Source organism: Watersipora subatra, chromosome 6 (assembly GCF_963576615.1).
Source record: "Watersipora subatra chromosome 6, tzWatSuba1.1, whole genome shotgun sequence".
Lineage (NCBI taxonomy): Eukaryota > Metazoa > Bryozoa > Gymnolaemata > Cheilostomatida > Watersiporidae > Watersipora > Watersipora subatra.
Window position 1 is genome coordinate 42,660,694 of NC_088713.1, and position 57,160 is coordinate 42,717,853.

General features: G+C 35.2%; 1 protein-coding gene across 1 annotated transcript; it reads left to right on the forward strand.

The window, feature by feature from the left end:
- Positions 1–3,830: 3,830 nt before the first annotated feature.
- Positions 3,831–47,260, forward strand: LOC137397952 (ras-specific guanine nucleotide-releasing factor RalGPS1-like). Its single transcript, XM_068084046.1, has 14 exons — positions 3,831–4,020; positions 8,609–8,718; positions 12,669–12,758; positions 24,352–24,441; positions 25,199–25,333; positions 30,394–30,483; positions 32,795–32,887; positions 33,845–34,100; positions 36,657–36,773; positions 38,259–38,397; positions 38,995–39,074; positions 43,067–43,353; positions 44,686–44,880; positions 46,637–47,260. Exons 2-14 carry the CDS (start codon positions 8,635–8,637, stop codon positions 46,664–46,666), a joined length of 1,686 nt encoding a protein of 561 aa, XP_067940147.1. The 5' UTR covers positions 3,831–4,020; positions 8,609–8,634; the 3' UTR covers positions 46,667–47,260.
- Positions 47,261–57,160: the final 9,900 nt, after the last annotated feature.

A 57,160-nucleotide genomic window follows, 5' to 3' on the forward strand; every position in this document is an offset into this window, starting at 1 on the left:
TGAGTGGTGGTTAGTACATGAAGGTTTGATGCCACTGAAGGTGTTGAAATATAACATTGTGCAACATAATATAGCACAAACAATTATAATTCAACAGATGATATAATCTAGCCCAACAACATATACGATAAATTTTAATATGTAATTTATATGATTTATGGTAGCGGCACTACCGTAATCTATATACTGTATATATTTCTCAAAGTTGGTCTTGTGCGTATGTGTGATTGTCCAGCTATAGGTATTAAAACTTTGAAATAAAGCATTCGTACCGCAGAAAATTTGATCTCAGAACCTCCCGTAGGCCAGTCCAACACCGTATTAGTTAAGCCACACAAGCTTGATAGATTCCCTAGGCAATTCAAGTCGTTGTATGGGAGCAAATGCGCTACCGCTCTCTGTTGTGAGGCAACTTGATGGCGAAACGGCATGGAGAGCAGCAGCATAACTTTATGCGTGGTCAATCATGAGAGCAAAGAGTTAGCTCTTATTAGTAAGCTTACTCAAATTAGCGATTGGCAATGTGCTAGGCTAATAGCAAGTGGCAGGCGACTACATTACCTTTCATTGTTTATAAGCTGATTTTTAATGCCCAGGCATCCAGCTAGCAATGGCAAATGTTGTAATGTGTTAAATACAAATAAATCTTTTGTCTAAAGACTATTTTATTACCCGGCAACTGAGTAGAGCATAGAAGAGTATAGACAAGCATGTAAACATCTTTTTATATAAATCAGAACTTCCGGTGGCGGCGAAATTCAAAAAATTTGCTTACACTTGCATTGAGCTGAATTTCTTTGACACTTTTTGAAGCTTAGAACCAGTGCTAAAAATAAATATTGACTGGAGGACTTTTATATTAGTTTAAACACACAAAGAAGTTTAAATTCGAATAATAATTACAAAATTAATTACTATTCAAAAAACCGATTTTACTAACTATTTGATATACGATTTCAAAACAATTAGGAAAGGAAAACTTCTAATATAAGGGAATTCTCAACAAAACAAAGAATGAAAAAGTAGAATTGTTGTGGTTAAGTAACCCTAGCTACTTTTTCAAGTAGGTTTTTGAAAGGTGAAAGTTAGTGTCTCAGTAATATGTAATCAATTGGAGATGCGGCATTTCCGCCACCACAGCTAACCAGCTATGACGGCATTGTCTAAACTCTTATAATCTAAAACTCAGCCGGGCAACACCAACAACTAGTCTTTACTTTAATAAGGCTATACTGTAATAAGGCTAACTGAATACACTATAAGACTCAATGCAGTGCAATAATTATGTTTAATATTATGGTATTGAGGGATCATAATGAGTGATAAGCATACACAATTAATTCATGAGGCGGCCAAGTGGTGTAGTGGTTAGCGTGCCAGTCTGTAAATTGAAGTATCTGATAATATCAGATACTTCAATCACTCACAGATATCAGATAACTCAGATTGCCTCATATATTATATGAGGCAATCTGAGTTCAAAACCCATGTGAGGCAATATCTTTTCCTATCACTCTTAGCATGGCTTCGGACAAACGGACACAGCTCTTATTGTAGTAAAGATTTAGTTATCTTTAAAACATAACTTCTTTGAAAGATTATAAAAAATATATTTACTATTTAGTTTATTTCTGTTCTTTTTCCTTATTTTCTACCAGTTTGAACCTTTAATATAATATACATTTTGAAAAAAAAAGGTACTATTCCATGTGCGATCACAGTTGATGGAAAGTTGATAATAGGCTTAAGATCAGGAGACCTGCTTGTCTTCACAAGATCAGGCTTCAAGGTGCTATGGTGTTAGCGCTTGAAGTTTTATAGTTTCTTCTATCTACTGCACTCTCGATAAAAAAAGATACACCTCCTCGATTACTTTCTCACAAACCATCACATTTGGATTAAACTTTGGATACCTAGCCTCCATTGTTTGCTGTTTCATGTTCATAACTTATTCAACACTTCTTCCTTTGTAAGACATTTTCCTTTTCCGACTTTCTAGAAGTTAACGAATATATTGAAATATTTCATCTACACCTCTTCACAAAATTTCACCTTGTAAGACCGATGATAAATTTAATATAAATTAAGTAACATAAAATTCAAAAGCATGAAATAATTTTGTTTTGTGTTCTATTGTTCTGTGAGAAGGTAGCCCTTCTAACTAAGGCGCTAACGCTACAAATAAAATAGGGCAAATTTTGATCACCCTATTGTAAAGTAATTCAAGATGTCTACAACAATATATCAGAGGATATGTTCAAAGTTTATTCCAACAATCAAAAGTAACTACAGAATAAATGTTATGCCAATAGAGATGCGTAGACTGCGGTTTGAATGCAATTACAAATGTTATTTTTGGGAAGTTTATGCGCATCTTCTTTTTCTGACCATTTCAACTACAATTTCAGTTTTGGTGATTTAAATCTTGAAACAACATGACAGTCAAATGACCTCAAACATATAAACAATCACAATTGATAGAACAATACCAATGCTTTCTGATAGAATTTTTTGAAATTTAATTTGAGTAACTCTTTAAACTGGAAAGACGGCTTGTTTTGCTATGCAGCAACCCTCATATGCTACCATACTGTTAAATTTAATTTAGCAAATTTGTATATGACTTGTAATTACTTGTCTCTAATTCAATTTGATTTGTCCTCTCCTGAACAGAAGCTCAGCTTTCAATTTGGTAGTTGTCTTTCCTCTCTTGTCCTGAGATACCAAGTCAATTTGATTAGTCTAAACTATCTCCTATGCACTAATAATACAAATGTACATTTTTTAAACTTTGTATAACATCTCTCAAGTGTCAGTTATAAAGTTCTACGCAATCTCGCAGTAATTTTTGGATGTCAGCTTGCAAATACAAATTACCATTAAGTACAACTATTAAAATTTAAGCTCAAGCAATGCAAATCTTGGTTATGTGGCATCCTCATTCTTTGTTGTAGTTTGAGGATGCATACATTGGAGCACTATACAACTCTATGTGTGATCTCTACTACCTTGGATATCTATTCTGCGTGCACCCCTCCTTCCGTTGCATATCAGATACCGGTAATTTGATATGTTGTGCTGAATCCAAGTGGCATATACATAGATGTATATACTATTGTGAAACACTTGACATCTCTTAGATGGTCAGAAGTGTTGTGTTGCGTATAACTAATCAAATGTTACTTCTTCAAGCGTTTTTATCATTATAGGGTTCAGTAGTTTATGGATGTCGAGTAGGCCCTCATGCTTATTAATGACCAGTATCTAACAACCTACACTGAGACCTTTCACTACCTTCTTCCCTCATCTGCATCAACAATTCACAAATTTTCCTCACATCTTTTGTGATGCCGCCTAGACTTGCACCACGTTTAAAGGGTGCCCACGCATATATTAACGACTGCGAAAATAGCGTTTCGACAGCTATGCCACACTACAAGTTGCGATATGCTTGTTTTATAGTAGCTAATTGTGTAATCAATAACTAAAGATATAGCTGCTTGCTTCGCCAACGCGCTTTATTCTGTTCGTCCATTCGTAACATCGCTGGACTCTTGTTACGTTCGCGAATTGAACTCGTAATTGCTATGGCTGGAGCTTCGACGAATCCCATTACGCAACAATATCTAGTCGAAAAATGACGTCACTGTTTTTATTTGTCTTTGACCTCGCTTAACAATACATAACTTTAAGTAAGAATTTACCGATGTCAATGTATCATCATAAACGTATTCGCATAAACTTTGTCTCTCTGTATTATGGTCGCTTCATAGAGTAAATTAATCTTATGACCCAAATCTTTTCAGATTTTAGCTATTCGCTAAAAGATGGCAGTCTGGAGCTCGTTTGTATTTTCCACGCATCACGAATGCGAGTTTAGATAACAATCTGCGTTGCAAATAATTGTGGCCATAACATTTATTGGCTATCACGTATGTTTGCTTCCTAAACAGATTTCGACTAGACGTTAGATTACAACCAATTGTTATGCTATGACCTAGTAAGATTCAACACCTATGCGTAAGTTTTCGTCTGTTCAATGTAAACATGTACGTTACTGCCTTTGATTAATTATAATTTTAGCTAATGTTAAATATTGCAAAAAAATTATATATTATATGCACTTTGCATAGTTTAGCTTAATTTTATTACTTTTCAAAGTTGATGGTGAAGTTAATTTGGAGACTCTTCGATCTCCGAATCTACACCAACCAGTCTCCCAAATACGAAAAATGTTGTAAATATTGGAATGGCTACTGGTAAACCATAACTTGCGTTTATAACTGATGATATGGAAGGAAGTTTAATAAATAAGATCTTCAGACTTTCATTAAATCGCAAATATAAAATTTTTACTGTTTTACGTGATCTCTAGGTTAGCGCTGAGGCTGAACGTTCGAAATAACATTTTATACTGGTGCACATCGACTGAACTTTCTGATACTATAGAAAGCAGTTTATTTTATGAAGTTTTTTATGGGGTGCCTAAACCCTATCCTGTTGTATTCGTTTTCAAATTGCTCTAGTTAGCATCACTATAAAATGATGGGTAATGATATTACCTCTACAATCTTTTGGGTTGTGTTGTAATGTTGTAACAAAGATCGGTAGCTCACTAGCTATATCTGTAAAATAGTTTAAATTAGAAAGTTAATTCTAACCAGTTGCAGACTGTAATTTGAGATGCAGTGTTTCAGTTTATGGCACCATAAGTAACAACATTATGTGGGTTTTGTAAATAGCTAGTTCATTCATCTAGTAAGGTGTCTTAACATCCACACCTTTCAAAATTACAGAATATTTTTTCACATCGTTCTTTATAGCTAGCGAAATGCCCGGTGTTGCACATGTTTTATATCAGCTTATAAACAATGAGAAGTAATGTAGTTGCTTGCCATTAGCCTAGCACATTGCCAATGGCTAATTTGAGTAAGCTTGCTAATAAGAGCCATAAGAGCAAACATAAAATTACATTGCGCTGCAATGGAGAGCGCTAGCGTATTTTCACCCACAGATCGTCCAATGAATCCATCAATCTCGCGTGGCTAACTTGGTATTTGCCTGGCAAACGGGAGGTTCCCAGATTAAATATGCGATATGGATTCTTCATTCCATAATTTTAATAGCTGTAGCTGGACAAACCGAACTACACACAGACCAACTTTAGATTTATATACATATATATATACACACTAGCTGTACTACTCGGCGTTGCCCGGGTAATAAAAAACTCTTTGGACAGAAAATTGATTTGTATAAATTTAATATATAACAACATTTGCCATTCTAGCTTTTAAACTACATATCATGAGAACAGTGTATCTTTTAGGCGGTTATAAGTTGTATCTTTATCATAAGCGGTTACACAATAATCTCCCAAAATAGCTTTGACTTCGCTGGTTTATCAACTAATTTCCTTTCCCAGACCCATCGTAATAGAAAGTGTTAGCACTGCTAAGTGTACAAGTGTACTGTTAAGTGTACAATCATCATCAACAATTAGTGCTAGAAGACTTGCTACTCCCATTGCGGTATTTTTACCTTGTTCAGCTAAATTCAACACTACCTTTGTATATACACTACCCTTGTAGACATGCGTAAAATGGTCCTGCCTATTTAGTTTTCATTACTTCATTCAGTTGGTTTGACGTAGTATGAATAGTTGTTCACTTGTTTCTGCTTGATACCAGCAGCATTTTTTCCCTATGTGAAAGATATTCCCTTTCATTCTTTGTTCTAAGTTCTTTCAGATTTCCTCACTGATGATTAGCTAACCGTGATATCAGATATTTGCTGTTTACAATACTCAAATTGTATCTCCGATCTGCCTGACCATCCATTACATTCCTACTTATTCAGAAAGTCCATTACACCTTATACCAAACACCAACACCTTGCCAATCCATTTAAAAAAAACCAAGATACAAAAAGTTGTACAAAAAGAGCTTTTTCATTTTACATTACTATTAGTTTTTTATCTCATGGTCTGATTTGCTGTGAACGGCATTGATCTCTGATGATAAAGTTCATATCTATTAACTTTTGAACTCACACAAACTATGTTATAGGTAAACTTAGTATGTCAGCTCAAAAGTGTGGTGGTATGATGCAATTGTAAAGTATTTCCATCGACTACTGTTTTGATAAAGTTTTAGCGTTTCCCTCTGTCTGCTTTGTTTGTAGGTAAGAGTTATTTGATCCTCCCCTTAGAAATTTAGCAATAGCTTAAAGGTGTCAAATAACCAGACATTGTTCTTCTTTTATTTGATACATGTATTTGTTTGTATGTCAATTCATGTTAGGCCAAGCAATTTGTACACTTTTCTTAAAACAACATGTTATGACTTACAAGCAATCAGCCGGTAGCTAAAACAAATCATCTACTGTGTTGTCAGAAGTTATGAGACACATTTGCTGGTAGCTATGGTTTACTACCCTACACTTTGAGACCTAACCTTGTATACGCAAGCAGGTCACCTGATCCTAGACCGTGTTAACAACTTTCAATCGAATGTGAAAGCACTTAGGATGTCACAATTCTTTGTGAACTCAATATATTGAAGCTTGTAGAGTTCAATGAGAGAAACGGAAATCAAATAGAGTAAGTAGTTGTTTTCACACTCTTTCAAAGAAGTGATGTTTTAGAGCTAACTGAAGAAACATAAAAATTGATGTACACGTAGCCAATGTACATGGAGCCTGATGGAGTCTGCATGTTTTTTACGAATAACAAAGTTTTGGTGTAAAGCTCTTGTTGCTAAAAAGTAGAAGCTTTCTCGCTTTCACTATTAGAAATTTCAGTATGTCATTGGAAACTTATGTTCTGACGGGCAGCCATATTGCCTTCCTTAGCCGGTTAGAAGTACCTTAGGTATTTCAGCAATATCTCAAGAACTGATTTTCCGATCAACTTGAAACTATGGAATTATACTGGAAATGTTTGCCCCACAAAGTTCCCAAAGTTTCGTAATCCTATGTAAACTGCAAGTGTGGAAAAACAAAGCGAAACTGAATCCGAGTTTACTCAGGTGTAGGATTGGGTGGAAAAAAACATTTCCCTGAATAATCTTGGACCCAGGTTTCCAAATTTAAATACCTTTAATTTTTTATTTTCGCTCCTAATTTATTTCAACGAAACACTTTCATGATATGAAGTTTAAAAGTTAGAATGGTAAATGTTGTGGTATATAATGTTAAATAAAAACAAATCTTCTGTCGAAATACTTTTTATTACCTGGGCATTCAGAAGTTAAGCCATGTACGATGAGATACAAAATTTACTAACGATTAATATGTAGTGAGTTGCTAATGAGCAGCAACTGGCAATAAATTTTTATTTATGAAAGTGCGTTTGCGACGGACCTTGACTAAAATCAAAAGGTATTCTGGTTATATGCTGGTATTCTACAAATAAATTTTGTGATACTATTGCAACGTAATTTGATCACCCTGAAAAGTGGCATGGGGTGTGTTAAGTGGCGGGAATACTGTTAACACCGATATAACATGATGACACAACTCCATCATTTCTGCCATAAAACGAGACTGAAATGTTTTTCCTTTATTTTGCTAGAACAAGGAGAAATTTCTGCATTTAATGATGCGCAATCCTTCATTTTTTCGTGACGTCATTCTATCGTTGTCTGCCATCTTTATGGACAACTTTTATCATTAAAAACACGAAGCTTCTGAGATTAATTATTGCAAACAATTCTTTTGTTTGCAAATTAGTTATTTCATTATCAAAACAACACCAGAAAATACTATTATTCACATGGATGACGATCGTTTTCTACAAATATGGCGGCTTTCTCGTGGACGAGCGCATGTGCAAACAGGGTGGTGACGTAAAAAAACCGATGGATAGTTAACTGAATAGATTAACATGACTCCACCAAGGAGGCCACAATGAACAAAGTCGTGAATTATTGGTTGGTCTCATAATTTCTGACAGCACTCTGTCTTAAAGACAAACTTGCACCAAATGTTAGTAGATTTCATCAGAAACTATCAGTACTTTTCTATCATTTGCGATTGTTTTTTGAGGTGATCTGACTGCCAGAATCTTTCAAGGATTAAGTCGATAAAACTTAGATCGCCGTTAAAACGCTCAGAAGAAAAATATGCACGAAATGACATCACTAGTCACTATAGTCGATATCAGCTATTGCGTTGAAGTTGCAGCTCTTTGCACCTCTATTCTGTCGATCACTTTGCAACTATAGGCGCTACAATCACATTTTCGCTTGATCTGAGTGTTTTAACCGTGATAAAGTTTTGTTGATTTTGATGTTGAAATATCCTGGCAGTCAGATCACCGCAAATATCAAAAACAATTGCAAATGATAGAAAAATATCGATACTTCCTCATAAAATCCACTAAAATTTGTGCACGTTAATGTTTGACTGCCCACACACGCTGTATCTGGCCTGTACACGTGTCTTATCATACTCCTGGTTTTGGCATGACTGTCTCTCAACAACAACTGCATGGTGTCAGACTTTGGCTCAGTATTGTAGTAGTTAGGATATCTAATTTATGAGATTAATAATGGTTTTTATGGAGCATGGAACAGTAAACAATAGCATCATCAATTTTTTTCTGTAGATGTAGAGAAACACTGTTGACTACTCATGGCTACAGAAGTGCCACACAAGCAATTAGCCACAAACAATGTGGTTATAGGTGATCACAAGTCCTACAGCCATGGCTACTTGGTTAGTTATTACATTATTTCGTCATTATAAAAAGTGTTTTTGAGGTTGACATTAGTAATTATGCTTACATTGTAGCATTTAGTCGCTGCTGAAAGAAGATACAGGCTAACTTTTCCGGGTTCAATCATGTGTTTTCAATTAAACAAAAATCTTATATCTATTATATACTAGCATCAAACCTTGCGATGCCTGGGATAGCTTTCGTTTCAATGTGAATTGTTTCACAATAAAAATCTATAAACACCTTAATTTCATTACTCCGCTAAATTCATTATTCTGACCAAATTAATTCAAACAGATTTCTGAAAATTTGATATACCGCTAGTATTTATGCAATATCTCGAGAATCAATACAGATATTGTTTTACTGTAAAATGCATCTTATTCAGAACAAAATTCTTTACAAGATAAGTATAAAATTGTTTAGTGAATCCCGCTGTCACCAAATTTCGGACGCTTCCTTTGCATTCAACGAACAGGGTGAATTTCTTATTGCTATAATGCTAGCGATCTGGTTTTCCCTTTTTGAAAAATAAGTAGAAATGGAATTGCGTAGCAAAAAAATTTTCAATCGGTTGCACGTGATTGGCAACAAAGTTGTTTCGTTGGAGACGAAATTTGATTAGTCTAGCTAATGTGTGGGCTTTGTAATGAAAAGAGAAGTGAAACCATATTGATTAGCCGATTCATCGACTTACGGTCTGTACTTCTATTACCGCGATTGCCGATAGGCCTACATTGGCTCACGGTAGTGAAAGAGTTAATGCAGCAAGACAGATTCTTGGGTTTCTATTCAGATAGACTGTGGCCCATTTATAGGGAAAATAAAAGTTCTAAGATTGCCACTTGAGTTTGGCATTGTTTAAAGAGGGCCTGGTTTTGCACATTAACCCTTTGAACCCAACGGCTTGTATTGTGTTGGGTGTGTCAGAAAGTAATAGCATAAACCGATCAAATCAATTCTTGCACAGAGCATTAGAACGAGTATTTCACTTCAATTTTTAACTGCTTTCACATATCTTTATATACTTCCTTCGTTATAATTTAACAATTTTACTGGGATGATATCGTGACAAAAACTTGTACGTCTCGATTGTTAGTATGTCATGAGTGATTGTGATGCAGAAGAAGAATTATAGGATACTAACTATAATGTTTCTCATTATTTTGAGTCGTGAAACGATGATGAACTGATGCTCGATGGATATCATGCTGCTGTAACGATTTTTAGAAGTTCTTAAAAATTTTTACAAATTTTTATGGTTTTAGCCTGAGGAACTGTGAAACACATATTTTTTTCAATTTGGTTACATTTGTTGAGTGTTGCTGGACTTTTTACCAGTGTTTTACCAAATATTATTGGATTATGAGCATACTAAGATATTTTTAATAAGACTATCAAAACTTCCTATCGCTGGACAATTTGCCCAGGGATATGCTACACATCAGCAAGGACGTTCAGGGTTCAAAGGATTAAATAAATTAGTCTGATATTATAACTCTTCCTATTCGTTTTTTTGAGAATTTGATAACATAACGAAACCTGCTCTTGGTATAGTGAAGATTATTCCTGTTTTTGAAGATGGCCAGTTAGCGCAGTTGGTAGAGTGTTGGTTGAGTAAAATTACTGTTATGAGATCTAAACCGGAACAAAGCAATCTTTTATGAAGCACTTTAATTTCTTTGTAGTTGTACTTCGCTGTGTCTATTTGAAGTTTACAAGATCGGCGTTTTATAATATAGTAGATAGGGTGTAGAGCGGCCATGGCAAGATATTGTGCCAACTGTCAAGGATAGCGAACTTCATTGGTGAATCATAATATTCAGGCATCTCTAGTGCAAAGGAAATTGATTGATCGAGGCACCTTTACTGACTGAAATACATTGCATCCTCAGAGGGGTTGAGCCATTGTACGATGTTAAACAGTAAATTCAATTTCATGTTTGACTGCTTTTCAGATATGTCTCTTGGCAATGTATGCTTGAACACCCTTTCTCACTCTTTGTACGTTTATGCATATTTAATGATCCCTGTCTGTAACATATACAGTGCAGTAAAGTCTGGTTCCCATATCGAATGCAAGACCCGGCGGTAATCTTGCCCAGCAAACCATTTGCTAATGTTAATATAATGTTGCGTTGCTGGTGATTGCATAAATATTGGTCGCCGTCTCAGAGGTGCTGATATTCACCTGTACAGTGAATTTTGGGAATGTTTTGCCTGCTGCTTTTCCGAAAGTTGAACAGCGCTGAACTCTTGCGTTGACTGCCGGCAACTACCGGTGGTACTCGGCGTGTAGGTTCACATGTCACCGTTGATAGCCCTTCAGTGCTGTCACCGGTACTGTATATGGGAACCAGGCTTAATATTCAGTGTTGTAATACAAAACTGATGCAGCTTTATGTAATACTTGTTTATTTGGGCTATTATATTATATTATATTATATTATATCTGTTTATCGAAAAGTTTGTTAACTAAATCTGCGTTATCTGTTTAACTGCTATCTTGTTTTTGCTTCTGTTCAAATATGACAGAGTTTGTCATGCTGAGTCATGTTAGGTGAATATTTTTCCGTTCGTTATGGTTAGCATACACCTACATTAAACCGTAACTCCTGATATTTAAAATTAAGTCAATGAATCAGATGCTGGAAAATTGACGAACTTACATAATAATGAGATATTCTGGTTCAAACTGGTTGATACTAATATAATACTGGTAGAATGGCCGCCTACGCTTAGGGAAGGTTTTTGTTCTGATGGTAACAAAATCACAATTTACCGAAGTACACCTTCAGAATTTGGGAGTTATTATTTTATGCATATATTTCCATAGTTTAATAATTGGATGATTTAATATACACTTATTGCTATAAAGTCATCTGTTGTTGAATGGTGATGCTATTTTTAACAACATATAGATTAGAGTCAGACAAGGTTTGACAACCCTTCGGGTTATAATGACCCTGTTTTACCATTTTTGCCTTACAACGTGGAACACGATGTTTTTTGTCCTCGCCATCGGACATTTTTTCCGCCATACAATATCAAAATGAAAATATTAAAAAAAATTCAAAAATATCGAAATTCAAATTTGGCAGTCGAGGTGCTGATTCCGTTGGAATAATGAAGACGCCGATATGCTATTAGCCGAAATATCCTTTCACAAAACGTGAAAGAGATATGATGCTTGCTCGCCCAGTTCTTCCTTATTAGTTATAGGATAATGAAACCGGAAACAGATAAGTGATAAAATATTAGCCGATGACAAAGTTAATGTTTGGTAACATACATACTAAAACATAGCTTGAAGTATGTGTTTAGTAAGCTAAATTCATTTAAGTTAAATTCCAAGTCTACGTTATACGTCTGTCTTGAAGGTAAGAACTCCATACGGTATGTACTGCACATAGTGCATTGTAATGTTACATTTGATTGCCGATCATAACCACTAAAACACTGAAGTTTCTTTAGGTGTTTATAGTTACTAAGGCTAACATTTTTTGTTTTATTTTTCAAGTTCAAGGTTATTTTGTTATTAATGTTTAACATGTAAAATTTTGATGATTTTCGCCAGCGGGTATTTGCAATAGGTATTTGCATTAGATAATTCCTATGGGTTTCTATACCCTTCTATACGACATTCTCGCCTTATTATGCCAACACTGGAACTAAATAAAATCGTATGACAGGAGTTCACTGTAATTCACAATTTACCTGCAATTTTGTGTTGTACAGATTCTCACACCGTCTAGACTCTAGAGAAAGGCCATACTGTTTCCAATCGCTGTTGTTTTATTAACCTTTAATAGGTGAATACATACACATTCAATATTGTATTTCAACCAAATTACGCACACCACTAGTTTGGTCGTTTTAACATTTGTGTTGTTACCAAGACAGGATGTTGTGTCTAATATTGTTGCTGCTTTACTTTGCGACAACTTAGGTTCGTGACGATGAACATCAGGCCTACGCCCTGGTCATGACCCACAGTAGGCAGTCATCCATGTCATCTACCGACCAATCAGATCATCAGGTCTGTTAGCCAATTAGCCGCTAGCTTTCTTCTTCCTGGTCAATGCACACTGGTGGCTGTAGCATCACACAAATCTAACATAGATCATGGGTTTTCTTGGTTGCGGTTATTCACACTGTCTCAAGATTTAGTAATCTGAGGTTACTAAGGCTATTATCACTAACCCATTATATGTTGTTTCTATGGTTTGCCTATGGTTCACAGTGCACGTGGTGAAGGTCGTTCCTATTTTAATCTCTTTCTCTTCTACGTTTTGACATTAAGTGTTTTATATAAATCGTGTATATATATATATATATATATATATATATATATATATACAGTACAAAGATGGAAAAAGTTTTTAGCAACAGTTTATCAGTTTAAACTGTTGCTAAAAACTTTTTCCATCTTTGTACTTATACAGGCTCGGTGGACAACTTTGAGCACTATATCAGTGAAGTCTCAACCATTATCTATATATATATATATATATATATATATATATATATATACAGATAATGGTTGAGACTTCACTGATATAGCGAAGTCAACTATATATATATATATTTATATAATTCTTTTTTAATAGGATGTATTTCACAGTTCATCAATTAAATGCTTCTCATTATGTCTTTTACTGCAACAAATTTTTGATTGTGATTTACAAATGATCCATTCACAGCTCTGTGGCTGTGTTAAAACTCCATATACAGTAGACGCCCCTACAACATAAATAATACTTTCCAGGAACGTTTGAATTATATGGATTTTACGTTATATGAACAGTAAAATACACTAGAAGCTTCTACAACATAAATAATCTGTTGTGAGAAAGTTGGTTATAGGGCTATTAAATTTAAATTTAGAATTTAAATAGGAAGAATTTAAACTTGACCTTTTTATTTAATAATGTACAGTAACTGGGGTATTATTGGTTTGTATCAACAACTGTTTTTCTGATCACTTTTACTTCATTTAGGGTTCATGATTATGGTAATTTTACGTTAAGTTAATTGAAGGGCACATCGCCGATGTCAAATGCAATCGATTTTTTTCACTTTTCTCTAGACAGCAAGGTCTATGCTGGAGAAAAAAATTATGTCTTAAATAAAATTATATTTTGGGACGTTGATGTCATGGAGCGTCTACTGTACATGTCTACAATCCATCTTCTCGTAAAAACTCTCTTGAGCTGCAGCTATGATGTTACACATACTTTTGGTCGTCTTGTTAAAACTAGATTCTACATTTATCAGGAGTGTTTTAGTCGATGCTTCATGAGGTAGCAAATTGGATTACTAAAAGTTGCCTTTCACGTTAATCTTCGTTGATTTTCCTCTAAATATAATAGCACATAGTGATCTAAAGCTCAATTCCTAAGTCAGTTGCGCGGCCCTGACTTCAAGTTCAGGCAATAAATCATGGTATAAAGCTGTTTTGCTGGTAATAGAGCAGCTATGTTGCTACAAAAGGTCAAGGTTGTTTAAAAAATGGTTGTTCGCAACTTTAGGTGAAGTTCCAATTCCGGCCTCAATACTCTTGAGTCATCTCGTGCCACTTTTGAATAGGTTTTATCTTTAACTTTTAAAAGCGTGGTTCTTGACATTCTTAACATCAACGGCTTTTGTCAATCATTCTCGAGCTAAAAATCCTCTCATTTTCTATTTCATTGCGATGGTCCGGCGAGCCTTTTGCTGTAGCTGGTAGTATTGCTCGGACTTATGGTCGAATGACATTTGGCAGGTATGCATTTGGGCGAACAGAAATTTGACTGAATGGACTGGTTGCTTTGTGGATATTTACATTTGCGGACCATGAAAACGATACTGATAACACGAGGAAGAAATTTATTGCTTGATTGAATAAAACTATCAGGTATTGAATATGAAGCGCTGGTCTATTATCGAGAATCATGAGTCTTATGGACAAGCAAATTTTCTTAGAGCAATCGCTTAACAATATTTGAATCTTTCTTATTATTGATTTTTTTTACATCAACTTTAGTAAACATAAATATATTTAATTTTACTTTTAATTGATTTTCTCTATGCTACAAATGCCTTAAGGCTGTTCACATTATATCGCCATATCTCGGTGTTGATGCCGCAATACTTCAGTGATTGTCGATAATAACAATGTCCACACTATTACAAACCCATCTACGTTTACATCAGCAAATACTCCGTAAAGTAGTTTTCTCACTTTTCTGATTAATTTTTGTGTGAAGAAACCATTGTTTCCGCATGCTCGAATCAAATACTAGTCCCGCAGCAACTATCTTAAATGGAAATAATTCACGCTATCCGCGAATTACTATCGCCGAAATGGTGCACATTGTTCAGGCTGTCGTCGATGCTCGACGAAATATCGAGAAGGTTTGACAGCTGCAAACTCTCCCAACGTATCGGCGTTGTTTCGTCAACGCTATTGGTCCCCTGTGCGCATAGTCGACGATTAATGCCGAAAGGACAAGATTGACATACGTCGATATCGTGTGAACCATCCTTTAATTAAATAACTGTAAATAATTTAAAGTTTTTGCTGTTAGTACACTTTTTTGGCCAAATGTCTATCGGCCAAATGTCTATCGGCCAAATGTCTATCGGCCAAATGTCTATCGGCCAAATGGTTTCAGCCAAAGGTCAAGTCATGCTGATGGCCAATATGAGAACAGCCATGCTTGAGATACCATTAAGTACATAGTACTAGTGGTTGTCAGTCACGCTGGTAGCAGGTGCTCAGAGTCATATTTGGCTGGAGACAGTTGGCTTGTTGATGATTAATTATTATCAAATCTCGGTAATGCTATTTATCTTAAGTGAATCACAGACGCAGAGATACAGATGTTCGTAAACAGTTATCTTTAGTAGATGTTTGACTTTTGGCTTGCTGCTAGCATCTCTGATTTTCTTGAGGATTGCTGATCGATGCCTTTGCTCAACTAACCAAATCACAGGCATGAATAATTTTCTGATGGAAGAATTACTTACATGATTATTGATCCTGGTTCGTTCAGGGCTCCAGTTGCAAAGTAATGAGTGAGTACAAAAACAGTGGCATGACATGTAGCTATCATGCAATGCAAATGGACTTGTTTGGAGTGGTTAAACCGTTTTTAGACTGGTATGACCTCTATCAAACTATCACCTCTATCAGACAGTGTTTCTAGTTAAAGGTTGACTTGCAACATAATTCGCGTTACAGTTACTTGGTGTTAAAAGGTTTACCATGTCTTACTCTGCTGTGTTGCAGGTTCACAGTATGTAGAAATGTGATTACAAGCTCTTAAAAGCTAAAAAAAAACAAATAATTAATTGCAGCCATCATGAAAACGGCCGTAGGTTGGAATTTCTCTCAAAATGGCTCACATGTGACGTGGTTGAACACAATGTGCTTCCGTTTACGCTTTCATGCAACCTCATTCGTCAAAAATATTTTCACAAATAAACTTCACGCATTCAATAATTCTTCAATAAACTTCACACATTCTAATGTAAACTCTGTTTCAAGTCAGCCAGATAGTCATTGCCACCTCATGGAACAGTGCCACATTGAATTAGGGTATTAAAGCTTTTGAACAGAAATATAATTTTGTTTTACTGAACGATTTTGTTTCTAACGTTGTTATTCTATCATTATTTATTAACGATATATTATACACTAGAAATTCCACTGTCATATAGCCCACGACCAAAGTGATATTGGAAAAAAGAAAAGGGTACTGATGGTTGAGAAATGCAATATTAGCATTCAAATAGGATAACTGCAATGGTAGCTGTAATGTACTGGGTGTGGGTGTTATTATATACAACAAATAGCCATAATGAAAGGAAAAGATTATATGTTTATATCTCTCCTCCTGCAAAAAAAGAAATGCAATATTGGCCAATATTAGAAGTAAAATGCATTGATATTATTAGAATAACCAATATTATTTATATAGTAATAATATAAAAAAACAAAGCACAATTTTTTTTACATTTCAAAACGGCATAGCTAACAATATCAGGAAGTTGTGATATTTATATAGATTTTTAGAACATCTGTACTACGTAGTCATTGTTCCGTAGTCATCCAAACTTATAATTAATTATTGTAATAATCTCATAAGAAACGTTAAAAAAATATCATCGTCATTTGCTTTACTGACACTGCGTTGGACATCAGTTAGAATGCGAAAGTATTCAAATATGTCGGCAAATGAAATTGAAAAAATTGAAATCGGCAAGAATGAAACGATTTCTGTACTCATATGTTAATTGCCGAAACCTTCGGCAATTCGACAATGCTATAGACTGGTGAAAAGTGCACGTTTTTTTTTCGTGAAATGCGCAAGACTTTATCGTTCTATTCTCTGTCGCCCGGCGTTGCAATTTCCGGTCTTAACTTTTATTAATCCAAGCTTTTCAAGCGTTTTGTGGCGACTTTCGTCCAAAAAAATCTGTCTATTTGTGTATAATCCGATCAAATGAGTTAGTTTTAGAAATTTGCGGTAACCTTTCAAAGGCTTGGTAACATATTTAAATAGGTTTATATGCGTTTTGTATCCTTATTATACTTAGACGACTTTACTGAAAAATAGTTAAATTTGTTGATAGGATTTCGTTGCAAGGGTTTGGTGACGGCCGTTAACGGATAATTTTTCGGGAGTTGTGTGCACATGTGCATTTATCATAATTCTCCCAATCAATCGTTTCGTTTCACTCTTGTTTGGTCGTGGGAGTATGCGCTCCATACAAAGACTTTAATACCTGGGCAACGCCGGGTAGTACAGCTAGTTATAGCATATAAGAGCAACTGTAATTCCAGACAGCATTTATATACATGTACTAGCTGTGCCACCCTGCATCGCTCGGGTAATAGAAGAGTCTTTGGACAGAAAATTGATTTGTATTTAACATATAACAACATTTACCGTTTTAACTTTCAAACTACATATCATGAGAAAAGTGTTTTGTCTTATAAACAATGAGAAGTAGTGAGAGTTGCTATTAGCCAGTTTAATAATGTGAGCGGGCAGCTTCTCGGGCAGCTTCTCGTGATGTTATGCTATGACCCGCGTCATACAAAGCAGTTAGGTATTTGCTCTCATATAATGACTTATATTGGCAAGCAGCAAGCTAGCAATTTGATTTCTGTAGTCTAGTGGGTAAAGTGTCAGACTGGTGAACGGCAGGGTCCGAGATAGAATCTTCTTTGGTACGGAATATTTATTCCAAGATTTTAAGATCTATAGCCGGAGAATCAATCTTACAAACGACAAACTTTGAGAAACATATATATATATATATAAGATATACATGGGACTTGACAGGTGTTCAGGCTGTGCACAGCATAAGAAGACAAATTTGTGATGGCATAACAAACCTTTCACCTACGTAAAAATGTTATTTTTTGTTCTTCACTTTGCATCACCAAAGAATAGAGATCTTATATAAGATTTCTATTCTTTGGTGATGGGAAGGCCTGATACTAATCTCAGGTCAAGTTTCTCTAAGTCATGTTTACATTGTCAATATCATATGTTAATCGAGTGGGCTAAGCTGTTTGACTAACCTATCAGATCCTTGCTTCCATATGTGTGAGGTTGTACTCTTAACCTGTTTGATGCTGAGCAGCCCATGGAGTGTCGTACATAGTGAAAATAGTCCTAGTAGCCACCCTAATATCCATAATTGGAAATATCTACAGCCAAGTAGGTTGTGGTGTGAACGCGTCTATACACACACACACATATATATATATATGTATATATATATATATATGTATATATATATATATGTATATGTGTGTATATATATATATATATGTGTGTGTGTATAGACGTGTTAATATATATATACAGTGAAACTCGGATAACTCAAACTTCACAGGACCGAGCGGAAGTGTTCGAGTTATCAGAGCGTTCGAGTTATCAGAGCACTGTCATAAGTCCATTTATTTATTAGTAGATACATGTACATATACAAACTATAATATAAATCAAAAGCATAAATGGCTTGTTTCAAATTAAATGCTTCTAATGTTAAGTTTAAAATTTTTTTATCAAAAAGCATAGAGATTTTTCTATGGTCTGAGATTGGTTTGTTGTTTGAGGTGATGTTATTGCCAGGACGTTTTTTAGATTAAAATCGGCAAAACTTGATCGTTGTTGAAATGTTCAGAAAACAAGGCATATTTTTCCTCTGAGCGTTTTAATGAAGATCAATTTTGTCGATTTTTCTTGAAGTTTACGCCCAGGTTACCTCACTTTTCCTTGCTTCTGAAGGGCCGTCGCTAAGCGGATGTTTGGTAAAAATCAAATGTCACCAAACCTTTAGAAAAGTCGTTGACAAAAATATTTTGCCGATGATGGTAATAACGACGCCTATAAACTACGAAAAGTTAGGGTTTATCTTTATGGCTTGGAATAAAGTTATATTCTAAGGCGATAACAACCGTTTCGGTAGCCATTGGGTAAAAAACTGTTCGAGTTAACAAAGTTGAGGTCGAGTTATCTAAAGCAATTTATCGCTGCGTGGGAATGGACCAAAAGAACCTTTCGAGTTAATCATGTGTTCGAGCTATCCGAGGGCGAGTTATCCATGTTTGACTGCACATATATATACATATATATATATATATATATATATGTATATATATATATATATGTATATATATATATATATACACATATATATATATATGTATGTTTCCATGATGCGGATTCGGTGTTATGCGTATGTTCAGTTATCGTGTTTCAATTGACATTCGCCTGATGCGCATTAACGCCGGCACTTCGTTAAAAAGATAAGAACTTCTATGCCAAAAGTTATATTGGCATATCTGGAACTTCTCAAATGGAGATGAGACTAAAGTGTAGAAGGTGTTTAAAACGGAAAAGCTTACATGGCATTTTCTTGCGCATCATCCGCAAGCACCGTTTCCATCATTCACTAGCATTCGATAAAGATTTGCAGGGTTGGCTGATTAAAATCAAATGATTAAAAACAAATGATTTAAATCATCTAAAAATGTTTTATTGGATTCACTAGGTCACCAATAAAGTTATTACTGTGGTGGTCAAATAAAATGTTGGGAGGCATACAGTAGCCGCTGCTATACACTATGTATCTATGGGGTGAATGATTCACAAATTTGAACCAATCCACAAGTTAATCGCATCATGGAAACAACACAAATTTGCAAGCTAAGCGAGTTTTGTGATTCGTAAAACTTTATCGAATCCACCATGATTGCGAATGATGGAAACAACACTTCCAAATCATGTGCATTAAAATATCACTGGCTATTCCATCTTACACATTTTCATGATTTTCAAAATCATGATTCAAATCATCCTAAAAAGTCATCAAACAGGATTTTTTTTATTTATTTCCATGTCAAAGGCTGTGATTTAAATCATCCTAAAACTGCATCATGAACTGCACAAATTGGTCAAAATTAAAATAAAAACAACTTAATAAATTAAAGTGATGCAAAGTTGTTTTGTTATGTTGCTAATTTTTTCATGTGGCCCACTTCAACAAAGTATAATAGTATTGTGTTGACGGTTATGGAAAAAAAGCTGGTAGTTGATGTTTTGAAAAAAATCTGATTTTTTTCAAAAAAATTGTGATTTTTTCCAACCCTAAAAATTTGCGAGTAATGAAATTCACTTTATTGCAGATTTTTAACATTTCTATCTTGCGGGTGACACAAACTTCCCATTAAAATTAAAACTGCATTAAAACTCAGCTGCGGATCTCATTACCTAATATTCTATGTGAGCGATTCATTCTATTCAATATTTCAATGGAAGGATGATTAAATTCAATTAGAGGACAATGTATTTTCTATGGAGCAATCAGGCTTGGGCTGCTTCATTTTAATGCGATGTGATTGTTTTTGTGGAACCTTTGTTACAAGGTGATTAACCCATTGTCGTTTAACCAATGCAGTTTGTTGTGAAATGTTCAAGTCATGTTTTTTGTCTAAATCTTTGGCTTGTTCCTTTATGAGATCAGCGATTGTGACTGTAGCCACATGTTGCTCATAGCAAAAACATATGTTGTTGCCATTGGTGATGACATACTGCTCTTCTGGAGGGTCAGGTGCAGATAACAGCCGTAAGAGATATTCTAATTTGATAGCATTCGAAGACAGTAATTAAAAATCTGTACAATTTAGTTGATTTGAACCAAAGTGAAATGAACTGACACCTTTATGATTCTTTATGCATACCCTAGATTGATGCGCTGTCAAAGTATCAGCTAAATACCTATTGTGGAATAGGGTACGTGACAAACATTCAGTTGGTCTTATGGATGTTCAACTTAGAGCTAACCAATATACAATAGACACTCCTACAAAGTAAATAATAACGCGTTCTAAGAACGTTTACGTTATACGAGCAGTAAAATACATTAAATTGCCTAATCCGTTCCAAGATCTTCTCAAATTCACTTTTTTGGCTTTTCAAAATAGAAAAAAAACTAAATTTTATCTTTTAATTCAATTACTATACAGTAACCCGGTGCGAACTGTAGAATACATATAAATTGTCTAATACTTTTTAAGATTTTCCCAAACTCACCCATTTGGTCCTTCGAATTGGGAAAAAATTAAACCTAACATTTCATTGAATGACTCTACGGTACCTGAGTTATTATTGGTTTGTATCGACAGTTTTCCGTTTTTTTTTCTTATCGCTTGAGGCTTCACGATTACCTTTAAAATTTTACAGATTATGATTCTTTATATTATGTGGAATTTATGTAAAAGAAGGTTTAGGTTATCACTATATTTCCATGGCTGGCATGATACACATTTGGGGCTGTGCGCAAGTTGAGTTACTTTGCAATCGATCTTTGCAATGAACATGTGCAAGATGCCAGCTCTTGACTCCATAGGTCAAGTATTAACCCAATTAGTGACTCTATAAATAGCTAGCAGTCTTTTCTTGCTTAGAGGCAATCGTTCGTTCGGAACATTGGTGCATTGAGGCTGATCAAATCGAAATAAAAATGACTGAAGCGTGAAAATTTTTAAAATGGAATAGCCAGGGATATTTTCATGCACATGATTCTCAAGTGCCAGTTGTTATCATTCGCAAGCATGATGGATTCGATAAAGATTTGCGAATCTCAAAACTCGCTTAGCTTGTGGATTTATGCTGTTTCCACCATGCGGTTAATTTGCGGATTGGTTCAAATTTGCGCATCATGCGTGTCTTGGAAACATAGTGTATAGAAGCATATACTGTATGCGTCCCTCAGTCTTATGTGACCAACACAGTAATAACTTTATTGGTGACCTAGTGAATCCAATAAAACATTTTTTAGCTAAATTCGTTTGTTACAAGGTAAGCCTTTGACTATCATAGCCTAAAATGATAAACTATTAGGCAATATCTTGGCCCATGCATGCTCTTGTTCATTGTCCAATGGTCCTTACCCAACTCGATTGTCTTGCATCCTCATAGTCCCCAAATGGGGGCAAAGATTAGCATAATTCTCTCAAATTTCGGATAGAATCTGGAAAATCTCGAAGCCCTCTCAGTATTTTGCACTCAATAGCACTCAACCTGGATACAAATAATGTGTGATTTATTTTTAAAAAGTCACATGTAGGTACCCATCTGCTGTAAGTAGCAACATTAAGCCTTCACAAAGTGTTAACAAATTCCTTTGGTGGACCGGGCTGTCAAAAAGAGTTGACAGACATATTGTTTAACTGTAAATCAAGCAGTCTGGATATAAAGACACTGCATTACTTAAGAACAATTACTTAAGAACAATCGTGTCACGAACAATGATAGATACAAACAGTGTTGTGCGTACAGACGCTATCCTGTAGTACCCTATATTTAACAATGTTGCATTAAAGCTCATTGCATTCATCGCCGTGTTTGCTAGTTTGCAGCCAAAACTGGCTTTTTGTATGCAATAGTAGAGGAGTTATGAGCTTCGATCCACTGTAAAGCCGTGTTAAGATAACCACAAGAATGCTATCAAATAATATGGTATAAACATGCAAGCTCATAAGTTATATGATAATCTATCAAATGCTACAAATATTTATTCAAGAACAAGTGACATAAACAAATCATATTTATAATACATGCAAAAACAAAATTTAACATTTTTGAAACAAAACATTTGCGTCGTTTGTTCGGCAGGTTGCGTTCTAATTGTTGCTTTTGTATGGAACAATTTTTTCTTCTTCTGGCTGTTCGATACATTCTACAGTGTTTGCTGACCTGAACTCTTCTTCTGCATTGCTGAACTTGTCGATATTAGCATCCAAACAAGTTTTTTTAGCTGAGCAAAGCCTTTACGCTTGACTATTTGAAAAACTTTTCACGAAAGTAACATTAAATTTTAACACAAGCGCACCGCACAAGTTATAGTCTGAGACAACTTATGAACAAATTTGCTTAACGAGCGTCTCTATATTAACTCTGATTACCATCAACACAAGTACAGCGATGATCATATTTACGGAATTATTCATTCATATTTAAGGTATATACTAATTTAAGAAAGCAGATTTAATTCAGTTTTATCATCAAGATTTATTCCATTTATGCTGTATGGCAGTTTTTTGACCATCTGCACATGGGATTTGCATCTGTGGCTGGATGCCCTTCCTAACAACACCAATTCACTTGTGTGATTCGAACCGCGGTCCTACTGTTTATAAGTCGATGCACTAACCACTGAACTACACGGCTGCTCCGTAAATATACTAGATATATTTTGGCAGTATGCACATCAATGGAAAGCTTTGGGTGTTCTAGTCAGTTCTACACACAAATGTTATTACTTCTTAACTAATATGTCCCATTCTAGTCTTTGTAACAAAGTGGTGTTGCACATTATGACAAAAATCCACTAAAAACAAAGTTTTCATTAAAAAAATTGGTCAAAGTTAACATGAGTTTTGAACATACGGATACATGTAACTCTATGAGTGTAAGTTGATAGCCCTTGAAGTATTAGCAGCATCCTAATATTTGGTTGGCCAGCCCTTCTTGTCAATAACAGAATAGGGAAAATGGGTGCGCAATAAATACGTAACAATTTTTAAAAATAATTTTGGGAATAGTTTTGAGAATATTTTTTCAGAATACTGAGTTTCTAAGGAACTTACTTTTTCATAAGTTTTGTAGACACTAAGGGGGAGTGTCTAAGAAACTCACTTCTCATATATGGCTAGTATGTATGGTCTGCAGGTAATATAGAAAATGAGTTTATGATATGAGTGACATAAAAACCGATGTGGTTCTATAATTATGATCTCCGCTGTACATGCTTTTTATACATAATTATGTTCTATTGTCTAACAATAACATAGCTAGCTCATTTAACATGTTCTTCTGCATGTGCAGGTCTAGAGATGGTGGCACTGTGTACTCCTCTCATATTGTTGAGATATGCTCTAACCCTTCGCAAGTTTTCACAGAATTACTGATTGATATTTTTAAAAATCACCTCAAGATTGAGAAGATTGTCTTTTGTGTTTTTTAGTAAATTTAATACATATCCTTCATTCAAATTTAATACAGCTCACAGAGGGTTTATAATTTTTACTTCATTGTACATTCTAGTTCATATATGTTTGTTTTTAGTGTGAAAATGCTGACTCGTTTGATGGTACAAACAAGAGCTATGACGCTGTCTTGTTTGACCCCCTCAAGGTGGCAGCAGAAGACTTTGCGGTGAGCACAAGTGTTTCATTTAACTCATGAGTCCTCTGGCAAAAATGGACTTTTCTTAAATTTTAAAGATGAAGCTAAAAAGGGTTGAACTCGATGCGTCAGATTCACTGCATTTTTACGCGTCGAGAATCGTAAGGATTCAAAGTTGCTTCCACTCCGAATTATTAAAAAGTACTATCCAAACATTCTTGACAACATTTTTTTTCTCTAAATTTGTGCAAAGGCATTTGCCGTCAGAGTTCTATTCGACAACATAAAGCCACTCACTGCTGATGGATCCGAGTTGAGCTCTCCCCAGCGGAAGTAAAAAGAATTCCAGCATTGCGATCAGGCATCCTGATTTTGATCAACTAGTTGACAACGCATGAATTGAAAAGGGACCGTGACCCGAAAGCGAGTCTGCTTCAATAAGCTTGGTTTTGAGGGATACATCCTGGATCTTGGGAAGATCTATATAGTGCAACTCCAAATCTCTATATAGTGCAACTCCAAATCGTTGAAATGGTAGAGTGCGAATTCGTCGACAGTAGGCAACTCCGAACCTATCCAAAGCAAGAAAATTCACTGATTATTTAGTAATTTCAAACCCTACATTCCTGAATTTATGCTGTACCCTAATGAGCTAAAGTTCTATGAGGCAGCTTTTCCGTGTTTTATCATTTTTATAAATTTTTATAAATTTATAAAAGTCATGTTTTATATATTTTTTTTCTCAAGTTTTAGGTATACTATTTATTTTCTATAATGTTTATTATAGAGTCAAATTACTCTACTGGACTTACCTGTTTTCACTGCTATACAGTCGGAGGAACTGGCTTCTTGTGCCTGGAGTACCAAAGATAAGCTGCTTCGGGCTCCCAACATTGTTCAGTTCACCCGAAGGTTTAATCAGGTATTTTAGTCAAAAACTAACTTTTTTACTTCTGTATTCATCATTATCATGATGACACCTATGCCACCAGGATCTCTGGCGTAGAAATCCTTATCTTTTTTTAACAAAGTGTCCGCATTATTCCGCAACTGCGATTGCCCATTGAAACACTTAGCGCACAATCAATGTGTGCACAACTCCAAATCTGCATTGTCATGGAAACATAGCGAGTAACAAATATTGTAGTTGGTCAGACAGATTAGATTATTCTTGTCTTCAGGGTTGAGATTGCAGTTAGTTAAGAGAATTCATCCATGGAATGTCACGATCTTCTTTAGACACACAGACAGACACGACTCTTGTTATAGTAAAAATTTTAGTGCTTTAGGCCGTGATATAGGTGTATGCTAAAGATGTTTAATTGCATTTGTTAGCAAGTCATCGATAGTCTAGCTAAAGTGTCCGACTGATATCGCTGAAAACAACGACTAATAGACAACTCCAAGTTGATTGATGTACAGAGGACTTAATGAATGCTTATCATATTAGTCAAGAGTATTCTGCTGTAGGCAGATCCTTCGTGCTTTGATTTCTCCAACTGCTTAGATTAAACATCTCATGTGTTTTTTAGGAGTGTACTAAGATGGTTTGCACATTGCTTGCGTCAAATTTTCTGGCAGGGTTGTCTCCCTTACTGATGTGTGTGCCTATATAGTGCTCTCCCGGGTTACCCATATCTCTGTGATACGGTTTTTCGCCTTACGATATGGAACATGATGGTTTTTCGCCATAGGACATCTTTTTCGTTGTACAATATCAATAAAAATCTCTCTGGAAATTCACACTTGGAAGTCGGTGTGCTGAGTACGTCGGAATAATGAAGCCCCCGATGTGCTTTTCACCGAAATCCCTACCGCAATGAATAAAAAAGATACGATCCTCGCTCTCTTTCACTAATTGAAAATTGGTGAAAAGTAAGCGAAGGTGAATAAATGTACCAACTCAAGTCATCTCACTCCGAAGGTAAATAAAATTTCATTTTTCTTTTCGATAATCATTAAATAGCCAAGTATGTGAGAGGCCGCTTTTGAGAACAGCATCGCTGGGCTTTCCTGTCGAATTAGGTTGAAAAAAGTTTTAATGAGGTCAGCTAAAAGTTGTAAAAAAAATGGAAGCCGGAAATAGATAGGTGATAAAATTTTAGACGATGACAAAATTAAAGTTTACCTTAGTAAAATACATACTAAAACTTAGCTTTAAGCGTGTGTTTAGTAAGCTGAATTCATTTAAGTTAAATTCCAAGTTTATGTTATATGCCTGTCTCGAAGGTAAGAACTCTCTACGGTACGTACTGCACATAGTACATTGTAACGTTACATTTTATTGCAGATCATAACCACTAAAGCTAATGTAGGTAACTATAGTTACTAAGGTTAACATACTATTTTGTTACTAATTTTTAATATGTACAGTATGTATATAAACTTTTAATGTTTTTTACCAGTGGGTGCTTGCATTTGATAATTGCAATGGATTTCTATACTCCTCTATATGACATTTTCGCCTTCTGATGCCAACACTGGAACGAATTAATATCGTATGGTGGGGTGCACTGTAGTTTAAACGATCTATTCTAGTTTGAAACTTCAATGGGCTATTGCATTTGGTGGTGTTGTTGTTGCCAATAATAGAATTTTAGTGCTTGTTATCTTTCAGTTTTCCTTGCTCATACTGACTGTAAAGAGTCGAGGATCGGTTCCGTTTCCATAGTAATGGTTTACACAGCAGACGTAGACACTAGATGCTAGGCGTGCCAACAAAATGCCAAGTAGCTGACAGAAATGTGATAGAATTGTTCATGTTTAACAATGAAATGATGTTTGTCAGCGGAGGGATGTGTTTGGGCATCTACGATTGACCTAAGGACTAAATTCTTTTTGGATAAAATAATGATTCCATTTTATTCACTATTCACTTTTTGATTCCCTTTCATTCGTGGTTCGTTAATATTCCAAGTCATTCCCTGTAATTTTAGGAGTGTAGGATTTTGTTCAAGTGACACTTAGCAAGTTTCCATACAGCAATAGTGTAGGGACACCTGGGTGAGCCAACCGCGGAGCGCTACTCTGGGCTGACAAGCAGATCATGTTTCGATGATTGTGCGACGCCTTTCGTCAATTTTGTAACTTTAAGAAGACAAGGACAAAATAGGCCATGATTGATCAGAAGAAAAAACTGCTACTTCTTTTTGGCGTTATTCATTATGCGTATGACACTAGTTTATTAACAGGTTTTGTAGTTACTGTATACAAGTGTGATGTCATTGGTTGATACGACTGTTTCTGTGGCCCAAAGATGGCACATTGCATGAATATTTGGCTTCCAAACAGCAGCGTTAAGTCCCGACGGAATGAGAGCGACGCGGCTGTTTCCATGATATGATGGCATCCACCGCCATGTGTGGTCGTTTCGTTATGCTAATAATGTATGGAAATTTAGTATCTGTTGCCTTAAAGTAAACCCCATACCAGTAGTTTCAATCAGTTATGTTTTGGAAATGATAAACTGTTTTTATCTTCAAAATGGAACTCCTCTGCTCTATCCCTGCTCTTTACTTCTCATTGGTCATTACATTTTGTAGCATAATTGATTATCGCTAGAAGTCATTGATCATTGCTAGAACTCTGTGGTCTAATGTACTTCCTGCATAGACATAACATAGGGTCAATCTATTATAAGAGATTGCTCTCACTTTATTGATCTGTAAATATTGCCGCAAGCAATATACTTTGCTTACGAGGTCAGCAGCCCCTTGACCTCTAGGTCGAAGTGAGTGCATCATCTTAACAGATAAAATGCGCTCGGAGACCTCTTGTCACCTAAATTAGCTTGCTAGACTTGTTTGTGTCGATGTGTATCTGATCAGCTACAATGCGCAACCATCCTTGATATGAGAATAATTGGCGGGTAGTTAATCTCCTCGTAATGTGTTTGTGGTGATGGCTTCCAAATTGATGAGCGGTTTAGTCGGCATGGTAACTTGTCTGGAAATCCTGCTACTCGTCTACCATTTGTGACAATGTGACTTGCCATTAGTGAAATCTTAGAATAACAGTGAGTGCGGTAGTAGTGGTAGTAGTGATAGTAGTACAGTCATACCTCGACGTATGAGTTCAATGCATTCCGGGACTAAGCGTGTATGTCAATTCTCTCATATCTCAAAGCAATATTTCTTATATAAAACAACGAAAAATAAATTAATCCGTTTTCATTTTCCAAAAAAACCACCTAAAACAGGATATTACTATGAAAACGTGTTTTAATTCTTCTAATTGACTACCTACACTCACGCGTACCCAGACGAGTGGTTATGATCTGCAATAAAATGTAACACTATTATGTATAGTACTGCGTGGAGTTCTTACCTTCGAGACAGGCGGTAGCGGCTAACTGCGGTGTTAAGAGATACTTCACGGCAACACGTTTAGTACGCTACACTCTTGTAACGCTATTTAACATAACATGAATTTTGAATTTAAATGAATTTAGCTTACAAAGCACACACTCAAAAATAAGCTTGTATCTTAATTCCAACTTTGTTTTTCATTCTCCTTCTTTATCTTACCTCGCTTTCGCTGTTAATTCAGCCGACCTTTTTAAAACATTTTTAAACTGGCAAAAGACTAAACGATGCTGTTTAGGAAAGTGGCCTTTCGCATACCTGTTTGCCTCGCCACTGCATTGAAAACCTTCTCGTATGCTCGTATCTCAAGGCAAAAACTTGCTCGAAACTTCACTTGCATCTCAAATTCTTCATAGGTCTAGGAGTAGTGGTTATAATAATAGAAGTAGTAATAGTAGTAGTAGTTGCAGTAATGTTTACTACAATAATAACTAAAGCTGTTCGATGTCTACCTGCACTGTGCATTCAATTTCAAAGTTGTTTTCTCCTGAAAACTGAATGAAACCGAATCTTCATTTGTTACTTCGGTTTACTCATATGGGCATTATGAACCGCATCGAACCAAGATTTGTATATTTATTAATAAATAGTAAACTAATAATTAATATTTGCAAAAGATGTTCAAGTAATTGTGTCATTTTCAATTATATTAATATTAATTCACCAATACAGTTTGAAAAATGTTGTCCTCTAAATTTAATGAATCAACATCAAATTAATTAATTTAAACACAATTGAATAAATATAAATAAAAAAATTACAATATGCTCAGGACAAATACAATCAATGAAGATTAATACCATAATAAGATATTACAAATATAAGTCTCTTAATTACAAAACATCACATGAGTTAATTTGGCAAGAGTCAAGACTATTGCTACAATTTGGATGAAAAAAAACTCTAAACACATTTGCTGACCGATCGATGCTCTCACGAAACTTTGTTTAGGAAGCTGCTGCGTGGGCATGCGCAAACACTAAATCGAATCGTTATGTAAAATTCGGTTCATACGCAGTTGTCTTCTCCTTCTGAATCGATGAACCGAGAGAGAATAACTATCGAAAAACTGAATGCACTCGAATCGTTATCCAGCACTAATAATAACTGTCTGTCTGTCCAAAGCCATGCTAACAGTTTGTGGAAAAAAATTATCACATTGGCATTGAACTTGGATCCAGCATGTTACAAACCGGCGTACTAGCCACTAAACTACTCAGCCGTCTCACTACTGCAATGAATAATTATGTGCATACTGATTACTCATGACAATCCCTCACGCTGCACGGGACTGCCAACCATACCAGAAATAACGTGATGTTCGTATCAGCGATTAACGTTTGCAGTTTTCAAGGTGAAGCCTCTAGTTTTCTGTAAAATGGTTGTCCTTTTTATTCTGTTCTGTATTTCTATAAATAAGTAATTGCACTAAGACAATGGTGAAGAATTAACATGTAATTCACATTCATTAATAAGTTATCTAAAAATCCATCTTCAGTTTTGATGGTTTGTCTGTTATACTAGCAAGTCACAGGAAACAACTCATCATGTGGAACAAATCCACTTTGTCTAGCTATACACAAATTTGCATAAAATAGATTTATTGATCTGTTTGAAGGTTAACTTCTGGGTACAGACAACCATTTTGAACACACAGACACTACAAAGGAGAGCTGATATCCTTTCACATTTTATCAAGATAGCCAAGGTATGCTTGTTCACATGATTCTTCTAGATTGAGTAGTCTTTTAGACCACCCGATGCCTTATGTTGATCCACACACCACAAACTATAGTAGAATCTCTACCCACAAAAGACTACATTTGAACCATTCAAGTTGCAATAATTATGTCTCTTAGTAAAAATTTTCTTCGATTTAAGAAAAAGATTTCGACATAGAAAAGGCCATTCAGCCTTTGGAATATTGGCCCATTTGTTAGTTTCGGCCTTGACCCTTAAGCCTCACATCTCACTCAGTTTGATTTGCTAGTGAAAGTCAGTAACAGTAAATATTAAGGGATTCGGTTTGTTTGCTATAAAATTTGGAGTTGTCATATATGGCATACAGAGTAGGACAACTTTCGTTTTTGTAGGATGTCATTCTTAGGAAGCATTATTCTTTCAAAAACTTGTTGTGGCTTCATGTCCATACAACCAGAGAGAATTGCAAATGGCCAGCTCAATTGTGTGAATACTAGTTGATTCAACTTGAAGTAAAACTTGAAAAACTTGAAGTTCACAAGTATGCATTTAGCAAGTCAACCTTTTGTTTCAGGGTGTTTGCCTCTGTCAATTTATTTCTCAGTAATTTTGAAATTTTTTATACCCAATTTACAATTACAACTTTGGAATTTTCAAAATCAGTTTACAATGGCAGCAACTTTGGAATTTTTATAATCAATTTACAACTAAAGAAACTGGAAAGGTTTTTTGTTTTATTGTTTGCATTTTAAATTGAAATTAAAAATTGAATTCACTTCTTTTTTCATTCTATATGAATGACCACAGTTAAAGTTATAAAATGCGGTCTGCAATGTGGTTGAAATCTTCAAGGCTTCAATTTTAATCCCTAGCAGAACCCTAATGCAATCAGTTCTTTGACGAAGAAAAATTTTTCTTTGAATTGTGAAATATTTGGCGTGTTGCCACACCTATGATAAGTGGAAACAGGTGACTACAAAAATTGTCACAAAAATAATTTGTTCATGCAGTAGCCACTCCTACGACATAAATAATCCATTCTGAGAATGTTTACAGTATAGGGATCTTATATTGCCCTAAATGTAAAATACATATGAATTGCCTAATCCATTCCAAGATCATACCCAACTCACCCCTTTGGCCCTTCGAATAGAAAAGAAACTGAGCTTAACTTCTGAATGTAATGACTGACAGTATTATTATATTATATACTAATGGTATATTCATTATGTATAACTGTGGCGTTATTGGATCATATCGACAACTTTTCTCTTTTTTTATCTCTTTCCCTTGGTTTAGTGTCAATGATTCTGGTAATTTTACGCTTAGTTGAGGGTAGCAGACACTTACAATGTCGATTTTCAACCATTTTTTTTATTTTCCCCCAAACGGTAAGCTCTATTCCGCAAATAAAAAATAATAAAAAATTATTTATATATATATATTATAATACTATCAACACTGTTATATATTATAACACTATCATCACTGCTATATATTATAATACTGTCAACACTGTTATATATTATAACGCTATCTTCACTGCTATATATTATAATACTGTCAACGCTGTTATATATTATAGCACTATCATCGCTGCTATATATTATAATACTGTCAACACTGTTATATATATCTGTAATAAAGCAAATAAAAATATATTTTTGCTATAATAAAAGCGGTGTTTATCTGTCCATTTGTTTGCAGAGTTCAAGGTTTGGATAATATTTAGCTTTCAACAATACTTCAACTCGAGACATTTAGTTTGGTAGACCGACACCCTAACTACCGCATTAATCGATCATCTTTTAAGTATTTTAAGTTAAGGGGAGCACACACCTTCAGTGTCAATTTAGTTCATTTTTTTCACTTTTTTTTTCAACCAAGGACTTTGCTGTGAATAAAAATAAACAATTATATACCATGTATGTCTAAAATAGAGTAATAATATTTATATTAGATACCTCTATACATTGTTTTTTTCTGAAATGCGGAAAGAGAGAAAAGGATACTTGTAAGGCCAACATGAGACTCGTTATTCAAATCGAATTTGACAACCTGACCGACTTGTCGTTTTACATTACTGTATATGGAATTTCTTACATAATAAGATGCAAAAACTACACAAATTCTTTATGTTCAGTGGAATTCACGTAAAAGGAAGTGTAGGTTATAGGAGTGTCTACTTGTTTTGATTTCGCATGGGACCCGCAACATCTGTTTTCTGTTTGCAAGTATACATATTGCTGTGAGCTCATACAAGTGTATTCTTCGTTGTACAGACCCTTGTTTACAGTAGTATCTGGTGTCTTTTATAGCAATTGTACTACTTGAACAACCTGCATTCAGTTATGGCTATCATCTCTGCACTACAGAGCGCTCCCATATACAGATTGTCCAGAACTTGGGCTGTAAGTTTGCTTCGCTGCTAGTAGACTTTTTGTTGGTTTATGAATGGTTGATCTCCAGCAGTAGGAGTAAATGTAGGCTATTAGATGAATTAATTGTTTATAAAATAAGTTATTTGTGTTATATTTACATTCATCTTGAAATATTATATTGATATAATTATTATTGAAATTATAATAAATAATATATTAATTTACTATGCAGGCAAAATGTCGAGTTGCTAAATTTTGACAAATTGGAAAACGTTGACGTCATAATAATGATGGTCATAATATTAACACATAATGACCTAAATTTCGATCAACTAAATGCTGACTTATTACATGGAAGTGTCGACATATTACATGTCAAGAGCAAAAATATCGACACAGAATGGACTGAATGTTGACAGACTGAATTGTGGCAACCAAAACGTCGACGGTCATATTGTGAACACATAATGGAAATAATGTTCATTTTGATTATATCCGTTTCCTTGTAAGACCTTTTCACAAATCAATCTGATATTGAAATCTGTAGGTATTGAAAAAAAATGTGTGGATATTGAAAAATAATTTTTTTCAATTTTTTATGAAAACAAGTTTGCTTTGTTGAGTTATTTAGAAACAAGCTTTGTTAACCAGAAAAGTGAATTGTACAAAAAAAAGATTTAAATAGTGGAATTTACCTTGGAAAAGGCTATATTTTTGTCGAAGTTTAGTCCACTATGTGTCAACATTATGGCGGTGTTTAGTCTGTCTACATTTTGACCCACAATCCCTTGGCGGAAACAGAATCACTCAAGTTTATGAATTTAGACTACTATAGAATGTTTTTACTACAGAATGTTATAGACTATTGTAGAATGTTTTTACTTTACTAAATGTTACATCTCAACAGGACTAGTGATACTGATGTTAATAATCCAAAAAGACTTCCTTATTCAGCATCTGGTAATGTTCCATGTTTTGTACTCGCAGTTAATAGCCCGAAAGGACAGACAGACGTATGAGAAAATCGCAGACCTATTTTCCGAAAATGACAATAGAGCTAGTCTGAGAAAGTATATGGACTCGACGAAGCTGCCATGTATACCATATCTCGGGCTATACCTGACGGATATTGTCTATGTGGACATTGCCCATCCGTACTCTGGAGGCATGGAGAGTAATCCGCGCAAAATTAAGATGAACAACATCCTGCGAGTCATCTCCGAGTTGCAGCAGTCGACATATGGTCAGTAAATTCTAGCTTTTTTTTGTCATAGTCGTCAAAGTTTGTGTTAACAAAATTCTACCAAAAAAGCTGGTTGCTAGGTTTATGGGATTCTTGATTGTTATTGCTGAATCTGTACTAACAACACGCCTAAAGGTTTTCAAATCATATTACTCTCCAGGCTCTAACAAAAAATATGCTGCTGTCTCATAATTCCTATCTGTTGCTCTATGTTGATAGAATTATCTTAAAAACATTAACATTGTAATTGTGTGAAATTGTGGTTTGAATGCAGAAATTATGACTAAGTCAGTAAACGGGATGGGGCAACTCATAAAAGTGTGCGAATGCTTTTTTATCAAGATCGTCATGCTATTTTCGTACTGTGTAGTAGACGATCCGATGTTGACAAATAAACACATGATTGTTGTCCTCGGCTGTCAGGGGTCGCTCATCCTTCCTGCCTGCAATGCTACTACCGGAACTTCACATCTCACGGCTTTTTGACGCGAGGCTTAGCTTTATTACATGGCCAATAGGTTGCTGTTTTAAATCACCTAATTTATTTATTTAGAGCTGTTTATAAAAACAATTTTAGCACATTAAATCATTTTTGTCTCTAAGCTATATAAAATGCTATTAAAATTGATCATTAATAATTTATTGGCTGTTTAAACACGGCCGGATTTTGTTTTTAGGTTGAGCATTTAAAAAAATTTAAAAAATATTTGCACTATTTAATAATAGTCTTTTGGTCAAGTGTATCTGCTCTTATTTTGTTATCAATTGATCTAAATGGAAAAAAACTGATCGATCGAATCCAAATTTACTTTATACTAAGGTATAGCATTTGAACCGGTTACTTATTTACTGAGAATAATCTTTTTAGAAACCAAATGATCAGCATAAAAATTGAATCTTTGTTTGTCTGAGGAATTGAAGATCGACAAAAGACAGTATCTAGCCTAGGAACCCAATAAGATTATACGTCTCAAACCTGTTCTATAAGGTTCTAGGGTTATTTTCAGAATTTGCAAAATTTAAGGCAACTTTTTTAATAGAACTTTTCGACCAAGAGGTCATCCGTTATTTGTTGTTTGACCAAAAACTGTTAGCATGGTGTGTATGTTATAAAATAGACTTTCGGTACATCCATGAGCATTTGTCTTTAGTTTAAACTAAAATCCTTTGCATTATGGGTAAAATCAAATGTTGGATAATTAATACAATCGCTTTTCACACACTGTTATGGAGTTTGGATAATGAGTTTGGTTGTGACCTTGAGACGCTGGCTGACAATTCTAGTGATATGGGAGTTAAATACCAATATATATAGTAATATATTAATAATATATTACTATATATATAATATATATAGTAATAATATTATATAATATATAATAGTCAATATATATTCATGTGTAGTCTAGTGCTGCACGATAACACGATATAATTCGATATGATGATATATTTTAGTAGATGATTTTATATTTGGTCAGTTTTCAAGTCGATATGAATATCGAAGTCGATATTTTGTCGAAATGTCAGCTGATTTTTTTTGCAAAATGGAGTTGTCTATTCTCTTTATTGTAACGAGGTGACAACTCCTGTTTTTTAACCGATTTTAACCAATATCCTCTCATATCGTTCATGTTGAAGCCAAACACTATATATCGAAGGAAAGACAACTCCAACGTTCGATATTTTTCGATATTTGATATATTTTGAGACCAAATAATCGAATGTACATGCAAAGATATCGTGCAGCACTAGTGCAGTGTAACTCATCAATTCAATAGTTCATGAGTTAAAAATTTGACTTTTGGATAGGTTGTCTGCATATTATGTGTTCGCATAAGTTCAGTTTAACCTTGCTATGTAGCTTCTTGTCATATGATTTCCTGTTATGCAACGAAGCTGGTTGAACTTACCCGTACATATATATCAGCGTGCCCAAAGTCTTTTAAAGTTATAAAGATACCCGCTATGTGTCCATGGTACACATTATGCAGATTTGGAGTTGCGTTACCGTGTGCATTAAGTGTTTCTATGGACATTCGCATGATGCGGTTTGACTCTCGCACCTTGTTGAAAAAAGGTAAGGAATGGTATGCTATAAGTTAATAATTAGTGACGCACGTGTTAGCGACGCAAACACGGGAAACTCGATTGAGAAACGACGAATGGAATATTGAAAATGATTCAAATAGAATAGCTGGCGCTGTTTTTTAATGCGCATCATTCGCAAGTCTGTTTATATTATACGCAAGTATGATAGATTCAATAGTTTTGCAAATCGCAAAGCAAGCTTAGCTTGCAGATTTATGCCATTTCTATGATGTGGTTAACTTGTGAATTGACTAGAATTTACGCATCATGGAAACATAGTGAATAAATCCATGTAGCTATAGTTTTTCAAATTTAGTTAATTAATGCCTTAGAGAGCCGTCAACAATAACACCAGCACTTATGTATGAAGTTGTTTTGCTAGGCAGGCATGTTTGATAGCTTGGGACTGTTATACTGGTATATCTGGTAGCATATTCTCATGCTGGGCATTATTACTGTCTTTGCCAGAATTTACCGTTATGGAGCACATCCAGAGTTACCTCCACTCTGTGAGATATATTGAGGAACTGCAGAAGTTTCTAGAAGATGATAACTACAGACTTTCCTTACAGATTGAACCATCCGGTGAGACATTCTTTCCTAGATATTTTAGGTATTCTCTGTACAGTTACCAGCACTAGTTTTTATGTGGTAGAGAGCTGACGGTATTGGTTTATAACTGACTGTTTTGGATCAGGTGGTTAGTGATGCATTGTGGGTGACAGAATATAGTTTATGGTGTGTTTTATTATCAGGGTTTATTAGTAGACTTTATCAAAAAGCATCGGCTTTTTTCCCATCATTTGCAAAGGTTTTGATGTTTCAAGATTAAAATCGCTGAAACTTGATTGCGGTTAAAACGATCAGATCAATCGAAAGTGTGATTATGATGCCTGTACTTGCAAGGAGACTGACAGAATCGAGGCGCATGACGCTGCCACTTGAACGCAGTAGCTGATATCGGCTATCGCACTGATAAAAACTAGTGATATCATTTTGCAGGTTTTTTTCTGAGCGTTTCAACTATGATCATATTTTGTCGATTTTAATTTTGAAACATCTTCTCAATCAGCTCACCACAAATATCCAAAGCAATCTCAAAGGGTAACTCACTCAAAGGGTAATCACAAAGGGTACAAAAAAATGTTGTAAGTCCATCTTTAAAGGTCAGTTCACAATGCTGAGTCTTTAGCCTCTGTCTCCAGTTTCTTGTTTTTTTTTCTTTGAAATGAAGCGTTTTAAACAAAATGTCGTATATTTCAGCACCAGATGCAGAGGGGAAAAGGTTCAAGCCATGAGCAAGTTTGGAGAATAGTAGCTATTATTAATTTTTCTCAAATTCATGAAAGGATCACGAGATGACACTTCCCAGAAAATCTGTTGACATATGTTTGTGGGAGTTACATTTTTAATGTTTAATTGACGGTTTAACATTAACAAACGGTTTAGGAAGTGTGGTGAAGGCTAGTGAAAAAATTAATTATTTTCATTTGTCGTAATTCGAGAATGATTGGAGGAAATTGCCTAAGACTAGCTTGATGAACTTTGGACAGATTCAGCATTTCATGGTGGCCTATCAAAATACCTCCTCTCCCACTTTACTGCCAACGTCATTAAATTTAGACAATATTTTGTTAGAGGAAATGGCATTTATAATACTGATCGCAAATATTCAAAAGGAACTTGTTGCAACTTTTTAATCTATATGAATCTGAGTGATTTTTTTTTTGTTAAGCCCTGTGATCTAGCGATAAAAAATCTAGCAAGGAAAAATTCGCATGACACTGGATTTGATCTCGGGACCTCCAAGATTGGAGGCGGAGAACTTAACCATTAAGCTATACGGAATACTAGGATTCATCGGGCAAATAGTCATTATATTGGTTAAGATACTGGTTAATGCTAGATAGATTGGTTAATGCTGTGTGATCACTTAAACCATCTGTTGTTAGATTTTGGACTGAGAAGAGAAGAAAAGAAAGTGAAAAATGCACTCCAGTGTACGACAGTTGCAGGATACAAAGTAACTTTCAGATAGAATTAACCTTGACATTGTACCTGATCTTACAGAGTCAACACAGAAGTGTAAGGATGATTCAGCTCTCAGCTCATCGCCTACCGATACTAAGCCTGAGGTCATCAGTGCAGCTATCACCCCTACCAGCAAGTTTGTGCCAAAACACAGAAAGACCAGGAGCTTAGGCAACAAGTGAGTTGAGTACTCAAATAGTCAACCCGAACGTTTTCTATGCTGCAAAAAGTTATATTTATTCTGGCTTCTTATGGTGGAATTAGTTTTTGCCAAAAATATTCACGAACATCTTTTTATCTTTTTGAAGTGGAAGGTAGATTTTTTGTTTTATTTTATTGGCAGTAATTTTATTTCAAGTAGAAACGCTTTTAAACTATGCCATATAAGAATAATAAAACCAAGAAAAGCAAATAAGTTGTTTGACATATTGTGTTTAAAATGCCTTTCTTCGCTAAGAGAATCGATATTAGATGGAAGATTGTTTATCAGTTAGCAAATATATTTTAAAAATTTTAAAATATATTTGATAAAGATATAAAGATATTTTAAAAATATCTTTTTATATAAATAAAAATATATTTTTAAAATAGTTGTAAGATGAAAGCAATGTAAGCAAGCCTCGTGGGGCTTCAGACTAAAGTTATATAATGGAATATAAGAATATAATGGCATGCATCACTATGTTACTGTCTTAATATATATATATTGTACTGTATTGCCATATACCATATTATGTTCCATATTATGGTTAAAAGAAAGTTATTGCTGCTGTAGCATATCATCAAAGCAAAATGAAGCAGACAGAACACAGAGTCTTCCTGTTGGCGCCTCTACCCCGCAAAGACATCTTATCGGTTAGTATTAGAGTGCGTGTGATTGGTCGCACGCTAGGCATTGTGGGTAGACGCTAGACTATTACCAACAGGGAATCAAGTCTTGTTGATGCAGTATTTAGGCTTCTAGAGGGAAACCATTGTAGTCATTGATCAAACCGATAAAATGGTACCATCCGTTGTTACCAGATCCGATGTTTTTTCTTGCTGTTTCCTCACTTTTAAAGATAAACTTGCATAGTATTTTAGTAGATTTTATCAGAAATTATTGGTATTTTTTTATCATTTGCGATTATTTTTGATGTTTGAAGTGATCTGACTGCTAGGATGTTTCAAGATTAAAATTGATAAAACTTGATCGCGGGTAAATCGCTCAAACCAAGTGAAAGTGAGATTATGACGTCCATAGTTGCAGAGACCGACCCAATATCACGTAACACAATATCAGCTATCGCAACGATAACAACTAGTTGCGTCATTTTGCATTTTTCTTTTGAGCATTTGAATCGTGATGAAGCTTTGCTAATTTTACTTTTGAAACGTCCTGGCAATCAGATCACCTCAAACATCAAAACTAATCGCCAATGATAGAAAATATCGATACTTCCTGATAAAGTGTAATAAAGTACTGTGCAAGCTCACCTTTAGAGTTGTAGATCATTATTTTGGGTGAGTATTAAAATATTTGTGCTTGTGTATTTTATTTCATCAATTAATAGAAAAATAACATTAAGCAAAATGAAGATATAGGTAATATATTAAGTTAAGATTAGGTTAAAAAAAAACTATGAAAGCTTAGTTCAGGCATGATGAAGCCCACATGCACAGTAGCACTGCAGCTAGTCGAGGCGCTGGGCCCATTTGTGAGAGCATTTTGAGGTTTTTATTTTTAAAATTTCGGACGATTACAGACACCATGAAAAACTTATGGCTCAAAAACTGTTTGTTGCGATGCTGGCTTCTAGTTTTTTGATTGAGATGCATTCCAATGGCACCAGGAAGGCTGGTGAAACCAGGCTAACAGCTGGTCCGCTCTGTGTGGGCACAGCTGTCTCGCTGTAGCTCGCATTGTTGACAGCTCTAAAAAGCAATAGATATGGAAAAGCTGTCTACTCTCAACAATTCTTTGAATAAAAATTATGTTTATTAAAAATTTGTTTGCTCTCCGCCATTCCCGGCATATAATTTACAATTGAATTTTTTCTGTATTCATACCTTTTACCTTTCAGTGTGTTATTTCTCTACTATTATAGTAGCGAAACTAGCGTGGAAAGTGATAGAAATTAAAGAGTTGTCTGCTCTTCTGCTTTCAAAGATTCAACAATTTAACATCTGATTTTTCTACTTTGCTAGCAGCTAAGGTTTGTTACTCTTTTATGTGGGAGATTATAAATGTCTCTCCACATGCTGAACTGATAAAAATATGCTGCTGGATTGTTACCATGCAAAGAGGAACAGTTGGATTTTTAATGAGAGGAAGAACCAGTTATATGTAAAACATATAACTAGCCGAATATCCGTCGTTGTACTGGTATTAAAACAGCTTATAAGCAGTGGCAGGTAATGTAGTTGCCTGTCACTTGCCTGTCACTTGGCTCATTGCCAATGACTAATTTGATTATGCTACTATCCATATTGCTAAACTTACTAATAAGAGCCGTGTGAGCAAGCTCTAGTGATATTGCGTAACGCAGGCTGCTATACGCATTTTAACTGAAATTGCCGAGATTATGCTCATATTGCCTAATGAATCCATTGCATCTGGTGTAGCTTAATTGGTTAGTTTATCACCTGGTGAACAGGAGGTTCCGTGATCGAATCTAGCATGATGCGGGTCTTTCATTCCTAGATTTTAATAGATATACCCTAGGACACTTATATTTCGCTAGTATTTAGTTTCGTGAGTAGCACACAGAGTAAAATTTCGCTGCAACTTAATTTCGCAGCTCTGATGAGTGCGAAAATATAGTGATGTGAAAATAAATACAGTGGAACAAACAAATTAGATTCCTCAGGTCCGGTCCTCTAGTAAAAAAAGTTTTTATATTTGCGACTAGTTTGTATTTGTAACCCGCAGGTATAAATGTATGGCAGAAATCGATAATTCAACGTGATCGCTTGCTGCCATTTGTTTCTTGGACTATCAATGACGTCTCGGTCCTTTCCGTCGTGACCGATATGGTACCAATATTAGATCTCAAGTATTTATAGCAAGCGATGGCCATGGCACGTTTTGAGTTCACAATATTTCAAATTTAAACAAAATCAAATACAGGTCATGTCTCATAAAAAAGAAAATAGATAACAACCAACATCACAACCAGAACTGTATAACATGGTTGGACCTGGTGAGGGTTGTTATCGTTTTTGGTTGGCAGTAAAATTCATCACTACAATAAGTATTATTTAATTGTATGACTTCACCTACCAGACTTTCATCCTCATCAGTTACAAATTCGGTGACTAAACTGATATCATCATCTTCTTCGTTTGTCTTGGCTTTTCCAAAAAAACTTGTTATCTTAATTTGCTTTGCCATGCTGCTCATTCGGTGTATTAACAAATTTACTAGAAATTTCCCAATGAGCTCAATCACACACAAAATTATCTGCATTTCTAATATCACGATTTTGTTGTGGATATCAATGAACTACAGGGCCGTATTCCCTTGGACAGCTGGCCGGCTAAGACGCCCCAACTTTTTAGGAATTTCATAGTCCAACGGCTATAGAAAGGTTTTTATCGCTGTAGAATATCACTTTATTCGAAGCCATAGATACAAACATCAACTTTTAGTAGTTCTTAGGCGTCATTATTATCTTCATCAGCGGCAAAATATTCTTGTTAACGACTTTTATAAAGGTTTGCAAAATATCAAGTTTTAGCAAACATCTGCTTGCCCATATCCTACTTAATGAACTTGAAATAAAATCGGCAAAAATGATCTTTGTTAAAACGCTTAAAAGAAAAAGATGTCTTCTTTCTGAGCTTTTTAACTGCATACAAGTTTTGCCTGTTTTAATTTTCAAACGTTTTGTCAGTCACATCAGCTAAAACAAAGCAAATCTCAAAAAATAGAAAAATGTTGATACTTGCCAATAAAATGTTTTAAAACTTCACGTGAGAGGCCCGGCTGAGGCCCTACATAAGAGAAACCTGTTGGGAGCTTACAGCACCCCCCCCTCCTTCTCCACACCCCAGATGTTCATAACTAGTCGTCTAACATTAGCCCCCCAACTTGCAACCAGTGAATACAGGCCTGTGTAGAACATAGCTATTTAATTTCGAATTTTCGCTAGTTCGTTATGATAGTTTAGTTTCGCGCATGAATTTTTCGCGTGATGATGACTCCGCGAAAACGCGAAAGTTAGATGCCGCGAATACTTAAGTGTCCTAGGGTAGCTGGAAAGACTTAACGACAGACTTTAAGATTTATATATATATATATATATATATTTATCTATATGAAGACTACAGTCATATGTAATTGTTACATCATTTATAGGCTAAGTGCTTAAAGGATCAACAGACAAAATTAGCTTGCGGATATGGAATAATATTAACTACCCATCAATATACTCCTCTTTCTGTTGCATTCAACTCATTTTTCAAAGGCAGTGGAAATAATTTCTTTTTAGCAACTTGACTTTCTGGCTTGTGATAAACAGTGGCACATGTTAGCAATGTTCGTCCAAAGAATTATATTACATGAAAATATACTCATCATTACATTCATGCTTGTATTATATTTATACTATAAACATAATATATTTTATTTATATATTATATAATATGTGTAGATATTATTTATATATATTATAAATATAATATATAAATATATGCTATATTTATATATAAATATAATATTCTTATAATATTCTCTTTAGCACTCTTTCTTGCATACACGTGAGCTCAATAATTATAGAGTTATATACTGCTTTTGATGAAAAGGCAGAGTTGTCTGTCTTCGTAATGATTTGCCTCAATGCGCACAAGCTGAGTTTTTTCTCTAGATGACAGCGTGCTCGAGGAAGCCAGCCTACACTCAAGCCTCTGCTCAGTTACTAAAAGCTTTGATGACAATCCACACTCGACAGAGAAGATGTGGGATGCTGAGACAGCATCCAATACCGATGGCTCGGATCTAGGCCTGTTTGCAGGCATAGTCAAACGCAAGGCTATTTTGAAAAAGGGGCGTAGGCCTCGTGTGTCGCACTGGAAGAAATTTTGGGTGCAGATCTGGGGCACTAACATCCTCTACTACCCATGCAAAAGCTCCAAGGCTACACAGAGATCTGATGTAAGTACATACTTAGTGTAGCTTTTGAAGGTGCCCTCTACTGTTGCCCTTGGTCTCCCATATCCTTCGTTTTTCGTGGCGTCATTATATCGTTGTCGGCCATCTTTATTGACAATTTTATCGTTAAAAACACGAAGCTTTTGCAATGATAATTTGAAAAAGATGTTTTTGTTTGCAATTTTTTATTATAGTATCAAAACAACATCTAAAAGTACTAGTAAATAAAAGAAAAACGATCGTTTTCTACAAATATGGCGGCTTTTTCGTGAATGAGCGCATGTGCAAACGACTTGATGGCGTAAAAAAATGATGGATTATACTTTATACTAGTGCGCTAGCAGTCTAATTTATTATGAAAACTCGTCATGCGTAATTGATATATCCATAATTTTTGCGATGTGGAGCAAGGGGACCTGAGTGGTGTAGGGGTATTGTGCTTGATTTTGGATCTAAAGTCCTTGGTTCAATTCCTGTGGGAAGCATTTTTTTTTCTAACTTTTTTAATGTGGCTTCGCGCGGACAGAAGGACACGGCTTTTATTATAGTAAAAATTGTAATGAGAGCAGCCGTGGTCTAGAATGCATGACCTGCAAACAACAAGTTGGTGTTCAATTTGCCAAAAAGGCCACTGGTGGTGACAGTAATGACATCCAACCTTAAAGGTTGGATGTCATTACTGTTACTATAAGGTGAATACACACATTGAAATGATACAAAATGAAAATAATATTTTTATAAAGCTAAGACCAGCTTCAATTTGATGTAATTATTGTCTTTATAGACCTACCAGTTTAGAGATATAATAGTTTGAAAGAGATCTTTTCTTGGAATGCTCAGTTTCAAGCGGAAGTGTGATTACGATGTCTAAAGTTGTACTTTGGCAACAAGCGACAAAATTGAGACATGTGATGTTGCAACTTAAACACAATAGCCGATATCAATAAAGTGGGAAACAGGCAGCTGCGCAACTAGGGATGTCATTATGGCATGTATTTTGCTTCTAAGCGTTTTAACCATGATCAATATTAACCTTGAAACATGCTGTTAGTCAGGTCACATCAAAACTTAAAACCCTTGCAAATGATAGAAAACACATGTACTTTCTGAAAAAAATTACCACAATTTTGTTGAAGTACTTTAAATTGCTCTCTGCAACTGGAAATGTCTCCAGTTGTCAAGGTTCCTTTGGCAACTGGACGCAGGCATGTCAAGCCAGATCACTGAGCAATTCTTTGTGTCATAATGCTGTTAACACCACGCACAGCCTCTTCTAAACAGACAATATACTTGGTGTTTGAGGGAGCGCGCAAACATCACTTCTGGTTGTTTTAGTTCAAGTCAGACCCTGCTAAGATGCACTCCATCCTCGGCTGGATGGTGATCCTTTCACCCAAGGAAGACGATGAGGTTGAGCATTTTAAATTGACGAGTGGAGACGGGTCAGTTTACAAGTTCCTCGTTACGTCTCCTCCTGCCAATGTTTGGGTTGAAAAACTTCAGGCTGCCTCAACACAGAACTCACCCAAAGTAGGTCAAATCTCTCCTGAAGTATAACATAAAGTAGGTCAAGTCTATCTTAAAGTAGGTCAAGTCTTTCCTAAAGTAGGTCAAGTCTGTCTCATCAATGTTTTCTCTGTGTCTAGGTTCTGAACATCTTGATTCGTTACCTTTGTCTTCTGTATTATACATTCATGTGCAAAGGCATAAAACCGCTCAATAATTTGCATAATCTTCATACACTTGAATTATTGGACTCTATAAACCCAATATAGTCATGTAAAAGAATGTGGTATATCATTTTAATCTAACAGATGTACATTTCTCTGAGGTGTTATGGTATAGTTTGTGATTTAATATTTATTCACCTAATTACATAATAGACTCATGCAATGCGATTTTCTCAGTATTAATGAAACGTTAATAAGTTAATAGATTAATAGGTTAATAGGTTAATAGGTTAATAGGTTAATAAGTTAACAGGTAGTGATTCTTTGTTTTGAGCCATTGTGTTGACTTCTGTAGTTTTCTCAAATGTTTGTCTTTTTTACTTGCCTAGCGGTGTAGATTCAGTCATCTTTCACAGTTCATCCATTTCAAAATAGCATTCAGTAAATACAAATATGTGCCTTTAACATTGCTTAGCAACGTAACAGCCAGAGTGTTGTTGTTAAAGACAAGTAAATAAGAAAAACAGATAGAGGAGATTCCGACCATTAAAATGATACAAATTTTCTGTATTCTTGTACTTTTTTAGACACTTGCAACTAGGTTTATGTTACAGAAGTACTAGCTTATTGTAGTCTGTCTTATACCTTTGTACATGACCGTGTATGGATATCTCCTCTATTGGTATGCCTTGAGTATGCAACTCAGTGGTTAGATAAAAGCTCTCTAAGCTGCATTTATTTTACTAATGGATACAGTGCAGTGGGATTTATTGATCACATTACAATTTAAGCGTCGGCTTGGTTTAACTCTTTTACTGCCTAATACGTTGGTCATAACGTTTCTCACGGCGCCAAATGAATTTTTGTACTTGCAGAAGCATAATTTTCATAATGATTGGTATCATCTTGCAAGGAATGTCTTCTCTCATATGGGATATAATAGCGCCATCAATTTTAGAGCGCCTGCAAATGGCAGTTTTTTGTTTGTTAGTGTTCTGGTCTCCCCATTATAGATTATATAACAATAGTGGGCATGGCCTGTTTTTCCTTTGTAAGTGCTAGAGTCACCCGACGAAGCTTAATTAGTCCTTGCGGTTTTGTTTCAAGGATGTAATACGATCCAAGTGTTGTCAATTATGACAGCAGCATACCTTTTGATAGATTCGATACAAAATACATCTTGGTCATCTGAAAGACTTGGTACAGTATAGATTTTGGTCATCTGAAAGACTCAGTACTATATAGATTTTGGTCATCTGAAAGACTCGATACAATATAGATTCTGATCATCTAATAGACTCGGTACAATATAGATTTTGGTCATCGGATAGACACTGTACAATATAAATTTTGGTCATCGGATAGTAAGTACTATATAGATTTTGGTCATCGGATAGACTTAGTACAATATAGATTTTGGTCATCAGATAGACTTGGTACAATATAGATTTTGGTCATCTGATACTCTTGGTACAATATAGATTTTGATCATCTGATAGACTCGATGCAGTATAGATTATAAGCAGTCTGTCAGTTATTCAAGAATATTTTTATCTAAAAATTTGCATTACTCCATTTTTAACCTCATTTGTGATATGCTTAATCTGTCTTTGCAGGTGCCTGAGAATTTGATACATTTTCAATGAAGCCTATGGGACAGCCGCAGAGCGTCCCGCATTCACCTCATTTAATTCCAAGACTCATAGCCCGGTTGTCTAGTCAAGCATGCAATATTCCTTTCGTTTTTATCGTCTTATAGCATCCTTCAAATTAGTTTTTATACGCTTAGCTGTTGTGGATGCACACATTGACAAGGAATCACTGACTATGGGTGTCAAGGTCATTATTATATTCCAGTTTTATTTCCTGTCTAAAAATATTAGCATATCAGAAATTACAAAGATTATCTTTGGAAAAGCAGGTGTAATTACACCAATAAATAGTAACCTTAAATTAGTTTTAGAAGCATGTCATTGGTTTTTTTGGTTACCCTGCGTTATCCTTATTTCTGTATTCTGTAATTTTAATTTTATTAGTGCTGAAATTGTCTTCTCCACATCCATATATCGAGGTAGAAATTGGATGCTCTATTTCTTTAGACTTCTGACAATCAAACTGTTTTACTAGGAATCCAGTGCATGTACAGAGGTGAATCTCTAAGTGTCTACGAGCTTTTATATTTTTATTTCATTGTATTCCATGCTTGCCCACACTTACAGAGAATAAACCATCTCCAGACTTACAAGTTTTGTCACCAGGAAAAGTGGGATGAGTTTTTTGCTTGTTGGTTAATAGATATTAAAGCTGAGGGCAGCTATAGTTACATATACAGAAGCCTTCAAACTTCAGGGGCGTTCCAGACCCACCCGCAAAATGTGAACTGCTGCGAAGCAGAAACTAGATTTGTTTTCATTATTTTAACAATTCATAACCCTTCAAATACTTTCTAAGCTTTTGCAATTACTATACACGTAAGGACATGTACTTTTTTTACCTACGGCTTTTGTAAAGTACATAAATGCAAGACTGACATGTGCCAAAGATTAATGAGAACTAAACAGCTAATCGTGATTGGTCAGAATTGGAGGCTAAATACTCCTGAACCAATCACCGTCAAGATAGCAAAATGATGGAAAGCTATTGTTGGTGATGTTTATGAAGGAGGTAATGTCAAATTCCATTCACTAGTTGAAAAGTGGTCTTGATCTATAAGAATAAATTTTATTTAATACTTTTCCATATGGGTAGACTGCTCTCCGCATTCATGCCTTGAGGATAAGGCTAGATGTGTATAGCCATACTTATCGCGCGGGTACTTGTAGCCAGGCTAAATTCTCAATAGATTGCGTTGTATTTTACAATAAACTATATAACAACTATATACAAGTTGTGACACTCCAAATAAAGCCTACTAAAAAACCTGCCAAACCCCAAAGCAGATAGGATTAGCGTATACGCAATGCGTGCATCCATTAATAAACATGAAATCGAACTGAATTTTTGCATTTATCAGACTGGCTTGTTTATGTCAGATCTGCCACTATTTTTAATGAAGTTATTATTTGGTTATCAATAATTTTTTATAAATATTTCAAATTTAAATAATTAAAATTTTAAATAATAATTTAAATATTTCAAATTTAAATAATTAGAATTTGAAAAAGCAAATATTTTCAATTTTTTGCATTTATCAAACTGGCTTATTTATGCCTGATCTACCATTATTTCTAATAAAGTTATTATTTGGTTATCAATACATTTTTATAGTGTTTTATTGCTATGGTTTGTTGCATCCTCCATTAGACAATCCCCCGATATTAGTGTTCACTCTTTGAATTGCCCACACAACATAAGGAGACAATTCCTTATTGCAACTCTTTATTTGAGCGTTTTGAATAAAAGAGACTGGTTCAATCAGTATGATATGATTTTATTTACCATCTTGTAGTTGGAGTGGCTTGTAGTAATTGCATTTATCAACAGCCAAAATTGCTGATACAAATCATCAAAAAAGATTTTCCTCTTTCTTGAACTAGCCTATATTATTTAGTTTTGTTTTATATTGTCTCCCTAATAACCAATTTTTAATATTTTTGTTTTATTATTAACTAGTACCCTGGCAGAAGCAGCGATGAATTATCATAGCTCTATGGCTTATTTTATATAAAAAAGCAGGCTTAAACCAAACAATGCCCGGCTCGTCTGGCAATCTTAAACTTTTGTATAAATGTGCAATGATCTATCTGATTAGAAAATCAACAATCCGTCTTTGCATGCATTAAGTACAGTTTTCCTCAATGAAGGTGTTCATGGACTCCTATTATGAAAGTATTTGCATTGAAAATGGAAGAAATCCCTAGCATTCCCCAGCTTTCTGCAAGCGCCTTATGAAACCTGGTCAGAAAAGTTAGCCAATACCAGTAGGCCGTCTGATATTAGTTTAGAGGTGTGAAATGTAGAACAGTTTTAGTGACTACTAATTCTGCCACACTCATAAAAAGAAGAGGGTGTACCGAAATTTAGATCTCGAAAGAAAATTTTTATGAGTAAACAGCTTCCTCATTCCCTCCTTGTGCATCTTGTTGAGAAAAATGAGTAAGAGCACAACTCCCGGATTCCCTCTTTGTACATCTTGTTGGAAAAATTTAAGAAGAGCACAACTCCCTCATTCCCTCCTTGTGCATTTTGTTGAGAAAAAGCAATAAAGAACACAAACACTCGACGTTAGTGGTCTAAGGCCAAAAAATAAAAAGGTGATTGTAATTTCTATTGCACGTGTTTAAGTAAGTTAAAATTTGTAAATGATTATAAAATCAAACAAGAACCCAATACAGCGGAACCTCGGTTCTCAAACAATCCATTCCAGAAGGTTGTTCGAAAACTGAGTTGTTCGAGATCCGAAACAAATATTCCCATTAAAATTAATTTATGTAAATTTTAATCAGTTCCAAGCCGAGATAACAACTTCGGTAAAGTATTTTTTTAACATTTCACACTATAAACTGTACTGACTACTACATACAATAAATAAAAACGAGTAGATATAGATCGTGTTTATTTTTAATGAAATATTTTCTATTTATGATGATGAAAACATAAAACAAAAAGTAAACATTTCCCATGTTTTGCTCTTAAAACATTAAAAACGTTCTAGGTTAAAACACAGTACCAAAAATTGCAAAAATTGATTATGAAACAGCAAAAAATGCAACATATCAATTACATCAAAAATCGTGTGAAAAAAATATACACAACAATGGCACGTTTACTTCACATCTTTGAAGGAGAATCTTCCTCCAAAACACTAGGATAACTCGACTGGAGGAGTTGTCTTCATAGCAAATCTTTTCGGTAGAGGGACGCCATCCCAGATGGTTTCTTCCTTTTTGTAAAGAATTTATGAAGTGCAACTTGCTTCTCTCTTTGTTAACGAATGTTTCCGGAGCTGTTCCAAACGTTTAATTCTAATGCGCATGCTTCGATTTGGTCGAGAACCGAATTTATGTTCGAGATCCGAGACAAACAAATCTCACTTTTTTTGGTCGAAAACTGAATTGGTCGAGAACCGAAGAGCTCGAGAACCGAGGTTCTACTGTAATTAGAAAGTGTGGTAATAATTTATAATAGTAGTAATACTAATGGCAGTTAAAGACAATAATAAATGCTAATGCTAATAACGATTAACAACAATAATGAGTAATAACACAAGTAATCAAAAATAACAATGAATGATAACAATAAAAATAATAAACAATAATACTGATAAATGATAAAATGAAGCACTCTTAATGGAAATAGTTCTGTTATACATAAAAAAGTTTTACTCCAATGGCGGAGAAACACTTCATGCATCATAGTTTTCACAATACCTACTATCTTGACACTGTCTGCAGCTGGTGTATTATAATTGCAAAGAACTAATCTGTATCATGCTTCCCAATGTCTTGTCATCACGTTTTCATGCGATGACGTGATGACTTTTTCTTTGTTTATATTAAATGAGAGCTTCATCCTATTGATAAGCTCCTTCTGACCACAATGTTTGTTTGTTTGACTTCAAACAAACAAAACCATACAGATTCCTTGATATCATATCATGGCAGTTCAAACATACTCTTCCATCCACTTCCTTCAACACATGTTATTGCCTACATCTGCTGTCATAGCTAGAGGAAGCATCCAATGTATTAGAAGCTCACTGAATGCGGCTTAAGAAACTGCATTTTGCAGTTTTGGAGCACTAGTGTCAGATAGTGACACTAGTGACACTGGTATATGACACCAGTCTCTGACAAGTATCTGACACTAGTATCTAGTGTCAGATACTAGTCAGATATGTGTCACACAAGTGTCAGACACTTGTGTCCACTAGTACCTAGGGACACAAGTGTCAGATAGTGACGCCAGTGTCAGATAGTGACACTAACTGACACGAGTGTCGTGTCGCTAGGAGCATACATGCATGAAAGGCAATGAACTACATTCAAACATGCAGAGAGAGTGAGAGGAAGAGAGAGAGAGAGAGGGAGAGAGGGAGGGAGGGAGAGAGAGAGGGCGTTCAGCTCTTTTTGCTCGGTTGTCTAATCGGTCTCCTCGGTCCTCCGGGCATCCTCAATGGGGACCGCGTCTTCTCTTGTGACCGAAAGGCTCAACCCGGTGACCTTGTGACCAGGAGGTCGATCTCTACAGCCTTGGTTACAGTGCTCTAGCGTAACCTCATTTCGATACGATTTGAATTTTGTTTCAAAATGTAGGACCTGACCTACATCTAAACACAATATGTTAACTATAAATGACGAATCACAGACTAACAGTTTTGCCTGCAACCTCCATCACTGATTCGTCTAGGATTTCAATGGTGTGAGAGCGGCTGTCTCAAGGTATTAAAAACAATTATGACACAGGCCAATTTAATTTAACTAAGAGTCATGCCCCCATGAAATAACTTTTCGTGAGTCAACATATGTGCATGTACAAGCTAACTCATGGTCATTTTGTTGTATACAGTAAGCGTATAAAAACTGCGCTGCGCTTACAAAATACCTCAAACCATGAATATTGATCCAAATAAGGAGTCGAATTTACTAGTTGCGCCTTGATAAATATTTCAGTCTATGATGGGAGATACACTTGCAAAATTAACGAATCTTCTACTTTTCAGTTATTTTTCAATGGAAAATGTTTAAATATTATGCAAACACCAAAAGAGAAATACGCTATTTTATACCTGTCTAGAAATGTAAAGGCTTATATAAAATACAGCATAAGAGAATGTATGAATACAAAGTCGGTAGCACTTCAATAAATCATTCATTGCCTAAAAGGAGACAAATCCAAATATAAAAAGTGGTTACAAATATTTCTTACATTGTTAAAGGTATAGTAAGCAAATATGTATATAAGTATATAGTACGAATATATACATACTATATATGTACATATACATATATAGTACGTATATATACGTACTATATATGTATATATACATATATAGTACGTATATATGCGTACTATATATGTATATAAGTATATATAGTACGTATATATACGTACTATATATGTATATAAGTATATATAGTACGTATATATACGTACTATATATGTATATATACATATATAGTACGTATATATTCGTACTATATACTTATATACATATATAGTATGTATATATTCGTACTATATACTTATATACATATATAGTACGTATATATACGTACTATATATGTATATATGTATATATACATGTATAGTACGTATATATTCGTACTACATACTTATATACATATATAGTACGTATATATACGTACTATATATGTATATATACATATATAGTACGTATATATTCGTACTACATAATTATATACATATATAGTACGTATATGCACATACTATATATGTATATATACATATATAGTATGTATATATACGTATATAAGCAAGAGAGTCAAAGGATCAGCTGGCCAACCATAACAATGTAGCAAGCATAAATATCAATCACTCTTTTCACTCACAAAATCTTAAGCATTCACGGCCAGAGTTGGCTGTAACATCAACGACCTTGAAACTGCCAATGAACTTATTCAATATATCTCCGGTGTACTACAGCCTTCTGAGTGTATTGATGGTTAGACGATATTTCTGTCTTTTTTACTGCCCACAACCGAAATGGTTAGTTAAAAGTCAACCGTGCTGGAACAACCGATCTTTTCAAGAGAAGATTCTCAAGTTCAAACAGACCGGCATTCTAAGTCAATAAACAGACAAATTAAGATTTCCTAACAATAATTTATTCAATCAAACTCGCCGATCTGCTGTTCCATGTTTTACTTTCTATCAAGTTCGAAACTTCTGAGTGCCTAAAGATGGAATTAAATCACTGATTTGGAGATGACTCATTGCTGTTGTATTGAATCAACGCCGAAGCTGTGAAACCTTTTGCCTTCTTTAAAAAACACTCACGGAACTAATTTCAATAGTCCAATGAAACCAATTAACAGAATAAATGTCAGAATGTTCTGATCAAAAAACTACCCATTAATCATCAGATGTGTGTTGCTCGTTGGAATTCAATTGCCAAGCTTAGATGGAAGGTAAATGCCAGAAGTTAAAATGCGTTGAGACGCAGGGCTGGCTACCAAAGACAGTCTGATTCCCCTGCCAAACTACCACCGCAGTTTGATGAACACACCACACGCCTAAACATCTCTCGTGGTCCCTTGGACCCGGACATCACAATGTTATAATTAAGGAAGGACAATAAAATTGGTGAGTAAAAAGACGGAAAAGGCTACTTGGGTTCTTTTACAACTTCTGAGCATTTTGTTTGACTCGGTAAGATAAATACAAAATCAAATTTTTTTTTATCTTAACGAAGTTCAACATGGTCAGCAAGCTGCTAATCCTAACTGCTGGGTCAAAATTATACTCCGGTTATTATGAGGTCTACCCTTTACAACTAGCTAACTGTTTAGGGCGGGACTACTTCCTTTACACATTCAAAGCTATTGCTCTAAACATTTAGTTAATCAGCCACTTGCTAGAGAATGCCGTGTCAGGTGACAAACTAACTGAACAATTAGCTAATAAGCCACTTGCTAGAGAATGTCAATTCAGGTGACAAACTATATAAAAAATTGGCCAATCGGCTACTTGCTGGAGAATGCCATGTCAGGTGACAAACTAACAAAGCATTTAGTCAATTGGCAACTTGCTAAACAGTGTCATGTCAGGTGACTAACTAACTGAGATTCCTCAGTGCACAACAGGTTGCGCGGCTGATTGTATAAGCGCAAGGCAGTAGTGTGTAACGAGATGCTCCCTTTGTGTCTTCTCTCTGCTCTAAATAGTGACAAGGTTGAGAGTATTTATATAATAATAGTGTTATTCACGGGCATTTAAAATGAAGGTAATGAACCATGAGCAATTCACCTTTATTATCCTAATGGGTTGGGTGCGCTACCGTATACCCCTGAAAAGTTGCTTTGGTTGGCTGCGCGTATTCATTCTTCAAGGTTTGACCTTTTGCAATCTTTGCTATAATAGGAACCATGTCCAATGTCATGTAACCAAAGCGTAATAACGGCAAGAATATTGGGAAAAAAATTACACCATACAGGGATTGAACTCAGATATTTTGCTTTTCATTCAAGCACACGACCATCTGCACAGCTCAACCACCTCTCCACGTTTAACGATAGTTGTGTAGGTATTTATACATGACGATATTTATGTTTACACATGACGATCTCTCGCGGCGCGCTGGACTACCTGGGTCCTTAGTGGTAATGACAACAAATTAAAATAATAATAATAGTCAACAACAATAATAGTAATAATAATAGTTAATAACAATAATAACACTAACACTAATTAATAATAGTAAGTATGATAATTTCAACATATGAATTTCGCAACAGACCAAGCGATGTTTCAGGCAGGTATTTTATCCTACCTCAAACAATTTTAATAGCGTCTCTGGTTCTAAAAGTAGTTGCATAACCATACCTTTTTGTGTCAACATTCCCTCTATAGACACTGTACTATGTCAGAATATTTCTATAGACACCCTAACATGTTTTAGCAATTTTGTACCGTATCACAACATTAAATCTATCACTTTTCAGAATATGGTCATAGCAGTGTACATTTCCATTTCTATACGCAATGCCCTACACATTGCTATTACATCACAAACCTGTTGTGTCATCTATATTAATAATTCCAATAATTCCACATCTCAATAATACCATATTATTAAAATCTACACAGATATGTTTTGTGCCTTCTGCCAGGTAGCTAAAATATTTGATCTAAAAACTCTTGGTTCCTGAGATCTGGCCTTTTATGAATAGTTCATATTGCTTTGCCGTACGTTTGAGTTGTCCTCTCGGCGGCTATTCATCGACTATGTGCCCTGTAAACCGATGGAATCATCTAGGTAACACAGATACATCCGGAACAATTGCAACTGTCAAACTTTCCACCCATTAGTCGAGCACCAATGACAGCCTATTCAATGTGCACCACTCCGGCGATGATGATTGACCTTCACGGATGGCTCAATCTGTATTTTTACGGATGGGTTTTTATAAGTGTGAGTATTGTTATCACAGGCGATCATCGAAGTATTGTGTGATTAACACTGACATACTGCGATATAGTATGAATCATCCTTTAAACACCATCTCATTAGAAACTCAATAACGCTGCTTTCACATGCATGAAAGACAATTGAAGTCAATGAACGCATTCATGGATAGCTATCGGCAAAACTGTGTAGTAATTTTTGGGCAATTTCTGGCTTAAAGTTTGCTCATGAAAATTAATAATATATTGTCGCCATTAAACCTATTGCAACCTTTGGTTTTCTGATTGCTAGCAGAAGATGAGAATCGGGCACTCAAAAAGTCCTCTTGAACAAACACCTCTTTTCAAAAAAAGGAGCCATTGTCTAAAGACTCATTAAAGGCTAATTCACACTATATCGTCGTTTATTAAAGTTTTCCTTTCGGTGTTCATGGTCAATTATGTGAACCATGAACAGATGGCATCGACGAAGCGTCGCTGACACGTCGGGAGAGTTTGCAGCTGTCAAACTTTCCTGATATTTCGCTGAGCATCGACGGTCGCCTTTCAAATGTGAACCGTTTTGGCGATGGTAATTCGCAGTTGTGGATAGTGTGATTTATTCATATCCGTTTATCATAGTCGCTGCGGGACTAGTATTTAATTCCAGCACGCAAAACCAAAAACATTTTTTTCGCAAAAATATAAAAAGAGAAATGGGAACACTATGCCACGGAGTGTTTGCTGATGCAAACGGGATGAGTTTGTGATAGTGTGAACAGCGCTATCACCGACAATCACCAAAGTATTGTGACATCAACGCCGAGCAACGGCGATATAGTGTGAACTAACCTTTAGAGCCGTCTTTAGTGAATGGTGGCTTTCAATGAGCTCAGAATAAACAAACAGCAGACAAAGCATTGCGTATGAATTCTGTTGTAAATGGGACACTTTGAGATAAGACGTATTTTTTGTCATTTGTCAACACAGAATTAATTAAACCTTATCAAGAGCAATAGCATGCCAAGGCTAACTGTTATAGTTTCATTTCAGACCGATTGCCTGCTCTATCAGTTCTTCTAAGAAATGAACGGTTAACCAAATAAAGAAATAATTGCAAATCTAAAAATAGCAAATTTGACAACTTTAACCCATGAGCTGAATCTGTTTTAGGCATAGCGTTTCCTTAGCTTAGTTGACACCTGCTATTGTGTGTCAGTTTTGTTTTGTTCCTTCCTATAGTATGCTTCAACTATTGGTCTTTAGTAGAAGTTTGACACATGGTTTCTAGAAACTTCTCTATATTATTGCTTAATTTACATTTGGGTTTGCCTACCTTGGTTAGACTTTCACAAAGTAGCAAGTTCATTTGCTGCCAACTACTCAATTCCGCTGCCTGCCAACTAGCTCACAGAGGGTTAGATTCAGTAATTAATTTTGCTATACACATATTAATACATGTTCACTGGTCGTCCTAGTCTATTAGCTATCCTCAAGAGACAGCAAACAAGGCAATTTTAAGCACAGGGCTGTGATTTCACCAAACCTTGTCCTCACTTTATGTGTTTTTCAATACTATTTCAACATTTGTGTATTTGGTTTATAATCGGAAGTATGATTCATTAGCAATTGGCAGCAACCCTTTTCTATTTTTTTAGACCACCTGAGGCATTTATCCTGTACATATACATTAATTACTATCAGTCATCGCTGTGATGCTCAGGACTTCTTTCATTCTAAATCAGATACAATAGCAAATGAGTGTTCAAAGATGAACTGACACAAAGTTTTTGTAGATTTTATCAGAAAGTATCGGTATTTTTCTATCATTTGTGATTGTTTTTGTTGTTTGAGGTGATCTGACTTCGAGGATGTTTCTAGACTAAATTCGATACAACTTAATCTCGGTTAAAACGCTCAGAAGAAAAACATGTACGAAATGACGTCACTAGTTATTATTGTTTTGGTAGTAGATATCGGCAATAACATTCAAGTTGAAGCTTTGCAAATTTCTATTCTGTCGGTCTCTTCGCAATTATAGACGTCATAATCACACTTTGGATCTGAGCGTTTTA

Coding starts and splice junctions, on each gene's coding strand:
- LOC137397952 (XM_068084046.1), top strand. CDS start 8,635: ATGGCTACAGAAGTGCCACACAAGCAATTAGCCACAAACAATGTGGTT. Junction 8,719..12,668: donor CCTACAGCCATGGCTACTTG/GTTAGTTATTAC, acceptor GCGACAACTTAG/GTTCGTGACGATGAACATCA. Junction 24,442..25,198: donor TGGCAGCAGAAGACTTTGCG/GTGAGCACAAGT, acceptor TGTTTATTATAG/AGTCAAATTACTCTACTGGA.